Source organism: Cupressus sempervirens, chromosome 7, assembly GCF_028749045.1.
Source record: "Cupressus sempervirens isolate cs-2001-9-10 chromosome 7, ASM2874904v1, whole genome shotgun sequence".
Lineage (NCBI taxonomy): Eukaryota > Viridiplantae > Streptophyta > Pinopsida > Cupressales > Cupressaceae > Cupressus > Cupressus sempervirens.
This window is the reverse complement of record NC_143124.1, coordinates 639,816,338-639,888,426: the sequence shown is the minus strand read 5'-3', so window position 1 is coordinate 639,888,426 and position 72,089 is coordinate 639,816,338.

The window sequence follows — 72,089 nt, the reverse complement described above, 5'->3', positions numbered from 1 at the left end:
ACACATACTCGTGTGTGGCACACCACCATCATAAAAATCATACCACAAGGATTGGATGAGAACACAATGCAAAAGATCACTCAACCGAAAACAACTCAGGAGGACAGATTCTCCATGAATCCCAAAGACAATATAACCATACATCATGATATTACTCAATTGGCCTCAATCTAGGAGTGTGGAGTCTACATGAATCCCAATGATGCAACAAGACCAAACATCATGAACTCACTCAACTGGCCTCAATCTAGGAGTATGGATTCTACATGAAGCCTAGTGTCCACGAAATAAGAAGAAAGGTCCAAAAGAAATAATAACAACAGTTATAAAACAACTCAACTAAACACAAAGTCAGGAGTACAGATGCGACATGCAACCCAATGCAAACATGAAAGTAAAATAATGATTTGATTGACATCCTATGGATAATCCAAGTCCACAACCAATCTCATGCCAATAAAACCTAAGAAAAAAAGGTGGCATACAAAATGAGGTAAAAACCCCAAAAACTAGAAAACTTCAAAATTAAAACCCATTTAGCATTTGGGTACAAAAACCCCAATCAAAAAAAAAAATCGAGTTTGGACACTATATGCAAAAATGGCTAGTATAATGGAGAAAATCCCTAAACCCTCACCCTAAAAAGTAGAGAAACACTCGTACCCACCCAATTGGGTAGAGCTAACATGCAAAAATGGAGGGGAACACTAGTTCTCATTCTCCTAATGAATAGCTACCAAAAATAAAAGATGAAATGGAGCAAAAACAATAAAACAAGAAAGCCCTACCTCACAGCCAAAAGGGTAAAATGGGAATTTGAACCATAAAATAAAATGTGCACAGAAGTAGCTAAAAATTGTGGCAATCCAAGGTCTCCTCGAGCTAGATCCAATGAGATCAACCTCATGATGATCCCACACTCATAGCTTCTAAAACAAACAAAATAGTAAATCCTTATGAAGAGGATTTTGGGTGTTACTCTCCAACTTTCTAATTCAAAAGTGAGAACTGAGGAATTAAATTCCTTTTTGAATATTTATTCACTTCTTGAGTGAATAATCAATTAGGGAAAATAACCAGCCAACCTAATTAAACCCTGAAATGACCCAAATGAAAATAGATTATTCCTAGAAGTAGGAATTCATCTATGTCAAAGCTGCCAAAAATTAAAATAAATTAATTAAAATGCCCGAAAACCCAAAACACAAAAATTTCTTTAACATTTTTCACGACAATGCAAAACTCTAAATGCACAAACATGCTTACTGGTCTAATCACATAATGCAAATGAGTTCGGATTTAATAATGACCGAAATAATTAATTAAATAATTAAAATAAAGATACATCAACCATATAGATACGACATTGGTAAAATATGAATAGCTAAATCACTAACTCCATGTGCCATTGCCAAGGATATAAATCCTACACACTAAACAACATGATCAAGTGAAATTGCATATAATAACATAATTGAAGCAATAGATGTATTAAATGACTAATTTAACCATTTATACGATTATACTGAAATAATCTATTTACATCACTCATGTTTGCATAAAGCATAACAATGTAGGAATGAAGTAAATAACCATAGCATAAAATTCATCACATAACATAATCAAAGATACATCCAAATACTAGATAACTAGATATCATCATAAAACACATTGTCATCTCAAAATGGGATTATCATACAATATGCTGAATAGAACAACATAGAATTCTAACATCTGACCCTCAGGTCATCTCAAATGTAAAACATAAGTAACAAATATCTCTCGGATCAAAACATAACAAGGTAAATATTCGCAACACAACCAAATAATCCAACATGGACATTCTATTTCTAATTATTTAAGAATTTAATAATGGTTGTAAAAAAAATATGAAAAGGCACTTAAAACACATAAGAAAACATTGTCATAGACATGACTAACCACTGCTATAGGAACCTAGTCCAATGTAGCATGGTAATAGTACATAGTGCAATCTTTGCACACATCTCAGGGTAATCATGGAACAACCTCATGATACCACATTGATCCTAGTAACCACTAGCACAAACCTCAATGAACCATAAATCGCATCATAATGTCATAAATTAGTCAACGCATAATCAAAGCAACTAATACAGAATATAAATCAAATCACCCCAAGTGTATAGACCACTCATGGTCACAATAAATATCCATCATAAAGAAAGATCAACAAGTTTGCATCCATTAGGATGATTTACAAAGGTCAAATGGAAGAGGCACTACATCATCCCCCCAAAGACTAGGCTTACTCCTAGAAGCTGGCAATTCAAGAATACAAAACAAATAGGACAAGAGAAAAATCAAAACTGAGCAATAGGGATGAATCACTGACTCCTTCACAAGTCCAACCAAATCACTCCAACATTGTCAAACCATCTTATCAAGCCTCAAATAAGTCAAACACAAGAGATTAGGTTTCATACCGACATAAGGTCCTCCAACAAGGAGCATCATATGCGCTAGGAAAAAACCCATCTATCCATAAAGTCAACAATACAAGGTAAGGAAAAATCCACTCTACCTCATCAACAGGTGCCCAACCATACATGCAGCTACCACGCGACCACAAAACAAGGTCAAAACACTAAACACTTCCAACAAGAGTTGGAATTATGGGGAATAACCATCCCAAAATTCCCAAGAATACTATCATGTCACACATGAGCATCCTTGACACCATGTAAACTCACCCTTGAAAAAAGTGGACGATGGTTTACCAAAAAAATTAAACACCAAAGGATACTCACCACTTCTAACCACCAAGCATAGGAGCAGTTAGTCTTCATGATTCAAAAGCTCAACTATCATTGGAAACTAGGGTTACATAACCCAACTAGACAAGGTATCACCCTTCCACAAGGTTGCAAAGAATTCAGTAGTCGAAAAAACCATGTAATATATGTATACCAACTCATAAGTGGGTAACATGTGTTCAATGATACCATGTCCTTCTAGCAACCTGCTAGGAATACTACACCCAACCTATGGCTAACTCAATCTCTAGCCTCAAGTCAACTATCGAAGAGCAACTTGACTAAGATAATAGACATGAAGATATGAGCTTAGGGATAAAGAAACTACAAAGTATTAGGAATGAGAGGGAGTCTCTCTCAACCTCTACACTAAATCAGCCCAAGACACATTAGGGAACACTCACAATTCTACCAACCATCACATACTCATCTAAAAACACTAACTGAGCTAGTGGAATAACCATGCTAGCCTACTCTCTCAAGAGAGAAAATGATATAGAGTTGCACCAAAGTTAGCATCCAAAAGGAAAATCTTAGACTCATCAAAAGATTGAGTCATTCTCAAATGACAAGGCAACATCAACCTTAAATAAGGAATGCTCACAACCACACTTCACCTCACAAGGGTGGATTAGTGCTATAGGGAACACACAAACCCAAGCACGAATACCAATAAGTACCTAGTGGATTGTGAAGATTTGTTAACACCTTAAGAATATCACGAAGGGTTAAGATTCTCCAATGTCCATAAATGTGATGTGTCATGATTGAATTGGTGTCTACTCGATAAAGGGTACTCAGAACATTGATCTGCACCTTCAGAAGTGTGAATGAGGTGCTTGTTGTTCCCTAAGAGAAAATTTGCAATATCACAATATCGCATAAAGTTTCTCACCAAACTAGTCTAGAAAGTGAAATGAACCAGGCGAGAAAGTGCATGATCACCGGTTTCTCATGCAAAATTTCAAATCAACACAAAAATTGCCTTCACTCTAGAGGCCATAACTTTCAAGTCTGAACTTAGATTAACTCCATTCAAAAAATGTCAAAAAGATATCAACAAGGACTAAAACATGATGGAGCTTATAGTGTCCTAAAACCTAAGAGGCTTTATGACCACTCCAAACAAAACATCATAGGAAAAATAATAGTCTTGGTTACCAAGACAAATGATGGATGAAATGTCCACAACCACTCAAGAACACACATGCCCAAAGCAACATAAGTCATGGAATGAAAGGTAGTTCACATACTAAAACTATCTTTACTTCTCTTTCAAAATTTTGCTACTTAAACATAACATGAGCACTAATGAACAAAGAAACTAAAAGGTTTTCAAAGCAAGGATTCAAGAGTTACTTACCATAAAACAAGTACATATATTTTCAAATTTCTTTCCAAGATAACATTAAGTTTAATCACCATTTAAACCATCCAATTAAATAAGAAAAGTTACATCTATCACAAACACACTAGCATGTTATCTATGGTATTATCCCTTGTACGTACTTGTAGAGGTTCAAGATGAGCATGATAGAGTCACAACACACAATTGGGAAGCAGTAAAAAAACACATTCAATATAGTTATCATGAACCAAAATAAAAGGCTCAAATGGGGAATTGTCAAATCCAATAGTAAATCACAAAAGAGCTTATTTCAACAATAATCCAAGTGTGAAAACAACCACAAAAGAGAGTGATAGAGAAAATTTGATAACCAATCAAAGAAAGGAAGATACTAAAAACCAATGCTAGTCCAACAACATGAGGAAAGTACCTCTAACCAAATAAAATAAGGCATCAAATAAATCATATTACAAGTGATGACTGAGAATAGTCACATAAGAGGGATAAATCACCACACAATGCTAAGGAATACATCATCCTAGTAGCATTAGAGAACACACCCAGTCACATAAAGTAGTATACCATAAGTAACCTCTTGCATATGTAGACTACAATAATTTCCTTTATTATTTTTCCATGCAATGCAACATTTAGATATTCATCACTTTAATGCAATTTTTATAATGCTCAAGAAGTAATTAAATTGGGGACTTAGGTCATTAACCCAAGGATATAATGCAAAACCTACTTCTTTACAATGATTCATAATAAACACTCATTTCTCAATGAAAGAAAAATTTCATTACTAAAATGACAAAACACATAATCACAAATAAGATTCATTTATTTACTTACAAATGCACAAGGAGAAAAAAAAAAGAGGCACTCAAAGCCAACACATGGACACCAACCAGTGGCTCCATCCAAAAGGGTCACACAAGAAACCAACCAAACAAGGCACATCACTTCTGTCTACTAAAACTAGGAAGACTCACTTCCTTCTCCTCACACTGCTCTAGTCTCATCTACTAGATAAGAAAGTCCATCCCAAGTGGATATTGAAGCAAAAAGGATCACGAGCTCTCACAAAGACACTCACACTCACACAATGCAACAACAACCATATGGGCAACATATACATAGAGATCCCAATGTTTGAACATGGGCTCTGATACTAGATATAATGGCCTACCCGTAGATGCTTGGAACAAGGATTCAATTCAAGCCAAGATATTTTGTTTTGACAAGGATGAATGCACATGATGACATCATATAGGGATCAAAAAGATCACAATGAAAGACTTCACCAACAATCCGAGCAAACAAAGAATCTTCAAATCCCACTACAAAACAAAATGATAGACAATGTGAGACACATAACTGTATTCAAATCAAAACATTTTGAATTCAAAATGTGACACCAAAGAATTGGAGAACATCTAACAGGGTACCCAAAACACTTCCTGAAAAGTTCTAGTCTTACTAAAAAATGCACATTGTCCATGCAAACATGTTTTCGCAAATACTAGGCGATACTTTAAATCAGCACAAGCTAATACTTTCTAGTATCATGTGACATTTCAAAAGAATGAAGGTGACACATCTCTCAAGTGTGTGTTGTACTTCTCAATTATCATACGACAATTCTTCGGTGGGGATGCAATACTGGAAAGTATTACACTTCATTTCTCTAAGAGATGTATAATATAATTAGGGATTGTACAATAGATCTCTATTGGACATACAACACAAAATTTTATGACCCCATGCTGACACATGGTCACCTAGGAAAGGACAAAAATAATCTAAGGGTCAAAACAAGGAATGAAATGGGAAAAAAAACCTCCATCCTCGGGAGTACCAGAATGACATAAATCAAGGAACAAACACTCAAGTGCATAAACAACAAGATTCCATGAAACAAAAAAGAGAAACATCTATCCATCTAAATCATAGCAGTAAAAGAAATTAGTAAAAGCAACATCATAGTTTATAGAAATAACATCACAGTGTGCAAAATAACCAAATTATGTATGTGGTTCCTCCCAACTATCAATAGTATCATAAGACCATCATGGATCCTAGCCATCCCTTGTGCGTAACATCCTAAGCCATTGATCAGATCATCAGTACTATCATAATAGGGACATCACTACTAAAACATGCTACAACATAAGAATAAGGAAATCTAACAAGCTAGAAGTAAAGCATAAGATAATCCTACAAAGTAGATAACATCACCTATCACATGCTAAACATCAATAAGCAATAGTTGCACCAACAAAACAATTTACATCATCTAATCATATGCTAAACATCATAATATAAGAATGCATCAAATAAACTAGCATTAACTAAACATGATATCCAATCATTCCAATGAAAGCATAAATAACAAGAAAGCATACTCTGAAATCCAAAGTATCAAGTGAAAACATCCAACAACAGTTGCACTGGAATAAAAGACCATCTCTATATGCCAATCCCTAGCAGTGGTATGGGTAGCTACACTTGCCAACCATGTGGCCCCCGTAGGTCCACACCCATCATGCTGATGGAGATAATGATCCAACCATAAATACACATAAAGCACAACAACCATGGCTAACACTCATGCATGATAATATGATGGCTATAACAAGGAACCTAAGACAATGCAAGTAGTATAGGTCCTAGTCAAACACTCAAAAGGCTACTAAGTGGGGCTAACATCATGGAGAGTCGCTTGGCACTGACAAGCTTGAGTTTGCATCATGTGGATACAAAATCCCTCAATGAAAAGGCTCTCACACATACATTTTATTATCTTAAGTTTTATTATCACTCACACATTTTATTTAATTATCACTTAGTTAAAACATCTATGTGCCATCCCTTAGAAAATAGACACCAAGATGTGGAAAAGAAGCCCCCTCCATATACTACCCTACCCTACCCATACTCATCCTACAACAAGTGTCCATGGGCATGCATATTCCCAACCCAACCCCAATGATCATAACTTCTTGAAGTACCATGGAAGATCAGGCCATGCCAGTCACCCAACAAACGTACACACACATAGACTTATGTGGCACACCACCATCATGAATATCATAACACAAGGACTAGATGAGAACATAGTACAAAACATCACTCAACTAAAAATAACTCAAGAGGATAGATTCTCCACAAATCCCAAAGACAATAAAACCATACATCATGAAATCACTCAACCGGCCTCAATTTGGAAGTATGGAGTCTACATTAAACCTAATGATTCAACAAGACCAAACATTATGAACTCACTCAGCCTGCCTCAATCTAGGAGCATGGATTCTACATGAATCTCAGTGTCCACAAAACAAGAACAAAGGTCCAAAAGAAACCATAACAACAGGTATAAAACCACTCAATTGAACACAAAGTTAGGAGTACAGATGTGGCACACATCCCAATGCAAACATAAAAATAAAATAATGGTCTGATTGACATCCTATAGACAATCCAAGTCCATGACCAATCTAATTCCAAGAAAACCCAAGAAAATAAGTTGGCACACAAAACGAGGTAAAAACCCCCAAAATTAGAAAACTTTGAAATTAAAATATCCATTTGGCATTGGGGTACAAAAACCCCAAAAATCAAAAAATAATTGAGTTTAGACACTGTATGCAAAAATGGCTAGCATAATGGTGCAAATCCTGAAACCCTCAACCTGAAAAATAGAGAAATACTCATACCCACCCAACTAGGTAGAGCTAGCATACAAAAATAGAGGGGAACACTAGTTCTTAGTGTCCTAACAAATAGCTACAAAAATTATAAGTAGAAATGGAGTAGAAACAATAAAGTGAGAAAGCCCTAGCTTATAGCCAAAAGGGCAAAATGGGAATCTGAACCATAAAATAAAACACCCACAAAGGTAGCTGAAAATCATGGCAATCCAAGGTCTCCTCGAGTTGGATCCAACGAGATCAACCTCGCAACAATCCCACACCTGTAGCTCCCAGAATGAACAAAATAGTAAATCCTCATGAAGAGGATTTTAGGTTTTACTCTCCAACTTTCTAATTCAAAAGTGAGAAGTGAGGAATTAAATTCCTTTTTGGATATTTATTCATTTTTTGAGTGAATAATCAATTAGGGCAAATAACCAGCCAACCTAGTTAAACCCCAAATTGACCCAAATGAAAATAGGTTATTCTTAGAAATAGGAATTCATATATGGAAAAGCTGCCAAAAATCAAAATAAATCAATTAAAAAGCCCAAAAACCCAAAATACAAAAATTTCTTTAACAACTTTTGTGACAATGTGAAACTCTAAATGCATAGACATGCTTACTGGTCTAATCACATAATGCAAATGACTTCAAATTTAATAATCACTGAAATGATTAATTCAATAATTAAAATAAACATGTGTCAACCATACATGGACGACATTGGTAAAATATGAATAACTGAGTCACTAACTCCATGTGCCATTGGCAAGGATATAAATCTTGCACACTAAACAACATGATCAAGTGCAATTTCATACAATAACATAGTCAAAGCAATAAATGTATTAAATGAAAAATTTAACCATTTATATGATTATACTGAAATAACCCATTTACATCACTCACATTCGCATAAAGCACAACAACGGAGGAATGAAGTAAATAACCATAGCATAAAATTCATCACATAACATAATCAAAGATATGTCCAAATACCGAATAACTAGATATCATCATAAAACACGTTGTCATCTCAAAATGGCATCATCATACTATATGCTCAACAAAACAGCATAGTAGTCTAACATCTAACCCTCAAGTCATCTCAAATGTAAAACATAAGTAACAAATATATCTTGGATCAAAACATAACAAGGTAAATATTCACAACACATAACCAAATAATCCAACATGGACAATACATTTCTAATTATTTAAGTATTTAATAATGGTTCTAAAAATAACATGAAAAGGCACTTAAAACACATAAGCGAACACTATCATAGACATGACTAACCACTGCTACAAGAACCTAGTCCAGTGTAGCATGATAATAATACATAGTGCAATCTCTACACACATCTCAAGGTAATCACAAAACAACCTTATGATACCATATGGATCCTAGCAACCACTGGCACAAACCTCAATGAACCATAAATCACATCATAATCTCATAAATTAGTCAAAGCATAATCAAACCAACTAATATAAAATATAAATCAAATCACCTCAAGGGTTTAGACCACTCATGGTCATAATCACGGTCCAACATAACAAAAGATCAACAAGGTTGCATCCATTAGGATGACTTACAAAAGTTAAATGGGAGAGGCACTAAATTATAGAGCATTCTAGTGATGGAAGAATGATGCTTCTCTTGGTTATTAACATTGAGAGAATGGTCAACCCTTAGAAGCATAGGAAAATGGTTCAAAATTTCCATAGTTATTTCCTCGTATTTGCTAATTTGGCCTCTTCTAGTATTTATCAGAGAGATTCAATTGATATCTCTATGTTTAAGAGTAGTACTATGTAAATAGTTAGTGCTCTTTTCTCCATCAACAAACCATTTAGATCATAATCTTTACCTCCAAATAATATCCTTCCTAGCTACAATATCATGATATTTCACCAAGAGATTGTTTTCCAAATCATAAAGCTGATTTGTGTAGCCTTATATCTAGATTCTAACCTAACAATATTTCATATTACTTTGGATATCCTTTGTGGTCTAAAAAATATCACTAAAATAAGCCTTCTTCTAGATTTAGGTGCACTTATTACCATTGTTAATCTTTCTATTCATCCTATACATAATAGTTCCATCTACTTTGAAATCCCACTACTCTTTGAAAAGAAAATCAAAACTAGGATAGGTCATCCACATTCTTTTAAATCTAAGAGGGAATTTTTTCTTTTGATAAATGGGATCAAGAAAGAAAATAATAGGTGAATATTCAAATCCAATCTTCGAAAATGAAGAAAGAAAGAAATAATACCTATGTAACTACTCATGGGAAATGAGGCCTCTATCTAGCTTCACTTGAATGAGTCTTCTCCTATCCTTCTATGTGATCAAGAATATTTATTACCTTTAAAATATATGTACATTCAAGCTTCATTGGAAATAAATTATAAAAGATATGATCTACCATCTTGGGAATTCATATTGTCCTTAGATTTTCCCCTTCACTTGTGCCAACTTGAATCCTTAAATGTGGATATGACATCAAATATTCTATCCAAAAATTTCTTCTTGAAAGCTTTGTCATCAGAAGCATAAATTTTAGAAACAACCCAAGAGAAGTTATCTCTCAGGTTATGACACCTTATGTTAATAATATTACCATCATCAAAAAGTAGAATACTAGAAATAACATTTTAATTCCAAAAGATTATTAATCCCCTAGATGTAACACTACTACCCAATACACCTCCATTTATAAAAACCTTAATTTTTTCCACAAGGTCCTTAGGCATCTTAGTCTCTTAAAGCACAACCATGTCTGACTTGTGATCTCTTACAATGTTCCACAATTTGCATCCTTCTTATGATGGTTATTTAACCCTTTGATATTCCATGATAGAATCTTAATTCATTTGGGGTAAAAAGTCTAGATGATATCCTCTTTACCATTCACAATATTCTAAAAATTTTACATTTCTCTAGTCTTTCTAGCCACCCTTCTCCCTATGGGATTCTTAGGGCATCCCACATATAGAGGTGAAGGAGTAAAACCCATTATGACATACATCAATTATATACAATAGTGAATTAGGAGAAGGAAAAAACCCCATAAGAGGAAAAAGTCCCCCCATGAAAGAGAAGAAGGAGACAAAGTAGTTGCCCCCCCCCCCCCCCCCCCCCCCCCATTATGACATACATCAATTATATACAATAGTGAATTAGGATAAGGAAAAAACCCCATAAGAGGAAAAATTCCCCCCATAAAAGAGAAGAAGGAGACAAAGTAGTTGCCCCCCCCCCCCCCCCCCCCCCAAAATGTAGTGTGCCAATCAGTGATAGCTGATCAAATGTAGAAGTTGATCCATGAGCACTGAGTAATGTTCCTCCCTTTTGGAAGAAAAAATGGTAGAGGTACAAGTGAGATGCTTTCCCGATGTTTAGAAAGAATCCCATTGATGAATGGTGCCTCTAAAACCTACTCAATTTTTCTTATGTTGATATTGATAGTCTCCCCTTCCAATTCTGCTAAAAAGAAGAAGTGCAGATCTAGCAAGGATGGATGTAGAACATGTCCTAAAGAAAAAATTGTCTCCTCAAATGAGAAAGAGACCTTTTACAACTACTGTACATAAGAATCCATAGTCACATTAACCTATGAAAATTGATCATGTAGAGAATGGACAAGAGGGTTAAAGTGAGCCCTTGCAACAACTGTAGAAGGATATTCTTCAACAAAGAGAGGATATAGATTATCAATGATGTCTCCCAAATCTACTATGTGTGACTCCACAAAAAAACCTAAAATATCTATCAAGAAGTCATCACTTGATGCTAGAGCTGGAAGACAAAGTGTACCCTATTGTGCTCAACCTATCACTGTGGAAATGGATGAAGTATTCACCTCAACAAAGAGAAGATGAATATCATTGATAATGTCTACTACATCTTCAATGTGAGACTCTATGAACAACCCTATAATTTCTAGAAGGAAGTTGTCCCATGAAGCTAAAGTAGGAAGACATGCTGATTCCTATTGCATTGAATTAGGAGCATTTTTGGTTGGAACTAGATCAACAGTAGCAAAAACAAGAGCATCAAGAGGTGGAATGTCATATGGAGTTGTAGGTACCATGATTGGAGTGACTAGTAATGGAATGTCCTCTAGAAATGGAGGAACTTGTGGATCTTCATATGCTTCCCAAAGAGCCATCCAAACATCATAAGGAAAAATTGCTATTCGAAGAGGAGAAAAAGTTGTCTTACTCATACTATTATATAGAAAGTGATGAAGTCGCACAAGATGTGTCCAATTAAAGTGTGGTGGCAATGAATAGAGATAAGGAAACACTTCTTGATGGTCTCTTAGATGATCATGTATCAAAGCACTCCATTTGTGATAGTTCCTTTTTCTCAACTTCAGTCTAACACCAAACTGACATGTGTGACAAGACTCCATGTGAACAATCAATAAATGCACCCCCCAAAATGAAAAAGATAACAATCAACCCCCCTAATATATGATTTGGAACTTAGTTTGATAGCCACATGCCAATTTAGGGCCTATTTTTTAAAGTAGTATTTTTGTCCACAGAAGCCTATAATCTGATTGTAGATTTGGAAAGTAGACAAAAAATAATGCGCTTTCAAAAAAAAAATCCTAAAAATGTGTCCAAATGAGCCTATAATAAGCCTTTAAATTTGAAAAAATTAGGATTTATGATTTGCAGAAACATTCAAAAATAGAGAGCTCCAACATCCTACACCAATGTGTAGATCATGAAATTCTACCCCAAAACAAAAAATATTGCTAAAAAAAGCAAGTCTGTATGAGGGAGATATCATTGTTTAAAAATCATCTTTGTAATTATTTTTACTAAATCATTACCATCACATCTCAAAAAATCAAATAGCTCTAAATTTGGCCTTAGATGTCTGATTTGGATGAAACAAAATTGGATTTGGGCAATTTTTTGACCTTCTAAATGTGATGCAAATATCTGATTTGCACCAGCAAGCTTCAATCTTCACCTACAAAAATCTCTCCTATTGGCCTGATGGCCAAAAAAAATTCAAAAAATAATACAGATCTGAAAAAAATTGGAGATGTAGATGAAAAAATGCAGATTTGAAAATTAAATGTATAGATTTGAAATGATCATACCAATTTCACAAAGAGGGCCTTTGGGTTTCCAGTTTATAAAAAAATGTTGACTCAATTTTGACTATAGCTCAAATAGGAAAATTTATAGTCAATTCACTAAATCAATGTTCCAGATGCAACGATGAGGTCCACTTTGGCTCTAGATGCTCCCAATATCTACAGATTCTCCAAATCTAGGTTGAGGTGCTGAAGCAACAAAATGGTCTCAAATGGCTATGTGAAGAGAATCTCCCCAAGCTTTGATACCATGTAAGAATTTTCCTTAGGGAAAAATCACCCAAGATCAAGGAACTCAAGCACAAGCATAATAATAGACCAGAAAGAGTATGATCAAAATAACCATATAGTATTCAATTCAATGTTCATGTGAAAGTACACTAGGAGTGCCTATATATAAAGACCTCTAGAATGCTTCTAGAATGCCTAGAAGTTAGCAACATGATAAGTCATACAACCAAGCACATGTCCACCAAAAGTGGATTATCCTCCATTAAGAACAGGAGTAAGTGTGATGATGAGAGGATAAGCCTACAAAGGTGTAGCATGCAAAATTACATTGTAGACACCATCTACTAAAATCGGAGTGGAAATAACTATGTTCTCTACATGACAACTCAGTTAATTATGCAAACTCTAGTGTTGTAGACACCCTGTGCTGAAATAGAGTTGCTTACTTTTGTGTTGTCAACATGACAATTCATAAAAGTACACAAACTCCTAAGTGTCTCACTAATAAATAATAAAATAATGCATTGACCTAAGTAAACTTAAGTAAAGTGTAAATAGTAAATACATATTTACAGTAACAAATGTGAACTCTTGAAATAATAGATGGTTTAGCCTTCTTTCTTCTAATTCAATGGTAACATAGAGATGATAACTAGCCATTTCACCAAACCCTAAATACCATGAATCAATCATAGGCTAACATTTTAAACTTCAACAATAGAATATTAATTGATTAATATGAATTTCTGCTAGGGTGTTTTTTAGTGGTGAATATTCATAAGTTTGCAAATTTTAGAATTTTTTTGCTAGTAATTTGGCTAATAGTTTAGGATTTAATGCAACCTAAATGGCCACATTTTTATTAAATTTAGCTTAAAAATATTAAAAATTGCTCAATAATTTATTTTATGAAAAAAATTAAACTAAAAGATTCACCATAATATTTGATACATGATTAGATTTGATTCACCAAAATATTATATATTATCAAAGAAATTAAAAATAATTCAGCAATAATTATCATAATTATTAGTTACTTTAGGGATATATTACATATATTTAATTTTCACTATTGATTTAAAATATAATGTAATCATCCTCCCAATTTCTATGAGATAAAACATGTTCAATTTTGATTTGTAATATTCCATGACAATTAGCAAACTTCCTAATTTTTAATTTTTTAAGGAAAAAGTGGCAAGCCACTATAATATTTACATAAAAATTTGATTCAAAATAGGTCAACTAGGAAATAATTAGTAAGAAAACCCATCATCATCCCTTTTAATTACACTCGTATAGTTTCCATAGTTACATTTATGAGAAACATTAAGAGTGTACCATGAATACATTAAGGAGTATCAACTACCTCCCATGAATATGCTTCCAATTTACACAACTATCTATAAAAACAAGATACCATCGCATCCGATGCTCAAATTTACAAATTATCAAACAAAAAAAAAAATCCAAAATTCATTTCATTGTTCACTCCTCCATATCATTACAACCACAAAGCCCCCTATATACCTTAGCATTCATATCCACCCTATCTTGGGTTCGTCCATATTCTATGTCACCCTAAACGCTTGAATTCCTACATTGTATAGATGCCTTGCCCCAACCATGAGCACCTTGAGACATGATGGGGTCCCATCTAGAACACTCCACCTCTAATAATTTAGGGAACCATCCAAACCTAGCTTATACTACATTAAGTGATGGTGCTATTTCTGATGTAGCTAAAGAATCCCAAGCATTCCATTCGTCCTAATGAGAAGCCTAACAATTCAATGTCACAATATTTGGACCCTAATTATGAAGCATGTTGGAATATCTTTGCGAATCTAAAAGAGCATACCCAACTTTATTTACTCTTTCTTCTAACTAAAAACCTAGTGTATGGGAAGTGACCTATAATGCAGCTTTCATTTGGGAAGAGCTACACTTATCAATTGGCTTTTTTAGGACTTCAAACATAACCAAACATTGAGAATAGTGAATGATATATGTTCTCCAAATTTTCTACAACCTATACTTCCAATCACATGCATTAGTGCCCAAATATTCCACACAAGAGACTAGTGATACTCCAATTGAATCCCTTATTGATTAATAATTTTAGTAGGTGATCTATTCCAAATCATGCTCAAATTAATAATGTGGATGATAGAAAGTAGTCTTTTCTACTTAAATTAATCTTTTAAGATCCCCATACTTTTCAATAATAGGAAATGGGTGTAATGATGAGAATATTAACCTATAGCAACCCAAATTTGAGAGATAATCTACTACTTGGTTACTTTCCTGAAATGTATGAGAAATGCAAACATCTTGACATTCATCTAGAAGCCTCCAAATTTTATTGCAGATATACTTTAATTTCCATGAATATTCTTTCCTATGTATACAAGTGTATAATAATTGATGAGTCTCCTTCAACGTGCAACATTCGATAATTACCTTGCTTAGCTAGAATGAGTCTAGTGAGTAGAGCTTAAACTTCTGCCATGTTATTAGTACTAGTAGGTAGAGAGGATGTTGTAATAGCCACTACTATTCCATATGAATCCCAGATACACACCTCTAGACCAAAACTTCCTAGTTTTTCTCTAGATGCCCCATCAAAATTCAATTTCCAAAATCCCTCAGATGGAGATCTCCAATAAACCTCCATTCAAGACATAGAAGAGGATGTTATGTTATTAATTTTCTAGCCATTGGGAATGATTAGCTACCTCCAATCCTAAATTACTTTCAAATCGCATAAAGTAACAATAGGATTAAATTTGCAATTTTTTAGACTCGTGTTAGTCACTTCTAATATTTCTCTCTCAATTCCCTCCTCAACTTTTTCTATTGTAGATATGTCTTTTCTAAAAAAGCACTTGTTTTGTTCCCACTATATAGCCCACACAACTAATGTTGGGGTACACTTCCAAAGATTTGAAAACTTCCTATTATTATTGAGATTCACCAATATTTTCTATTCAAAAATTATGATTCCAAAATAATTGCCAACGTAAATAATATTTAAAATTAAAAGATTGAGAGATTCACTGATAAAAATAATTTGATTTTTCAAAATAATGAAAGAATCACCAATAATTTATATCTTTTTTTTTGGAGGGGGGTTTCTTAAAGTTTACCTTGATTTCTACATCATGTAAAGCATCCCAACTAAATTAACTTATAAGGTTGGCCAGTGCATTATCTATTGGGATATAACTCATAGGGATTATACACCAATTTTTGGATCTTATCTTGACACTTTGTGAAAGGATCATCAATATTCATTTCCAGATATCATACTCATCATATCTTCAATGAAAATCGTAAGTTTTTCCAATTCAGCTTAATCATTTACATAACCCATTATATTATAAGCAAAAGTAAATTGAAATATAATTCAAAATGAGTTACAACCGAAACTTAATAAGACTTGCTATAAAATCTCAAAGAATAGAATGGAAATAAGAGAAGAGACAAGATTTGGGATGAACAACTAGCTTTCTATATGTGTATTAACTTCTTTGAAATTGTATACAATTTAGTGCTTATCCCTATAAGAAAATTACATAAGTAGACCAAAAAATGTTAACTTTCATATTTAGTTCTAGAACAAAATTATAGTATGCATGGACAAACTCATAATTTAAAAACTAAGTGTAGAAAAAAGAAACTTGGACCCTCTTATAGCCTTGGAAACTCACTTATATAGTGTGAGTTGCAACAAGCTTCAAGTCTAGAGGGAAAAGGATAGTTGACTTTAAACAAAAGAATTACATATAAGCCACAAATGTCACTTTCAAATGTTGCACAAGAAAAACTAGAATACTTGTGACCTTTTGTTCAATAACATAATTATTCCTTCATTAATTTCTTTGTGGTTAGTCCAATTCTATTTTGGCAATTTCTTGTTCCTCCACTGTACGTGATGATTTATCTTTTTCTTCTTGCTTTTTTGTCAGGCTATGGGACCACCTTTTCTTCCTCTATTATGCTTGGATCTAACACTTGGATATTTATAGAAATTTTCTAATCCTCTTCTTTATTATCTATTTTGATAACCTTGTCAACTAACTAAAATTCCTCTATAACTATTATCTTGTCTACAAACCTATCCTTAGATGCCACTTGTAGTAGTTGTTTAGCTAAAGAATATTCTACCATCAATTTGTTTAAATTTTTTTCATCTAGCTAGTTAAAAAAAAATATTTATCAAGTTCATTTTTTAGGGTATCTTTTCCCAATTTATTTAACTCATCAAAATCTTGTTGGAAAGAATAAAAAAATAACTAGACTTGAATAATTTTTTTGGCAGTTCTTACAAACCAAATATAGTTTTCTTTATTAACTACATCATTCATTCTGATACTCATTAGTTCCTTTAGCTCATTTCCCCGCTCCTCTTTACTTTTTATGATGTATAGGGTCTTTAGCACATGGGGAAAATATCAAAATTCCTATTGGGATATTTTGAGAAAAATATTTTAAATTTAGTAGGTCAATGGTTTGGTCATATGTTTTTTCAATCTATTCATCATCTTTATCAATGACAGTAAAAAATAGAATAGTAATTTGATCTTCCCTACTGATCCACTTGTTTAAAATTTCCTCAAGGCAGTCTCATTGCTCTCTAATTCCTTCCAAATATCTACTAACCTTAATAACTCTAAAAAGAAAAGAGGCCAGTTTATTCTATGCACCAAAAACAAAATTGTGTCTCTAATCCTATCTTTGTGTTGCACACCCAACTCAACATGCAATGCCCAAATTTTTTCCTTCTCTTCATTCAGTTCATATATAGTATAAAATTATGGATTTTGTGCTATGCTATGGATTTCCACAATAGGACTAGTGGGAAGTGGTGGTGTAGGGGAAGCTACAATTAGAAGTTGGTTGGGTCCTTCTCCCACTTTCATCATTTCTTGTTGCTTTTGAAAATTTTTGATTATTCTTTCCATTTCATAAATTTTTCTTCCCCTCTCATCGTATGCCTCTAGTAATTTTTAAATCTTTCATTCAGCTCAAGAAATTTCTTCTTGTCTTTTGTAACTACCACCACACCAAAATCAACCACTGCTTTATTCATTTGAGTAACTTTCTAGTTGTCCACTTCTCCAACCTTATACACCAATAGGTTTCCCATTTGTTCAATGTCTAAAACATCTTGGAATCTTTCCTAATCTCTCTTTTTTATAGAACATGTTATTAAGGCACTATGATCATTTCTATACTTTACCCCTTTATGGGCTTCCTTGACCTCTTCCTCAGTATTGATTTTTGTCTCCTCTTTTTTCACTACATCAAAAATCATTACATTTGCAATGTCCCATTCCAGAAGTATGAGCACTCCTAAATCCTTCAGTAGTTTCCTCCCCCCTAAAAGGGTTAGCCAACTAAATTCTTCCATTAAATGAGTCTTTATTTTCTTTTCTATATTAGAGTCATAACTATTAGGTTTCTCTATTTTTTCTCTCTTACACTTTGCCTCAAAATTTTCAATATTGTTTCTCCACAAAAATGGGATGAAGGCCTTGGATTTTACAAAATTGTCATCATCCGAAAAAATTCTAGCAGCCTGTTCTACCACATGATCCATCTCTTTCCATCTAAATTCTTCAACTATGAGGGCTAAGAGTGGTATGGGAGGTTCTTAAGGAATTCCCTCCTTTACTTTTGATGTTTTTATTAGCACATCATTATACCCCCCTATTAGCTTCAATTTCTCCCTCAAGGAGTCTTCACTCTCAAAATAGATAGGTGTTTGAGATGGGGACCATTCTTCTTCCTTTGATGAAGATCCTTGCTCAAATTTCTACCTTTCTATTTTTAATATTGAAGGTGGGTATTCTGAATTTTGCCTCTTATAGAGTGGAACAAGCTATAGAACTAGATTTCTATCCACTACATAGCCTATTTTCCTCTGTAGGGTGTACTACCCTAGGCTTATTATTAGTTTATTAGCCATTCTATTTGCTACCTCCATGGTTTGATCTGTGTATGATTTTATTAGTATTTCCTTCTTCTCATTTAGAGTTTATTGAATCCTAGCAAAATGTGCCATGAGTTTATTTATTTTATCTCCCCAATATTTGATATCAACTAAGGGGTCATAATTCCTAGCTAAGGCATTGAAAAAATATAAAACTCTACTATATAGCTTTCATTTTTCTCTCTTTACTTCCTTCTCTTGTAGAAAAAAATTATTCCTAATAATATGTTTAACAAAGTAAACAATATGTGCTTATTATTTGGCCTTATTCCTTTCTTTGAACATATTATAGAAACCTTCTAGATCAATAAAATGAGAATGGGGCTGGGCAACTTGATATTTGTCTAGGAACTTACCTAAGTGTCTGCATCCTCCTTTGGCTAGCACAAAATTGTGGATAACTATGAAATTTGGATTTTTTTCCCCTTTGATCTTCCCACCAACTCCCTCTCTTCATGTCCTCCTACCTGCCATAAGAATTCAAAAATACTTTAAGGGAACCTAGTATGGTAGGATAATGAGGTTTCCCTTGGAAATGATATACTTTGAAAATAGTTAAAATAGAGTAAGGGATAATATCTCTCCAATTGTGGCTAATATTCAAACCCTTACCATGATCTTTAGGTCTGATCAACTCTAATAAGGGCTACAAAATCCTAGGGTTGTCTCTTGTTAATAAAATCCTCATCTTTGAAGAAAAATATCTATCAAAATAGAAAAACTTGGCATCTGTGACTTCCCAAGTCATGTCTACACTCCAAAGTTGAATTGGTAGCTTCTACCCATCCTTCTCTAATTCTAGATTCATATCTTTTGCAAAGACAAAAACTCCATTGTGCAAGAACATGTACATCAACAATAAACACCAACAAAAGGGCTTATCAACCTTACCCTTGATGATGCCAACCAGCCCATTTTGTATCTCCTTAGCTAAGTAAGATGAAAAATAAAAAATAGAACTCATACCATACTGCAAGGTCTAAGCATTAATAAAATCCAAAGACCCCTGGATGTGATCTTTCTCATCCATGCCAAATATTTTGTAAAGGGAAGTATAAAGGACATGTGCCCTAGGATTGGATTACTTCTTTAGTAAGGGCTTTGGCATGTGATATGTTACTAGTGAAAGATGCCCTACCTTTATTAAATGTTCTTGTAATGGTCCTCCTCGAAGGTAAACTCTTTGAGAATCATACCTTAATTTCAGATCCTCCAATTCAATCTATTCAGCAATGTGTGGTTAAGGTTCAACATAAAGATTTCTTTGATCACCTTAGTTGTCTCCCTAAAAAGGTTATCTCCAGTGTGGTTCTTCATAAACCTCAACACAGGATCATACCTTTTTGCCAACATTTTCAACAATTCATCATCCATAAAAACACCAAGGACAACCAATTTTCCAATGTAAAATTCCTAGACATTACTCAATGCGGTGTCATGTTTTCTCTGTTAAAACCATTTTCTAAATAACTCCAAACCACCCATTGATGTCTCTACATTTCTCAACTAGTTTCCCTTTTCATACAACCCTCACTAATTATCAGTCTAACATTCTTAGCAATCAATTTCTTTCCTTTTTTTGTTTCATTGGTTTAGAGGGGAAATTGTTCAAGAAAATCTCATATAGATTCTAGTATCGATAATCTATTTTTCTAGAAAAATATTTTCTTTAAGGATTTTCTATCAATTCAAAAAAATTTGGAACAATAAATCTTTAGAAAAAAAAAGTTTAGGCACTTACTCACAAAGTTTTGATCTCAGCTAGATAATCCACTCAAAATAATTCACTATATGGAAACCCAAAATCCAAGCTTTTCTTTACTATAGTTCAAATCTCTTTCTCTTTGTAACAATTCTTTCATACGAGGTCATATTGAAACACCATTAATGCTCTAATAGTGGAATTATACATGTCACATTTAGGAATTTCATAACTGGTCATTCATCTAGGTAGAATCTAATGGTAGTGATTAAAACTTTGAAATTTCACCACCTTTTACCTAGTGGGACATGTGTCAAACTCTTGTATTCTCACTTTGGTTAAAACTCAAACACTTTTATTATGGAAGAATACAACCAACTTTGATCCTTTTACATCCCATGATCGGAAAAAACCTTTCTCTCCTTACATTCCTTTTAAGAAATGGGCCCAATGAGACACACTTCATCCCCTCTCATTCTCAATTTTACTAAAAACCCTTCATCTTCTTTATACAAGAATGCAAGCATCGCAGATCCCTCAAGAAATAGATGGTTAAGAACTCTACCTATTGCTATATTAAAAAACAAGCCCATATGGACACATGGTGAATTCTCACATGCTTATAATGGGTAAACTTCAAACATCTTTCATTTGCAAGGATGCAATAGCCATTGATCGTAGTTTAATCTAATGGCTGAGAGAAAATATTAATCTTTGTCATACTTAGTACACAAAGAAAATCAAAGCTTGCCATCTGGCACACTACATTTACATCATCCCCTTTGCAACTCATAATATAAGATGGTCACACAAATTATAAGTATTGAACTCTCTCTTTCTCTCTTTGGTTAAAAACTTTGCACATTAGCTTTTCGAGAATACGATCGCCATTGATCTTCATTTGAATCTACAACTGAAATGATGAGCATTCTTCAAGATACTTGAATTTAATATGGGGCCATAGTAACACTTGTCCATTTCTCATAGTGTCACACATTTAAAACTTTTTTCATCTTCATTATGTGAGAATATAAGGTCCATCGATCCACCTTTTGATCAATGGTTGGGAAAATATATCTTGTTCCATGCTTTGGGGCCCCATAAAGACATACAAAAATCTCTCACATTCTCATTTTCTTTAAGAATTTAGCATCTTGATTTTGCAAAGATGTGACATCCATTGATCTTGGCAAGATTGTAGCATTGTTATTAAACAACTAATTTCTACATTTCATTAGGTCCCATAGAGAAAACTGTGTCACTCTCTCACTTCCTCACATTATTTAAACACTAAACACTTTCATCTTGCAAGGATGCTACAGTCCTTGATGCTCACTTAAATCAATGATCAAGAAAGAAAGATCAATCTAACTTAGGAACCAATCTTGGTGTGAGAACTAGCACACTACAATAGAAACTTGAAGGTAACATATTATAGGACCCCCACTATTCACACATCAAAATCTCATAATGTCACTTTGGTTAAGCTTCAGACATATTTATTTTACAAGGATGCAAAGACTATAGGTCTTCTCAAGATCATGGGGATGCTATCAATTTTCTAATTCCTTTTCTCCTTTGGTCTCACAAGACAGGTGTCACCTCCTCACATTCTTTCTTTGGTTAACAATACATCTTCAAATTACAAGAGTACAACATCCATGGATTTTCAAGGAAATCAATGGTTGCAATAACAACTTACTTCAAGGGTTACAATTAGATAGTTTTTGGTGTAAGGACCAACTATAATATGACCTAGGGTTGAGAAAAATTCTAAGTTAGGGAATTAACCATATTTTGTAAAACATCCCAAAAATTAATGAAGGAAAAACCCTAACAAAGAGATAACAAAGATGTACTTAGGGTTTTTTGAGGTATTCAACACAAAAACTAGGGTTTAGAAAAAACTTCCCACCCTAATTCAAAAATGTCATCATTAAAACTTTCAAAGATATTTTTGAAAACTTGTGAGATAATAAATACTAAGGTTTTTTAGGGTAAAACTACACACAAAAATATAAACCCTAACTACTCACACAGTTAAGACTAGATTTTTATAACTACCTCTTTAAGACTTTAACAAGGTGAAACACCAGGCCAATAGTGACTTTGTCTAGGGTTGATGAGTATTTTATAGTCATATGAGGACTTAGAATCTCTAGCAGAAGCAAACCACATACAAGATACAATTGACAAGTTTTTAGACAAAAATTCACACACATGGAAACAAAAAATATATATACAAAGAGGAAAACAAAAATACAAGATTTATAATTTGTACATAGCCTTAAACTACTATTCATGAAAAGAAAGTTACCTTCAATAGAAGTACTTCTTCAAGAATTATCCATGGACTGGAAATTCAATAATATCACTTGATAATTATTTCAAAAGATATGACTCCTCACCCCATGTAGATTCAATAAAATATGGGCCAATCCAAATTGGATCAAAATTTCCCTGCTTTCCTTTGTCTTTAATTCTCGCATTCCACATCAAGATCAGATCTTCAAACTCAAATTTTCTAGCCATTATCTTCTTATCATATAAGTTTTTTTCCTACAACTACAATTTTTGCATTTTTGATAGAGGCTTCCTTCCTGATTTTAGTCAATCCTACCAATTCATCCATTATCTCTATTGGAATTTACAAGTGGGAAGGTTTACTTCTAAGAGGAAGTGAGGGGGGTTGGTGAATCAAAAGTGAATAACTTTAACCTTTTAAAAAAATTTACTTGAGATCATTCACATGCATCTAACATATCTACTCAACATGAAAATAAAAATATGCATGGAAATAGATAACACAAGATTTTGGTCACCTAGAAACCCTCCAAAATGAGAAGGTAAAACTAAGGTGGGGATGACACTCACAAATTATCATTGCAGCAATATTTAACTATTTAAGGTTACAAATATTTGACCACTTCCAATGGTCTGCACTATGAAAGGCCTATACTGTTAAAGACTTTACACTCTGTTAAAAGTGACCTAGTTAGAGGATTTACAAACACTCACTTGGAATGTTACCCTATTAAAGGATTTAGCACTTTGTTAAAAGGCTTACAACATGGCTATTAAACCAACCTATCATCATAGGGTTTTCATTCCTAATACAATGACTAGAGAGTATTAGAAAGTCTTGACTTGATGACTTGCAATCTCAATTGTTGATTCCAGATCCTGATTCTGCTCTATCTTTTCTGATCCTTCCTTGATCTGATATGTCTCTCCTCAAAATTTTGATGCTCTATTCTAATCAACTAGATTCTACAATGCTACTCTTCCCTCTAAGTCCTTATATTCCTTCACATTTCTCTAGCATTCTGCCATGAACTCTCACACATACATATATGAATGATGGGTTTCATTCTCCTTTTAAGGGCTTCAAAGACTTAGGGTTAGGTATGAATCTATGATCAGTATTCATTCTTATTTTCCCATTCAATTCTTTCACTTTTCTTATTGGTTTCATGCTTTCTCCTTTTTCCTTATTGGTTGCATGTTGATTACATAGGGAATGTAAAAGATTCAATCTTATCTTCAAAATCCTTTGAGATTCATCCCGAGTTGGCTCAAAAATGGTTTACATCTAAGTTTGTGAAGGCACAAAGTCATATGCTAATTTTGTGTTACTTGACACTTACTAATTGCTGATGCTTGGAACATATAGGAATTCTATCTCACTTGGCATTTATAGTAATTATGTTTAGCTCAACATCTATACTTTGCTTAGCACCTGTAGTGACTCAACATAACTTATCACTCAGCATCTATACTTTGCTTAGCACTGAAAGTTTACTTGGCATCTATTGAATCTATGGCTTAACAAATATTATAGCTTGACATCTGTATTATACTTAGTATCATCTTGAGAATTAGTTAAGTGTGTTGACACTCAATTGTCAAGACCAATCTGAGACCAACAATCTCCCCCTTTGACATGAGTGGAAAAAACACTCAACTTGGCATTATGAATTTGATCTCTATGAGTATACTACACATTCTATTCGAAAAATCTACAAAACTTCATAAACTTGCTCAAAATTTTGTAGATGATTATATACCTCAAAAACTTGTAATTCCCCCTGAGCTGATGTGCCATTTCTATAACCAAAATTCCCTTAACCTAAATTTGTCCCATGCTAATGTGTCTGATACTCTTTGCCTTGTCTACTTTGTGTTTGGTATGTATCTACTCTATTTATACTCCCTCTTTTTTTTTGGTCCCCCTTTTACACATCTCCTTGCAATTATGTTATCCTTTTAGCTTTATTTGCTTATCTCTCCTTAAAATGAAAATTTTTATTATCTCCTCCTTTGGGTATATATCTCCCCCCTATCTACATAATGTATTATCTCCTATCTTTATTATATCTCATCCTTTTTGACACTTATGTCAAAGAGTCCTAGGAATGAATGGAATATTTAGCCAAAAAAAAATTATTTATCTCCATTATCATCTTTAGGTAAGCATCCCAATTATCTAAGGCAACTTTGAGTGCTTTGAGTTGGATGGTTGTCTCTATTGTAAGATGTATAAGGCCTTCTAAGGTAGAAAGATTAGGATATTTCTTTAAAACATTTTCTACATAGGTCACTTCTTTATGTAGTACTTCCATATGTGGGGTGATAGTAGAGTGAATTTTCATTAGTTTGGCCTTAACATTAACCTCTTATGTTGTTAATACAACTAACTCCTTTTGAGTGTGAAGCATTGTGGCAAAATGCTCCTCACTTTGACCTGGATCCTTAGGTAGTTTTGTGCTAGATATCTTAAGGTTCCTCGCCAAGCTCATTATTCTCTGGCTAGTATCTTGTGTGAAATATGAAGAGTCACATAGTTTGGAGTGTAATGAGAATATGTTCTCAAGTACTATTTTCACCTTTTCTATCTTCTTAACTAGTTCTACTTGTGATAGTGCTATCTCACTAGATATCTTCTCATTAACCTTCATTTGAAATTTCTTTTTAGGTGATTCTAATAATTTAACATTAGTATCAAGGTCTTTATTTTGTACCTGGTCCACTATGTTGGATAGTTACTCCATGATGAGATTTGTTTCATTAGGTACTAGCAAGTTGAATGCATTAATGAAGATGTCTTTGATTTCTATTAGTGCTTGCCTCTGCCTATACTTGTTCTTTAGTATCTCCTACTTTTTTTTCCCTTTCTAGTGCCTCTTGCACTTCATTTATCTATTCTAGGTTCATTGTCTTGTAGTCATAACTTGGTATGACTATTTCATGGTCTCCATAGTGAAGTACCCTTGGTACCTTGGTGGAGCTCGAGCTTGGTGCTAAAATTTGTAGTGGTGCTGCATTAGTGCTTAGCTACTTAGTAGGAGTCCTTGAGGTAGGAAAATTAACCAATGTCTGTATTGCCTCTTGCTCTATTTACTTGGGACTTTTCTCCTCTTCCTTATCCTCTTCTCTTCTACCTTAGTCAATTACAATGATTTGAGGAGGTGCACCTTGTTTTGTGTTGTAGGATCCTTTTGTCCTATCTACTCCTTATCTTGCTCCTCAACAATTACTATAACTATAGTGTCAAACTTAGTAGTTGTGTCTTATGCTACTTTCTCTTTTGGTTGATCACTCGTAGCTATAGGAGGTTGTGAAGGTGGTGCTTGTGTGTTCACCTTCTCCTTGTTAATTTCAGCTACAACTTTTTGTAACTCTTCTACACTCACCAAAATAGGATTTGTGCACAACTGTGATTGCAAAGTTGTTTAGTGAAGGATCTTTTTGAGATCCTCTATAGTCAATGGATTGATGTTTGGACTTGAGGTGTCAGGAACATCCTTGATAATTATGGTTTCTACAGATGTAGGTGTTGCATGTGGAGGACTGGGTGGTGGCAATTGGGTGTCTTGGACACTCTATTCTTGTTGTTGCTCCTAAGTTGTTGCCTCATCACCTTTATGTGTCTTCTCCTCCACTATTACCTCTTCTTTCTATTTCTCTCCTTCTTCCTCCTCATTTTTATCTCCTTCCTCTTCATCATTTCTTCCCTCAAAGGGATCTTCTTGTCCTTCTTTGATAGTTGTTAACCCATAAATCAATTACCACATTTGTGTGGAATTCTTTATAACATCCTCAATTTTATTATATAGAATGTTGAAGGCTCTATATGTGGGTGCAAATTTTCTCCCATGTTTCTTGTTAGTCTTGCTTATTTGACCTTTTATAAGGTCTAGCATTACATGAGCCAATGTTGATTCCCTTATTTCCTTCTCCATTTTTAGGCAATAATTCCATTTATTTTCAACTATTGAACTTAGCTCCTTACACATTGAATTGTCTAGTTCAAGTGGGGTAGTCTTGAACTTGGACATCATAGTCTAGATAGACTCTTCCACTATGTTTTGATCTTCTCTACTTAACTTATTAAAATCAATAGTCTTTAAACTAGTTAAATCTACATTATACCTTATGTTATCATATACATTTTCAAGATTAGATTTGGTGGTGTGACTTACCACTCTGAATTGATCATTGTCAGATCCTATATTCTCTTCATTTGACTCTGGGGTGCAACATATTTTCTTCTCTTCTTTTCTACTAGCCCTCCTTGCTATGTGGCTTTTTTCTTTTCCTATTACTTTGCCACTTTCATTGTTGCCCTAGTGTCTACCCTTGTAGTATGCTTGGCTAGGCTCAACTTAGCTACTTTCTTCTTCCCTTTGGCCTATGCAGAAAGCTATTTTTGTGTTTTTCTTTTCTTAGGTTCAGCCCTGGGTGCTTCCTACTCAGCACCTTCTTCTTCCTCTGCATCCTCATCCATGCCTTTAACTTCTTTACAAGTTTGTCCTTTTTCTTAAATGTGAAGGTATTTTTTAACTCCATGTCTACCTTTGACCTCACCACATCATAAGTCCCAAAATGTGGTACACTCTTGTCCACTTCCTCTACTAATAATGTAGTTATAGCTATAGATGTCTCACCTATGTTTATCTCATAACCAAGAGGTCTTAACCATCTAACCCTTGGTGTAGCTACTCGTATGTAAGTATAATCAATATCTATAAGAAAACATACATCATTTACATGTTGTTCTACCAATGAAACTGGTATCCTTAGCCTCTATTTCATGGTCTTCTTGAAATCCTCAAAATAACTTGTCATAAGAGTTTCAAAATTAGCTCCCATTTGTTCAATATACTCATTTACTTGAGCTACTATAGACCTATTGGTTTTCCAAGTTACTTTTCCAAAGGATGGAAATTCATTTTGTACATAAAAAAATATGCAAATCAAAATTGTATTATGCTCCCTTTGTTCTCCTTATTTGCTGCTAAGTTCTCATTGATTTGTTGCGATTTCAATTCTGCAAGATCATAAGTATGATCCTTTTTCACTAGTTTGAAGCCAACATCCACTACAATGCATGGTACACTATTAAGTCTACTATATTGATAAATTTTTTGTGAAATAACCTTGGCAACAAAGTCAACAAGAGTGTCTTGGATTGTATCTATAGTCATTCCTCTCTTGTTCCATTTGGTATCTGTGTTCATCTCAATTGCTTCCTTGGAATCACTTCTAAGGGTCTTTGACCAATCGAGGGTTGGATACCCTATTACTCTATGTACAATCCTTTTCTTTAATCTTCACTAGACCATCTTCTAGCCACAAAATTCCATCATGAATCCTACTAAGTACAATTCTAATCCATTCCATTTTGAAAATAGTGGGGAATTCTAGGGCATGAGTCAAACCCTTCTTCTCAACAATTTGGTATTCTTCTTTCAAGACTCCATTTTAACACAATATTTCATATGCTTCTCTCATATTCATATCTCCTATGGCTCCAATTTTTTATTTGTAACATCTTCTAACATCTTTGACCATAACTACCTTAGGAGGTATAATAGATAAGGCTTTGGCTAGGTCATTTTTGTATGCCACCTCAAGGATTAGCCTGAAATCAGGTTGTTTTACTTCATTCGACACAAGTTGGACCTCAAATTACTCATTCTCCTATGGTTTCCTAGAATTGGAGGCCATTTGTGTGATTTAGGGTTTAAACACAAAGAAAATGTGAAACTGTGTAGCTTAGCACTAGTGTAAATACCTTGAATCGATCAAATTGTGTTGGATTACTATTGAAATTGGCTCAAATGTTGGATTCTCTACTTTGAAGTCATTCTGCTCTCTTCTTCATCTTTGTTCTTTGTTTGTGATGAAAAAAAATAGTTCAAAATGTGATAATATATCTTATTTTCATATAATTTAATGCTTAGTGCATTTACAACTATCCACTCAGCTTCTTAAGCATTTTTGCATTACTTGGCTTCCATTATCTTTCCACCACTTGTCATCCACTGAAATATCCTTCACTCAGCTTCAACTAAAATTTCTCATTGCTCATCTTCTACTACCAACTTAGCTATAATTAACCATTTGGATTCTACTAACTTTGGCAATCAATTTGGCTTGTACTGGGATTCTACTCGGCATCTGAAGGAAACTTTTTCTAACTTAGCAACATTGGTAAAAACTTGAAGTTTTAGCTTTGCATCTCTATTCATTCTAATCTATTCTTTTTAGTACTTGTTTTTTTTGGAACTGATGTATGATAATTTTTTGTATATCAGTTCTGCATGCCTTCTTTTGCTTAGTTGGTTGAAGTGTGACCACTTGACTTTTTTGGTGAAGTGACCCCTTCATTTGATGTGCTACTTCCATCTTTCTTCTTCCATGTCTTATTCATTTCTCATTTGATATGTTCAACATCTACCTTTTTTTTTCCTTTGTTGAACTCTGAGTTGGGGGCCTTTGACCTTGTTGGACAATTCTTGCTGATATGACTAGTCTTCAAACAAGTAAAACATGTAGTTTGGTTGAGCCATCTATTGTAATTTCCACTAAAATGTGTTCTTATGCAATTTTCAAGGATGTGTCCATATTCCTGACAATAATGACAACTATACCTAGTTTTGTAATCCCAATTGTAGTGATGTCCATGATTATTTCCCTCTACTAGCTAATTAGGTGTCCACATAGGCTTTGATCTGCACTCAAAAGCTCTATGTCCATACTTCTTGCAATTGTAGCAGTGACCTTCAAATCTTTGTGTTTTGGTGGTGTTAGTCTTGCAGTCATGTGCTTGATGTCCTTGCTTGTTGTACTTGTGACAGTGACCCACATTCTTAGGTTTGTCAAGCTTATGGGCATTCTTGCTCCTACACACATTACAAGTATGTCCCTTTTTACCACAAAAAATGACAAGTAGGTTTAGTGTTCTTACCTTTGTCACTTCTTTCTTTTGTTGTCTTGGAATGACTCTCCTTGTTCAATGTTGGTGTATCCTAGTCCTGAAGTATCATTGCTAGCTCTTGGTGATTTTAGTAGCTATTCAAAGTACTTAATGGCCTCATTAGTTTTGTTGAAAATCTCTACAATTTTCTTCTCTCTTTTTAGGTCATTTGTAGTTTCTCATTTTGCATCTTCAGTGTGGAGATCTCAATGTCCTTGACATTTAATCCATGATGTGCATTCATCATCTGACTTGGGCTATCTAGCTGCATGTTGGAAATTCTTGCAAGCTCAATTGACTTTTCTTCCAATCTATTGGCAAGCTTTCTCTTGTCTTCTTCTAGCATAGCCTTATCTTCAATAGCTCTTATCTTCTATTCAGTCACTTCACAAAGCATCATGGCTTGTGATTCTTGTTCAATCTTGAGTGATCTAATTTCTTCTACTTGAGCTCTATTCTTCTCCATTAGGTCTGCTATTGCTACATCAAACTCTTTGGAATCTCCATTTGCAAACAATTTTGAGGTGTCAATCTCCTTGTATTGTGTATCATTCTCAACTATGAAAGTCTCTCTTCTTCTCTTTAAGGATTTTCTCAGTTCTTCCCTAGCTTCTTCCAAAGTGTGTAAAGCAAGTTGTATATCAATCACCTAGTTTTCTATGACCTTCCCAAGTTTTTATACTTCCATTTCTAGATCTTTTGTCCAAGCTATAAGGCTCCTCCTTGTGAGAACTTAGCTTTGATACCAATTGTTGGAATTTACAAGTGAGAAGGTTTACTTCTGAGAGGGGGAGGGGTGGGGGGGGGGGGGGGGGTGAATTAGAACTAGATAACTTTAACCTTTTAAATTTTTTTAGCTAAGATCATTCACATGTATCTAACATATCTACTCAACATGAAAATAAAGACATGCATGAAAATAGATAACACAAGATTTTGGTCACCCAGAAACCCTCTGAAATGAGAAGGTAAAATTGGGGTGGGCATGACACCCACAAATTATCACCACAACAATGTGTAACTATTTAAGGTTACAAAGATTTGACCACTTCCAATGGTCTACCCTATGAAAGGAATATCCAGTTAAAGACTTTACACTCTATTAAAAGTGACCTGGTTAGAGGATTTACAAACACTCACTTGGAATGTTACCCTGTTAAAGGATTTAGCACTTTGTTGAAAGGCTTACAACAAGGCTATTAAACCCACTTATAATCATAGGTTTTTCATTCCTAACACAACAGCTAAAGTGTATTAGAAAGTCTTATCTTGATGACTTGCAATTTCAATTGTTGATTCCAGATCCTTGTTCTGCTCTATCTTTTCTAATCCTTCCTTGATCTAATATGTCTCTCCTTGAAATTTTAATGTTCTATTCTGATCAACTAGATTCTGAAATGTTGCTCTTCCCTCTATGTCCTTATACCCCTTTGTATTTCTTTAGAATTCTCCCATGAACTCTCACACACATATATGAATAATGGGTTTCATCCTCCTTTTAAGGGCTTCAAAGACTTAGGGTTAGGTATGAATCTACAATCAGTATTCATTCTTCTTTTCCTGCTCAATTCTTTCACTTTTCTTATTGGTTGCATGCTTTCTCCATTTTTCTTATTAGCTGTATGTTGATTACATATGGAATGTAAAAGATTCAATTTTATCTTCAAAATCCTTCAAGATTCATCCTAAGTTGGCTCACAAATGGTTTACATTTGAGTTTGTGAAGGCACAAACTCATATGTTGATTCTATGTTACTTGACTCTGATTAATTGCTGATGCTTGGCACATATAGGAATTTTGTCTCACTCAGCTCCTATAGTAATTCTATTTAGCTTGATAGCTATAGTTTTTTTGGTAGCTATAGTGACTTGACATCACTTATCACTCAACACTTGAATCTTGCTTGGCACCTGCAGTTTACTCGACATCTATTGAATCTCTGGCTTGACACATACTATAGCTTGACATCTATATTATACTCGGCATCATCTTGAGAATTGGTAAGTGTGTTGACACTCAATTGTCAAAACTAATCTTAGACCAACATATCTCTTGAATGTTATCTATGATATTATCATCATACACCTAGATATAATTGTATAGGCCTATTAAATTATTTTCAGGAACTCTAGCTTGGATTCTATATACTAAATCAAATGCTAAAGCACCTATTGCTTTCTTACATATCATTCTGTCAGCCCAAACTACCAAGTGAAGCTTGGAATCCCATGCTTTTTTATTATCATCTAGTGTCCTCTTAATCATCTTCAATAGACTCTTATTACTTGATTCAACCTACCAATTTCCTTGTGAATGATGAGGGGATGATGTCAACCTTGTCATGCTATATTTGTCATAAATTTTTTTGAATTTTTTTGATATGAAACATATATCATTTTTAGTCACAATCCTTTTAGGACATCCAAATCTGGTTATTATAATATTTAACATAAAATTAGTTACCGCTTTACTAGTAGCCTTTCTAGCAGGAATGGCCTCCACCAATTTTGTGAAATATTTTGTTGCTACTAGTATCTATGAATAACTGGTGCTGAACTTAGTTGATATTTCACCTATGAAGTCCATTCCCTATTGTTGGAAAGGTGTTTTTACTTCTAACTTCAAAGGGGTATTTCCAAAAAAAATTAACTTTTCAATAAATCTTTGGCATGGATCACATTTCCTTACTAGAGCATGTGCATCCCTAAATAAGCTTGGCCACCAAAAGCCAACTCTCATTATCTTATGGGTATTAGTATTTTCAATGTAGTGACCTCCACATACTCCTGAATGCATTTCAGTGAGTACCCTTTCTAACTCCTTATGATCAAGGCATTTTAATAGTACCCCCTCAAAATTTCTCCACCATAAGGTTCCATTAACAATAATATTTCTAATTAGATGTAACTTCATAGATCTTTCTTCCTTATCAGTTAAATGAGATGGAGCTTCCATATGTTGTAAATAGTATATAACATTATTTTTCCAACCACAATAATCCATATCACGGGTATGTGTCAGATCATGGTGTGCCAAAAAGTGGTGATCTAAAAAATATGTAGTTTTAAAAGATCTCAAAGCATTTCAAAATCTATTCCAACTTTTTTCCCACCATCTTGTTACTAAATGAAAACAACTAATACCTTTATAAGGCCTACTATATCTTTCGATTCTAACTCTATATGATCAACTTAAAAAAATCCCAAAAATGTGTTTTTGGCCTGTTCTTGTGTGTTTTTTACTTCAAACATGTAGCTAGCTAGTTTTTTATCAACAATTTTTTGTTATTTCTAAGTAACCTAGAACTCTATTGTCTCACAACCATTGATAATAGAATCAGTGAACTATTCCTATAACATAGGTGGTCAGAGTAGCTTTTTTTTATGATTGTATAATATCTTAGGGCAATTTCATCTACTATTTCTAGTTTACTTTTCCTAAAGCTCAAGAATTTTAATTTCATAGGTTAGTCTTAGTGATGTAGGAGCATCCAGAGGTATAAGGGCAATCCCGTGTCACCCAAAAAGAAAATGTACTTAGACTTAGTTTCTGTTTCATGTCTTTAAATTTTTGGATACCCATTTGGGTCAAATAAAGGTTCCAACTCTCACAGTTCAACTATTAGTGTGCTAGAAAATCCTAAAAAAATAGGAGCATGCAATTTGGCCATCATTTTGGTGACCTAGAAGGTGTGAATTGGCCATATGAATGTAATTGTGATTTAGAGCATTCCAGAAAAAGAATCAGGTCAAAAGGCCCCACGGTTTGAAAGTTATTGCAATTTTTTTAGGTTTTGGAGACCTCCTAAGAATGCTTCAAAGTCAAGTTAGGGGCATTAAATGACCTCGAAAAGGGTCAAAAAATGGGGGATGAGTGAAGCTTGTCCATAGGGCTATAGAGCGCTTTGAGAGCTTTTCAAAAATGTAAATGGTTGGTCAATCGAAGCTACGGTTCAAAAGTTATGCCTCTCGAAAGTTTGGTGACCATTTTTGGATTCTTCTAGATTTGTGCCGACTCCTACCGTAGCTTTTCAAACCTTCTATTTAGTTGGTGGGTACCTACTAGCACTTTCTAGAATGTACTCCTAGTCCTTAACCCTTCGGGGTCTATTTAAGGAGATTTCTGGCATTAGTACTGAAAGGAGAAATTATCTCCAGATTTATGCTATTGTAAGCCCTTAGGGCATGTTTTGAAGATTATTTTCTCTGTACTATTTGTACTAGCTTATTTTCTCAGTCAATATAATTTTCCCCTTTTCTATTGTGTCCATTTTGTTCTTGGGTTGTGTCCCCATCACTTAGATTGAGAAGGTCTAAAGAATATAGTTTGTAAATGTCATTCCAAGTTTACATCCCTGGTCGATAATTAAAAGAGAATAAATAATTTATTTAGAAACCAATTACAGTGTCCATTCTTAAATAGGAAGTCCATTTCTATAGGTTTTTGATACTATTATTTGGCCAACCATTTTTGGCACTATTGCTAGGGATGGTGTTAATTTAAAATCTTAGTAGCTTCATTTCTAATTTTAATATTCTCAAGCTTAGTCTTAAAACATTTTATGCATAGAAGGAGAGACCTCCTTGGGAAATTTCTTCCTCATAATAATTAGGAAGATATTTTTAATCCTAAGCCTAAAGAATCTCACAATGCAAACAAAGAAGAAGAATCCATTGAAAATCCATTTCTTGTTGCTCAAGAACAAATACCCTCATCCTCTAAAGAATCCTTACATTTGAATCATCATTTTTCTAAACTTGAATACCAAGACAATCCACTTGCCCTTATTATCTATCAACTATCACTGCTAGGTCCTCCTCCATGAACGACTCAGCCTTAGCCTACATATCCTTTTCCTATCCCTCCTCAACAAGGTAATCAAAATTTGAAGAACATACCCTCTGCTCCACTTCCCAAGTTCTATGGCCTAATTACTGAAGACCCTGAAACCTTTCCCTTTGAGTTTGGAACCCTTTATAGAAGTTATGACTATACAATTGATTCCCACAAGTTGAAGCTATTTCCATCCTCGCTAAAGGAAGCTTCTGTAAGATGGTTCATGGGATTGGGTGCCAATGCTAAAGCAAATTGTCTTAGAATGAGAAATTTTTTTCTTACAAAGTATAAAGAATATTGCAGGGATGAGATTTGAAAAGGGGATGACATTTTCAAAATGTACCAAAAGGAAGATGAAACTTAGAAGATTATGTCTTAGATTTCATGTTCAGCCTATAGTGTAACACACAACACCAATTGAATGAGTAATTAAAGAAACATCTTTTTCTAAGAGGTGTTAATAATGGAAGTATTGAGGCTCTAGGTCTTATGGGTGGAGGAGATATCACTCAAAAAAATTGCACTGAAGTACATAATATATCTCTAAATTATACAAGGACTACTATGAAGAAAGCTATAGGACTTAGAGACCTACCACATAAGTCTAATGGTGGTTCATGAGTATCTAAGATAGAGTTATCCAATCTTATATTTGATTTTAATCAAGACATCATTAATGATGTAGCTATATAGCTAGATACCATGCAAGCGAGAAGGAAGAAGGGTGAAGATGATGCCATGTTAGTTAAATATTATCCATATTTTTTAGAGAAGAAAATGAATTGTAAATGCAAGACTATTGCAAGTCTGGAGTCACAACCAATTCCTACTAAGTTTAAAGCCATTGATGAAAATGGAGAAGTTCTCTATGTTTCTCAAAGAATTCCATAGGATCAAAGACAAGGTATGCCATAGGATGCTCTCCAAAATTATAATTGTAATAATGAATGGAATTTTTTTTAGAATACTAGTTTTAGTGGGAATACTAATTGGTATCAACCTCAACATTGTTGGTAGCAACCCAAAAATTGGAATAATGAACATAGTTAGCAAGCCTTAATGCCACCATCTGAGTAGTAGGCTCTAATACCCCCTCCTATAGCCACTAATAATCTCTGTAAGTAGACCTAGCTACCAATTTAGCCTAATCCTAATCCCAACAATACTAAAAAATCAACACAACAATAGAGTTATGCTATCTCCTTGAATGATATCCACTTAATGTTAGATAGTACTCTTTCTTCACCACAAAAACCTATAATAAACAAAGTTGAAGATTCCCTAGCTGAACACATGGATGTGTTAGTTCAATATACCTCTCCTTTAGCCAAAGAGCATCCTTTTTTTCATAGGTTGATTGAACAAGGTCAATGTATAGAAAACCAAGCAGTAATTAATTTTCTTTATCAACTAAAGAAAATAATAGTAAAAATACCATTACTTGATGCTATCAAGGAAGTTCTTGCCTATACTTAAGCCATCAAGGAAGCATGTATCAAGAAAATAGGAAGAAAGAAGAAGGATACAAAAACTATTCATGCCTTAGGACAATTGTGTGATCTAATGTTGGAGAAATTAACTATACCCAAATATTTTGACCCTGGGAGTCCTATGGTTACTATTACCATTTATAGGATGAAAGTTCAAAATGCTTTAGTTAACCTAGGATAATTCATAAATGTCATGAAAAAGGAGGTATTTTCTCAACTATATATCATTGGTCTCTGAGAAAAACCAACAATACTTCAACTCACTTATAGTTCTACTATAAAACTAGATGGAATGATAGAAGATGTCCTAGTCACCTTGAACTCTTGGGATTATGTAGTAGAATTTTTTGTCCTTTTCCCAAAGGCTAACATGGGTGGATATCCTTTAATTTTAGGGAAACCATGGTTAGCTACTAAAAATGCCTATATAGCTTTTTGGTTTGGGAAGATGACAATATCCAATGGTATCAATACTAAGAACCTAACTTTATACTCCCCTACTCAACCACTATTGCAAGATGACCAAATAATCTAGCCATACTTGGGTGATGATGATCTAGAGTTCAATTCCATCCATTAGATAATAATTATAGGTTGAGAGTCATTTGTAGCCTCTTGGGAATAAGATGAGATAATTTCCTCCATTCTTATTAAATTAATGAGTATGGGGTAGAGTCTCAAGTGTGTCCTCAAGTGGAATGTATCCTAGAAACCATATTACCACCTTTGAACACACCTTATTATTCATAAGCATCCCAATTCATTCACTCCTTATTACCTAATGAGGTGAATTCTTCTCCAGTTGCCTAGTTATTGATGGTAGATAAGGTCATTAAGGTAGAAGTTAGTCTAGGAAGAGAGCTTAATGTAAATAATGCCTTACCATCTTCCCATTAGAAAATTGTGTTGTTGTTATTTTAGGAGAATCAAAAATCATTTTCTTGGGTCTGCATTAACATGAAAGGATTAGATCCTATGCTCTTCATTCACAAGATCTACATCATTCTTGACTTCAAACCTATCTAACAATCTAAGAGGAGAGTCAACCCTAATTTGAGGGATATAGTTAAAAAAGACCTCTAGAAGCTATTAAGTGTTGGTTTTATCTACCCCATCTCTAATATCTAATGGGCCTCACCCCTAGTTATAGTACCAAATAAGGGAGGAAAATGGAGAGTTTGCCTAGATTATAGGGAGCTCAATTTAGCCACTAAGAAAGACCACTTCCCCTTGCCATTTATATATCAAGTTCTTGACAGCTTAGCTAATAAGAAATATTTTTCTTTCCTAGATGGTTTTAGTGGTCACAATCAAATAAAAATATCTCTAGAGGACCAAGAAAAAACAACCTTCACATTTTGATGGGGAATGTTTCCCTACTCAGTCTTACCTTTTTGCTTATGCAATGCCCTAGCAACATTCCAACAAGTTGTCAAATGTATATTTTTTGTTATATCTATTGACTGTATGGAGATCTACATGGATGATTTTACTATTTATGGGACTACTTTTGAGGAAGAAAAAGAAAATTTAGAAAGTTACTCAAGAAATGCCAAGAATATAACCTTTTCTTAAACAATGAAAAATGTTTTGTGATGATGGAAGGAGTACTACTAGGTCATTACAAGGCATCCAAGTAGATCCAACAAAGATTGAGACTATTAGTACCTTGCCCATGCTAGAGAAGAAAAAGGATGTGTGAAGTTTCCTTGGATATCTCGGGTACTATAGAAGATTCATCAAAAAATTTAGTCAACTTGCAACACCCCTTTATAATCTGTTAAAAAGGATTGTGAATTTTCCTAGGACTCTAAGTGTACTACATCTTTCCTATAGCTTAAAGACTTTCTCATCACAACACCACTTTTGAGGGGTACCAATTGGGGACTACCTTTCCACATTCATATAGATGCCTCTGACTATTCTATAGGTTTCATGCTAGGCTAGAAGGTAGACTCAGTTGAGCAAGTTATTCAGTTCATGAATAAAAATTTACAGGGTGCAGAGTTCAACTACATAGTCACTAAAAAGGAACTACTTGCAATTATATATGCACTGAATAAATTTAAGCACTACATTACTAGATATGAAACATTTTTTCATACTAACCACTTTGTTATAAAGTATATGATAAATAAGCTTACAATATCAAAAATATTGGCTCCTTGATTGTTACTTATACATGAATTTGATATCACAATAGTAGATAAGCCAAAAGAAACCAATGTAGTAGCTTACTTTCTCTCTTGGTTTCACTTCCCTGATGGTCCTACAACCATTGGCGATAGTTTTCCAAATGAACATCTTTTCCTATTGCCAACACAAAATCCATGATATGCAAATATTACAAATTATCCAACCATATGAAAGATGCCAGTTCACTTCTCTACTAAAAAAGGAAAGTTACTAGCTGAAAAAAGCTTTAAATATTCTTGGATTTTTGGATTTATGTTTTATACTAGTCTTGATAAAGTAATTTGTAGTTTTATAAGGGAAGATGAAACATATGATATCTTAAGGGCATGCCATGATGAGCCCTATGGAGGTCATTTTGCAGCCAAGTGGACTACCTTTAAAATATTAACTACTAGGTATTATTGGCCAAGTTTGCACAAGGATACAACTAGATACACAAAGAAATGTGATAAGTGTTAATGCATGGGGAAACCCACTAAATTAGATGAAATACCCCTACAACCTCAGATAGTCATTGTACTCTTTGATAATTGTGAGATTGATTTTGCAGGTCCTACTGAACCCTCTTTACAAGGTAAATCCTATATTTTAATTTGCACTGATTATGTAACTAAGTGGGTAGAGGTTGAACCCATAAAACATCCAAGGGATAATAGCATTGTCAAATTCTCGTATGAATCCATATTTACATGGTTTAGTGTCCCTAGGGAGTTGACATCTAATCATGGAGCTCCATTTACATCTCATCTAATAGCTACTCTCATGGAGGAATATATCATTTGGCATGGTAAATAATCACCTTAGCATCTACAAGATAATGGCCAAGTAGAAGTTACTAATAGGGAGTAGGAAGCCATGCTCGCAAAAAAAGTAGCACTCTATAGGAAGGATTGGGACACACATCTTCTTGAAGCTCTTTGAGCTTATAGAGCCACTTGGAAACCTACAACAAGTTTCATTACTTTTGAGCTTGTCTATGGAAGGTCAGTTGTAATGCCTATGAAGTTTGAATATAAGACATTGAGGACTCATCTGCAGCTTGGTATGGAACTTACTATTGCACAACAAGACCACATTCTGAGTTTAAATGGCCTTGATGAATGATTCAAATTTGCATTGAATAACATGGAACTCATCCAACATCAGAAAAAATAGTCACATGATAAGTTTATTAATAAAGGATGCTCCCTTTTAATACCATAAACTCATAACAAAAAAAAAGAAATAACAAAAAATGCTAGAACAAAATATGGATTATAGAATTTACAAGTACAATATACTAACGCAAATGGGTGCCTTCATTATAATAAATCTATAAGACAAGCTATGAACTATCACCCAGAGTTGTCCTAGACAATGTTTGGGTCTTTCTTAAATAGGCAATTTTACACCGCTCAAGAAGTTTCTAGACAATAAAACTTAATACCTAGGGCCGACAAACCCTAACAAATACATCTTTGACAATTATTTTTGATATTTTGGGTAGCCCAACTTCAAAAGGCCATAATTCTCAAATCATTTCTCCAGCTAGCTATTATAACCACTCTTTGAAATTGCCATCTCCTAATCTAGTGGCTTGGAACTATGCTAGTGCTCTTCTATTGAGTTTTTGGACCTCATCTAGTCACTCTAAAGCCTCCAACGGTGAGCCTAAAGATTTTTCTGCAAATTTTTCTACAAAAAATCTTCAATAACTTCTTTGATACTTAACCTGGAGCAATGAGATTTTTATGATAGGCTTATAACTCTAAAATGAACCTTCTTGTAGAAAATGAGAAAATTCCAAGCTCATATGAAAAACTTACTAAAAATAGCAAGTTCCCATAAATAGTAACCAACCTGTCTGCTATTCCTTATTAAAATAGAAAGGACTAAAAATAAATTTTTTTGGGTGATGCAAGATTGCTCTTACACCTAGGATGCTCCTACATTAGACACTCAGGATAATTTGAGAAGTAACTCCATCACATCTTAAGTGTTCAACAAAAAACCAAGACAATTAACCTCCTCCTTTGCTAGCCGTGATGAATCCTAAACTAGCCTCCCTTTCCATTTGACTAGATATTCCTCATAAGTTTTGTTCCTGGTACTTTTACCAACATGATTATCTTGTATCTCCACAATCTCCTTTGTAGCCTATCTAGCTATTGGAATACTCCACTATGCTTCTACAACTTCATCTTCATCAACTCCATAATACTCTATTAAATCTGAAATGTTAAAATACCAGTGAAATATTTAATTCAATAGGAAGCTCCACTTCATAGACATTTCGAGAATCATGCCTTTTCACTATCTTGCATGGTCCAAACTTCTTTATTTTCAGCTTATTATATGTACCCACTAGAAAATGCTTCTTTCTCAAATGAACCATGACTTCATCTCCAATTTGAAATTCCTTATACCTCCCTTTCACATCTTCCTTAGCCTTCTAATATTTATTCATCTTTATGATGTGCTTCATCACCTCCTCATGGATGTTTCTTAGATGTTCAAAAAAATCTTCTACTTTAGCACTACTTATCTCATGTTTATGCAACTACCTCAATTCAGAAGCATCTCTGGGACTACTCACATATACAATCTGGAATGGTGATTTACAAATACTCCTATTGATAGAATTATTATATGCAAATTCTTCCTATGGAAAAATCATATCCCATCCTTTGGTTTATCTCCAACTAAGCATTTCAGGAAGTTTCCCAAACTACAATTCACATCTTTTGTCTATAAATTAGTCTATGGATGATATGATTAACTGAACTTCAAATCTATTTTCAAATTCTTCCACAATGTACGCTAGAAATACCCAACAAATTTGGTATCTTGATCTGAAACTATACCCTTTGGCAAACCATCTAGTCTCACCACTTCTCTAATAAACAATTTTACCACATGAACAACATCACTAATCTTCTTACAAGGAATAATATGTGCCATCTTTGAAAACTTGTCAACCACCACAAAAATAGAATCATGCCCATGCTATGTCTTCAATAATCCAAGAAAAAAATGCATGTTGTCATCCTCCAATGACTTCTTTAGTACAAGTAAAGGCTAATATAACCCTGTATTCTTCTTTACTCCTTTTGCCATCTGACATACTCTGCAACTCTGTACAAAATTCTTAACATCTTGCTACAACTGTGGCCAGTAATAATTGTTAGCAACCAAAGCTATGGTTTTATCTTTGCTAAAATGTCTAGCCAATCCTCCACTATGCTTCTTTTTGATGAGATTATCTCTCATTAAACTTTTGGGAATGCACAACTAGCTTCCTTTGAACAACATATTATCCTTGATCATGAAATCGAACCACTTTGTCCTACCAAGTTTAACAGGTTCTATACAAGCCTTTAATGCTTCAACAAAATTAGGATCATCTAGATATAAAGTATTGAGTTTGTTGAACCCAACCACCTTTATTTGCATTTTTATCAGCAAAATTTGTCTTCTAATAAGATAATCTGCAACTTTGTTAGTCTTCCTACTCCTGTGTTTCAAAACAAATGTATAACTCTTCAAAAACTCAACCCACTTCAAATGCCTTTGGGTTAATTTTCCTTGACTATTTAAATATTACAAAGCTTGATGATTAGTATAAAAAACAAACTCTGTAGGAAGAAGATAGTGTGTCCACTTCTTTAATGCTTGAACTATAGCATAAAATTCATGATCATAAACAAAATATTTTCTTTTTGCATCATTCAACTTCTCACTAAAATAAACAATAGGTCTACCTTCTTGGCTCAAAACAACTCATATTATAGTACCAATAGCATCACAGTCTACTTGAAACACCTTGTTAAAATTAGGAAGTGCTAAAATAGACTTCTCAGTAACTTTCTATTTCAATAGATTAAAACTCTTATCTTCTCCTATAGTCCAATTAAATTTTTTTCTATCCCCACTCAATTTTTAGTCAAGGGTCCACAAATGCTACTAAAACCTCTTATGACCTTCCTATAGAAACTAGTCAGTCCATGAAAAGATCTAACCTCTATCACACTCCTTGGAGTAGACCATTCAAGGATAGTCTTCACTTTCTCTGGATCTATTTTTAGACCTTCTACTAAGACTACAAATCCTAGGTACACCGACTCCTTATTTATAAAACTACACTTCTTCAGGTTTAGTAGCAACTTCTCTTCACTCAACTTATCAAAACACCTTTCAAATATGGATCCAATTCTCCTCCAATGTCTTACTAAAGGTCAAAATAACATCTAGGTAAACAATGAAAAACTTACCCAGGAACTCTTTCAGTACCTCATTCATGAGCCACATGAAAGTGCTCGGTGCATTGGTTAACCCAAAAGGCATGACTAACAAATCATACAATCTTTTCTTTGACTTGAAAGTAGTCTTCCACTCATCACCTTCTCTGATACTAATTTGATTCTAACCACTCTTAAGATCTATCTTTGTGAAATAATCAGCCCCACTCAAACAATCTATAATATCATCCATCCTTGGCAATGGAAATTTGTATTTGATTGTGATCTTGTTGATCGTGCAAGAATCTATGCACATCCTCCATTCTGCATTCTTCTTTGGTGCTAACATGTCTGGTACAACACATGAACTCAAACTCTCTCAAATCAACCTCTTTTGCAACAACTCATGAACTTGTCTAGTCAACTTTTCACTTTCTACTTGTGTCATTATGTGTGTTGCCTTGTTCATAAAACTAGCTCCTAGAACCAAATCCATCTAGTGATCGATCTTCCTTATTGGGGGTAATTCATTAAGTACATTATCTGATAAAATATCAAAAAATTCTCCCAACATATTTTTAACTTCTATAGGAACCTCCTCTATTTCTTCTTTATTATATTTTGGAATTATAGCAAAACACATATCCTCATGCTTCATACCTTTGAGAAACTCTTTTCCATCAAAAAAACATTTTCTAGCAGCACTACATACCTTTTCTTCTTTCTCCTTCAATGGCTTTAACTTATGTTTCACTCCATCCTTGGTTAGAGTGTAGGTATTTTCTAGCCCATTGTGTACAAAATGCCTATCAAACTACCATAGCCTACCTAACAACATATGACATATGTCCATAGGTATGATATCACAAAGTACCTCATCTTGGTAGCTTCCAATCTTTAACTTCACTGAGAACTACTCATTGACCATGACATTGTGGTCATCTTGCACCCAAGCAATATGGTATAGACATGGGTGTTTTGACCTCTTCAGCTTCAACTTGGTGACCATTGTTTTTGACACTAGATTGTCAGTACTTCCACCATCAATGATCACATCACAACACTTATCTTCACATCTACACCTTGTATGAAACAAGCTCTTTCTTTGCTCAAGTTTATTCTCACCACTCAGAAAGACTCTTTAGTTAACTAAGACCTCCTCTTTCAACATCTTTAGAATGTTAGGATCTAGCATCTTCATCAACATGTGCAACTCTGGTCTTGACTTCTATTCTTTAATCTATCATTCCTTGGTGTTGGGTACATTCAAATGCTCTATGCCCTTCTTCTCCACAATGAAAACATTTCCCACAGAAGCCTCTCCTTCTAGATCCTTGTCCTCTACCTCTTCCTCTCTAATCTTTATTGTTTTGATCATGGAAATGATCCAAAATATTTCCCCTCTAGTTCTGACTGCTACTCCCAACCTCATCCTTGTTCTTCTAATCATCATTATAGCCACCATAAGATCATCCACCAAATATTCCACCATGACCTCTTCAACTATTCTCATTGTCAAACTTCTTGCTCATTTTCTCCTCAACTCTTAGGACAAACTAGTATGCCTCCTCAATACTACTCATTCAAACTAGACTCAACTCATCCTGAAAGCTTGGCCTTAACCCATTAAGATAACAAGCCACTTTCTCCTTATTGACTTCTACATGACTAGTTCTAATGAGAACTTGGTAGAACTCTTTGGTATACTCTTGAACAGATTTTCCTACTTGCTTCAACCCTTGCATTTTCTTTAGCAAATTAAGCTCACAATCCACAGGACTGAATTATCACTTCAATTTAGCTATCATCTGATCTCATCTAGTGATTTTATCCTTTCCCTTTCTATTTTGCTCCAACTAAACCTCATACCACTAGATCTTTGCATGTCCTTTTAGTTTTTCCTTCACAAACTTGACCCTATCATGATCTTTAATATCTTCATACTCAAAGTACTCCTCCAGTTCATTTGTCCAATCAATAAGCTCCTTTGTGTTAAGATTTCCTAAAAATGTGGCAACCTCAAACTTAGATCTTTTACCAATCTTGGAGATGGCCATAAAAACCCTCTCTTCCTCTGGGTTTAGAATTGCCTCTGCCTTGACATTTTCATCTACTTCATCCTCATCCTTTCTTTCATCTCTTATGAGAAGATTTATTCCTCTATGCATTTGTCTTTGGAGGGATCTAAAACCCTTAGGTGTAACACCTACAACTCTTCTACCACACTCTTCGTGGAGGCATTTTTGTGCTTCCATTGAAACCCTAGTACAAACTACCTCACAATTAGTGATCTATCTACACACTCAACCCAAACCATAATCTTGGTGTGAATTGACTCATGGTTAGTGATTTTTCCACACATTCAAGAACTCTTGCTCTGATACCACTTCATGAATGGTGCTCCCCTTAATACCATAAACTCATAACAAAAATAAAGAAACAATAGTAAATACAAGAACAAAACATGGACTTCATATTTGCACCACAAATGTGGTATTGCAAAATTCACAAGTACAATAGCTAACCCACATGGGTGCCTTTCTTATAATAAATCTGCAAGACAAGTTGTGATATATCATCCAGGGCTGTCCTAGACAATGTTTGTGCCTTTCTTAAATAGGCAATTTTATGTCAGTTGGGAAGGTTCTAGACAATGAAACTTAATACATAAGGCCAACAAACCCTAACAATACATATAGAGTTGGCCAAATACATCTTTGACAATTATTTTAGATATTTTGGTTAGCCCAAATTTGGAAGGCCATAAATATCAAATCTTTGCTCCAATTGGCTATTATGACCACTTTTTAGAAATGCCAACTCCTAATCTATAGGCTCATAACTATACTAGTGCCCTTCAATCAAATTTTCATACCTCATCTTGGCACTCTAAAGCGTCCAACAGTGAGCCTAAATATTTTTCTATAAATTTTTCCATCAAAAATCCATAATAACTTCTGCAATACTTAAGCTAGAGCAATGAGATTTTTATGGTAGGCTTATAACTCTAAAATGAACCTTCTTATATAAAATGAGAATATTCTAAGCTCATATGAAAAACTTACTAAAAATAGAAAGCTCCCATAAATAGTAACCACCCTATCGACTAGTCCTTATTAAAATAAAAAAGACTAAAAATAAAATATTTTTGGGTGCTGCAAGATTGCTCTTACAACTAGGATGCTCCTGCATCATTTATCAAGGATAAAATGTTTCTTATGGGGGATTGGGCACTTCTTTATGATTCCAAATATCAACACAATCCAAGAAAGTTTCAAACTCATTTTTTAGGACAATATGAAATTGTTGTTCTATTTCCAAATGGTGTGGTCCAGTTGTCTACTATTGATCCTATTAAATTCAAGTTACTTGTCAATGGACATCACCTCAAACTCTACAACAAACTAGTCAATCATGAGGAGTTCTTGCAATAGTTCCAACATAGTGAAGACATACTCATTCCCATAGCTGAAGAGTCTAGGTCTTCTACATGAACTTTTTATAATTTGTGATTCTATTCAAGATTTCCATAATAAATGCTTTCTTCTTTATAGTCATTTCTCTGTGATACAGTCCACCTCACCCTCTCTCTTCACCACATTTCCATACTAGCGTAGGAGCACCTAGGCAGGCTAGTGTGAAACCTAGGCTTCCTTGTTTGGTAGCTTGTAGTGATGCTAACCACATCACTAGTCTAATAAGAGGTCTTATTTGGTCCTTATGTGTGTTTAGAGGAGCTATTAAGACCCAATATGGCCAAGTTGCTAGAAGTTGCAAAATATTGTCAACTAGGTGAGTCATGTCCTAGAATAGGTTATATGGTCTTATAAGGTTCCTATGGCTTTGGATATGTTATTTGAGCTTATTTAATGTATATTACATTCCCACTTGATCTTTTGAATTATTTTGGAGGTCTAACTCCAATTGGGTAAAAGTTGCTAAAATAATTTCATGTTGTCATGATGACATAGGCAAAGAGTGAATAACTAGGGCCAAAGGCTCACCCAGCTATCCAAACCACCCTGTAAGAGTTAACACAATGGAAGAAAACACAAGGAAGAGAAACCAAAGGAGGAAGAATAGAGAAATACTTTTATTGATTCATCAAAACATCTTCATACATGCCTAGTTGTAAGATCTTCTAGGTTACAATCAATTACAAAATACATTCACATTTAGAGATCCAACTACAAATTTGCACTTTCAGTTCTACTGTACAATCTACTTCCAAAATCTTACCTAACTCTAAGCCTAAAAACTCTATATATACTTGCCAAAATAGATTACAAATTATTCTAGAACATTACATAAGAGGAGGGCTGACCCAATAATAGTCTGGACACATCCCAAAAAAAGATCTTAACATAAATTTCATGATAGAAAATAAATCCCACAAGTCAACTTGTAGAAATCATGTCCAAATACTAACACTTAGCATACACTAGGTAACTCAGCACATGAAGAAACACTCTGCATACACTGGGTAACTCAACACATGAAGAATCACTTGACATACACTAGGTAACTCGGCACATGAAAGAATTGCTATAGTAACTCGACACATGAAGAAATTGCTACAGTAACTTGGCTCCCACTGAGTGCTATAGTAACTCAACTCCCTTTGAGTGCTATAGTAACTTGGCTTCCATTGAGTGCTATAGTAACTCAACTCTCGTTGAGTGCTATAGTAACTTAACCCCCATTGAGTGCTACAATAACTCAGCTCCCATGTAGAATGAAAAAAAATGAGTAGGATAACAAGGCAACCCAGGATGCTCCTACATCAGACAACTATAGTTGAAAGAAATGAGTCTCCTAAATCATTGAGAGGTCTCAATCTGAGTTGAATCCAACTCAGATTGAGAAATCCATGAAGCATCTTCAATAGGCTTGTTCTTCCACTTCACCAAATATTCATAGTAATCTTTTCCTCTTGTGCTCTTGCCAACTCTCTGATCCAATATCTGTTCAAATTCTTCAATTTGTTTCTTAGGATAATCATTTGATACAAAAACTTCATCCTCTAACTCATGATACTTATAAAAATCAGCAATATTAAATATAGGAGATATATCCATGTCATCAGGTAACTCAACTTCATAAGCATTACCACTATCAAACTTCTTCAAGATCTTACAAGGTCCAAATTTCTTCATTTTCAGCTTACTATATGTTCCAACTAGGAATCTTTCTTTCTTCAAATGAACCATCACCTCATGACCAACTTGAAAATCATGGTGTCTTCTAGACTGATCAACATTCTCCTTATACTTCTTATTACTTTGTTCCAACCTTAACTTCACTTCCTTGCACAAAGACTCCATAAAATCAGCAAATTCTTCTCCTACAATGCTTCTCTTTTCTTCACCAACAACATCTCTCAAATCTAATATACCTCTAAGATGCATTCTAGTAACAATCTCAAAAGGTGTCTTCCCTGTACTCCAATTCATAGAATTGTTATATACAAATTTAGCTTGTGCCAATACCATCTCCCAATAACTTGGCTTATTCCCAACTAAACATCTCAACAAATTACCCAAGCTTCTATTCACAACCTCTCTATGTCCATCTATCTATGGATGGAATGTAGAACTAAAATTTAGCTTAGTACCCATCTTCTTCCACAAAGTCTTCCAAAAATAACCAACAAACTTATTGAATGAAATATTCATCATACTTACTTATGTGATCTATTAGATTTGGTGCTTTTAACTCTCTCCATACCTCAAAAAAATCAAGATCAACACCATACAACTCTTTCATTTCATCAAAACCAAGAACTTTAACCTTCATTTCAGTCAACAAAGAATGTCTTCTAGTCAATGGATTAGAAAATCTATTAGTAACTCCACTCTTATGCTTGATCACAAATGTATAACTCTACAAGTACTCAACCCACTTCATATGTCTCTAATTCAATTTATGTTGACTTCCCAAGAATTGTAAAGCTTTATGATTAGTATACAACACAAACTCCTTAGGAATCAAATAATGTTTCCACTTCTTCAATGCTTGAACAATGGCATAAAATTCTTGATCATACATAGAATACTTCTTTTTAGCATATCATTCAACTTTCACTAAAGAAAGCAACAAGCTTACCTTCTTGACTTAATATAGCTCCTATTGCATTACCACTCACATCACATTCAACTTGAAATACTCTGTTGAAATCAAGCAAAGCCAATATAGGTAATTTAGTAACCTTTTACTTCAAAGTCTCAAAACTCTTATCAACTCCATGTGTCCACTTGAATTCCTTTTTATCTCTGCACATTGTTTCAGTCATAGCATTACAAACAACACTGAAATTCTTTATAAAATTTCTATAAAAACTAGCCAAACTATGAAATGATTTTACCTCAGCCACATTCTCAGGTGTAGGCCACTCCAAAATTTCTTTAACCTTCTCAAGATCCATCTTTATGCCATCAGCTAAAATCAAAAATCCCAAATACACAATCTCCTCTTGCATAAAAGAACACTTTTTTAGATTAATCAATAACTTTTCCACTTTCAACCTCTACAATACTTGTCTAATATGCTCAAGATGTTCTTCCTTAGTCTTATTGAATATTAGAATATCATCCAAATAAACAATCACAAACTTACCCAAAAATATTTTTAGAACTGCATTCATCAACCTCATGAAAGTACTAGGTGCATTAGGCAAACCAAAAGGCATAACCAACCATTCATACAAACCATATTTTGTCTTGAAAGCAATCTTCCATTCATCACCTTCTTTGATTTTGATCTGATGATAGTCACTCTTCAAATCAATCTTGGTAAAATACTTTTCTCCACTCAAAAAATCCATTATGCCATCCATCCTCAGAATAGAAAACCTATATTTAACTATTATCTTGTTAATGGATCTAGAATTAGTATACATTCTCCATTCTCCATTATTTTTGGGTGCTAATATAGTAGGTACAACACATGGACTCAAGCTTTCTCTGATCAAAATTTTTTGCAACAACTCATGCAGTTGTTTGTTAAGTTCTTCATTCTTTGCAGGTGTCAATCTATATGGTGCTTTGTTTGGCAAACTAGCTCCAAGAATCAGATCCATACAATGACTTATGCTTCTTACTAGAGGTAAACCATTTGGACTATCATTGGCAATAATTTCTTTATACTCATTCAACAATTCTATAATTTCTACTGGTACTCAACAATCACTATCTACTGTCACTTTGTCATTACTAGCTTTTGCTACTCGGCCATTACTACCAACACTCGGTCCTCTAGGAACTATGGAAAAACAAACTTGATTCTTTTTCATTTTCTTTTCAAATTGTTTCCCATTAACCATGCAAATTTTCACAGCAGTACAATTAACCTCATCTAGACTTTCAACCAAAGGCGGCAATGTTTGTTTCTTCCCATTTACCCTATATTGATTCAATCTTCCATCATGTACAACATATCTATCATATTGCCAAGGTCTACCCAACAAAATATGATAACAATCCATGGGCATAATATCACACAAAACTTTATCAAAGTAATGTCCAATTTTGAACTTCACAAGGCATTGCTCACTTACTAATATCTTATTCTCATCTTTAATCCATGAAAAATGATAGGGTTTAAGATGATTTAACATCTAAAATTGCAACTTTTTAACTAGCTCCTCTAATGCTAGATTTGTAGAACTTTCACTATCAATGTTCACTTTGCAGCATTTTTTAGTCATCTTACGTCTTGTCTTGAAAAGACTTCTCTTAAAACAAGTTCCTCATCACTTCCCTTATTACATAGGGTTCTTCTCACCATCAGATTTTCTCTAGCCTTAGGTCCACTCGGTGAACCCTTATCATCTCCTTGAATCACAACATTTTTCTTACCTTGCCTACTTTTAGAGGATCTCCATTCAAAAGATTTATGTCCCTCTTACCACATCTGAAACAATTACCATGAAATCCACTTCTAGAATAGGAATTACCTCTTTCTTGGTAAGAATTAGTGCCTCCTTGGTATGAATTACCACTTTTCCATTCAATCTTTTCTTTGTCATCATTCTTCCATTTAGATTTTCCTTTATCCTACATAGAATTGTCAGATCTACCACCTTCACCATAAGATCTACCTCTACCTCTATAGAATCTGCCCCCTCTACCTCTTTGTCTATGTTCATGCTTCTTTTTCAAGATCTCCTCAACCTTCAAGGCATATTGGTATGCTTCTTCCACACTTTCCAACTTCACAAAACTTATTTCATCTTGTATTCTAGATCTCAATCCATTTATGTACATTGCAATTTTATCAACATCATCATCCACATCTCTAGATCTGATGTCCAATCTATAGAATTCCTCGGTATACTCTTTCACAGTCATGTCCTTTTGTTTCAAATTTTGCATCTTTCTCAACAAGCTAACTTGGTAATTAGTAGGGAGGAATTTTTTCTTTACCTTGTTCACCATCTTTAGCCAAGTTTTGATCTTCTCCTCTCCTCTCCTTTGTCTATTAGTTTGCAAGTGCTCCCACCATAGTGATGCATGACCTTTCAACCTAGTGACTACAATCTTCACATTTCTATTATTAGGAGTGTTTTCATACTCAAAGAACTTCTCCATATCAGAGATCTAATCCAACACAACATTGGTATCCAATTTTCTATCATACGGAATAACTTCTATAGTAGGCTTTGAATTTTCCCTAGACAACACTCGCAATAATCTTTCCTCATCTTGATCTTCTTTAATTTTTGAATTATGGTTTGGTGCTACTGCTTCATCATCACTTACATCATCAAGATGTGCTCCTCTCCTTTGAGCTATCTCCACAACATCTAATCTAGCTACAATTTGTCTCAACTGATCCAATATAGCATTATCAACATTATTTCCTCTAGCATGAACCATCTTTACAAATTAGGTTCCTACAAGATCGTAACCCTCTGCAAGTTATAGGTCAAATCCATAGATCTGCCACCCTACAACCAAATACAAATCAGGGTTCTACATGATCCAATCTTCACAAGGATGAACCTCAAGATCTAATACCAACTGACACAAGCAAAGAGTGAATAACTAGGGCCAAAGGCTCACCCAACTATCCAAACCACCCTACAAGAGTTAACATAATGAAAGAAAACATAAATGTTGCGATTGAAAATAAATCCTGCAAGTTGGCTCACAAAAATCACATCCAAATATTGACACTTAGCATACACTAGGTAACTCGACACATGAAGAAACACTCGGCATACACTAGGTAACTTGGCACATGAAGAGTCACTTGGCATACACTGGGTAACTCGGCACATGAGGGAATTGCTACAGTAACTCAACACATGAAGGAATTGCTATAGTAACTCGAAACATAAAGGAATTATTATAGTAACTTGGCTCCCATTGAGTGTTATAATAACTTGGCTCCCATTGAGTGCTACAATAACTTAGCTCCCATGTAGAATGAACAAAAATGTGCAGGATAACAAGGCAACCCAAGATGCTCCTACATCACATGACAACATTTTCTTGTTACGAGATAATTTTTGGAAGGTCATGTTTGCAATAATCTAACTATTTGGAACAATTATGAAACTAATGGGGGAACCTTTAAAAGTATGAGGAAAACCTTTTCAATGGGTTGGTCAAGTTGGGAAAAGTACTATACGAACTTTGGACAACATTTTTGGTTGCTAGTTTGTATGTTTTTGAAGGAATTTGAATAGAGTTGGATTGGATGATTTGAATTTGGTGTTGGAAAAGCTCTATAACCTTTTTTTTCATATGTGCCTCATGTTATTTTTCTTATTTCAATCAAGTTGTAGTACTTTAGAAATTCTTTTTGATTTTGCCAAACTGTTAGTCTAAACAAGGCTACAGTTGAAACATGGAATCTTAGGGCCACTTCCCACCACTACATTCCTCTAGTGCTTTTGGATTTGGAGCTAAGGTCCATGTACACTATGTGCCAAGAAGGAGGTCCCTTGGAAGTGTCTATAAGCATTTATAAAGTGATGCCCTAAGAAAGTGAATGCATCTTGGCTAGGGATCACAGTTCGAAAGACAAGCAATGGAGATGATTGAAAGTACAAATACCTCAATCTAGGAATGTATAAAGTAAGAAGGAGGTTTAACCTAGCTCCATTCCAAAGGATGTGTCTTAGCAAGCTCTCTCAGGTTGTTTTTGAAGACAACAACCACTAAACCCTTGAAACCCTCATTTTAAGCCTAGAATAGTGTTGTGGCTATACTAATAGGTTGAGAGTTGGAAAATCAAAAAATCTCTATGTACTTTAAAAAGTGTTTTGGTAATGATAAATTATTTGAGGGTTTGTTAAGGATATTTTCATTATATCTTAGTTTTGTGTCATTTGGAGGTCTAATCCTAGTAGCCCATTTTGTAGCATTTTGGTTTTTGAATACTTGTGGGAGGGATATGCCCATGACCACAACATAGGTTCTAGTCTGAGGTGTTGTGAGGGATCTAATGAAATCCTAGATGATTGTATAGCACTCTTGGAGGTTGTTGATGAACTTAAGGGTTAGGTGTGGAATGGAGTAGGCTAGTAAGCAATATGTTGTTACTTTGTTGGTATGCCCCAACTAAAGGACTAGAATCTCTTAACCAATGTCCTAGAAAGTATAGGGTGAGTAGAAGCCCTAGTTGGTTTGGTGAATGAGCTATGGAAGCCTTGGGAGCACTTGGGGTTCAAGAGCAAGGTTGGGTATCACATTAGAGTGGTATCATAGCCTGTTAAAGATTTGGGAACAAGTGGTGGATGTCAGTAGGTACTAGAGAGTTCATAGGTGAAACCAGCATGGTGATGAATGTAGAACTAGCCAAGGAAGTTGATGAATAGAGGGGGAAGAATAGAGATCTTGAAGAATTCCTACTAGAGGTAAAGATGAAACTAGATGCATTTGCTAAAGCAACTGGGGGAAAGGAAGAAGAAGAATATGAAAGGGGTAAAGAGGTAGTAGAGGAGGATGTAGTCCCTAAAATTGACCCTATCTTGAATGAAGAGTCATTCTTGAAGGCTATAAAATCCCTAGGAGGAAAATATTTGGAAGGTGTACCAATTTTTAGTGGAAAGATGAACATATATGCAGTCATGGACTAGATAGATGGCATGGAGAAACATTTTGAGTGTGAGGGGGTATTAGAGGCACAAAAGGTTAATGTTACTATGTCAAGGCTTAGAGGCTTAGCTCTAACATGGTGGAAATATGTACAAGATGAAAGAATCGGCATGGGTAATACTCCTATAGCTAATTAGAAGGCTATGGTCACTAAGGTGAAGGAGAAATTTTTGCTTGAAGACTTTGACATTTAGCTCCACAAGAGAAGGCAAGGATTGAAGGAAAAAGACATAAATGTGACCTCTTATACTAAGGAATTTTAGAGGTTATGTCTAAGATCCAAGTAGCAAGAAGATAAGACAATCAAAGTGGCAAGATATTTAGGTGGCTTGAAGTAGAATATCTAAGAGGACCTCAGTTTGTGGGCACCTACCATAGTTCAAAGATGCCATTAGCTAGCTCCAATGGTAGAGGAAAAGAAAAAAAGGAAAGGATATTATAACTTCAAGGATAGAAGTAAGGGCATAAATCCAAAATGGCAAAGAGGAAGCTACGAGGGTAGAGGTAGTGAGAAGAAGAATCAACCTAAAATAAAATTCATATAGAAAGTTAGTGATAACTCCTCAAGAGGTGGTTACAATAGAGGGAGAGGCAACCAAGGAGGATCAAGTAGAGGGAGAGAATTAGGTAGATCCAATTCATACTTTGCAAGTATGAAATTTTATTGTAGACACTAAAAAATGTTTCACATCCATCACATTTTTATACTAATTAATTCCATTTTCTCATTCCACTAACCCTGATCCCTTGGCCAACTTGATCATATCTCATCATTTGTATCCTCTTGCATGTCATTTGGGAATCATTTTAGAACTGTTTTAATATCATCAAAAACCATTTCAAATCAATTTAGAATCATATCAAATCGACTTGGAATCACCCCAAATCAACCTAGAATCACATGAAATCAACCATAATCATCATGAAATGTGTCAAACATCCCAAACCAATTATCATCTATCTAATCCTAGGCATTGTTGTGGCTTTTAGTGCCTTGGAAACCTATCAATCTATCAAAATCTTATCAATCTTACCTTAGTATTGTCATGGCTCTCAGTGCTAGGTCAAACTATCATTCACGTGATCCAATCTTTGACATTGTTGAGTTTTTCAATGTTGGATAATGACATTATATACCATTTAATAACATTGACAATGTCTATCAATGTTATTATAATCAACCTTATCAACCGATCTTGACCCTATACCATTTTACAATGTCAGTTAGATGTTATACATCCTTAATTGATGTCATGTGTCCTAGGCATGTTATCAATTTCAATCAATCAATCAATTTGACCATGGCTTTGGCCTACCTATCATCATCTTGGCCAATGTGTATTATTGCCTCATATTCATCAAAGGATATTATTTCACTCATTTAATCAAATTGACCAATCATCTACTAATTTTCTCTATAGGATTAAATAACCCATAATTTAATTCTATTTCATTTCACTAATTATTCTTCTTAACTAACCTTCTCAATTAATTAATTTTATTAATTAATTGATTCATCATTCACAAAACCATGGAAATTCACAATTTCTTAAATCATATTTTCCATCATTAATTCCATTTTTACTAATTTCTATTTGAGTGGATATATATAGATTTTTAATTCAAATATTCCACATGATATTGACATCACTATGACACATGGGCATGACACATCATGGATTCTCCATTTACACTTGACTAAGATATGTCATAATTCATATATTCTTATTCCCTTAGGCATGTCTATATTTGGCTTCCATCATCATAGATTATTGGCATTAAGTGGGTTTGAGGTGTCACATGACGTGTCATACATCCTCTTCCATTTTTAGTCATGTTTGACTGCCAAGTGTCATACAATCCTAGATTTGGCATCTTGTGTCATATCTGTCATAGATTCTCAAAGGAATCTCTTGCCAAGTTGCATTGCCAAGGAGACAAGTCCAATGCTCTCATCTTGCATATTGATTATAAATTGGGCATTCTTCCTCTCATTTCCAATCCTAAGTCCTTCATATCCTACTCCTTAAGTCTTTGAAGTCTTTAGTCTTTTTCTCTCTCAAGCTAAAATCACATCTTCTAGTATTCTCATAGCATTATCATAGGCTTTTGCTTCAAAATTGTGTGCACTAAAGGAAATTGGAGGTACATCACATGGAGAAGAAAGGACATGGGACCTACAAGTGAAAGAGGGAGTTTTAACTTTGTGTTCTTCCTTTTGTTTATTTGGCTTTTATGGTAGACTAGAGAGTATTAAAAAATGTTTAGTGAGTTTTTCATTTGCTCATAGTATGTTAGATATTATCTTGTTTTTTGGTCCTACAATTGGTGATGCCGACGTGAAACACACTTAACTAACTTGGGTTTCTTGTTTTTGTGTTTGTAGGTGCAAGGAGCTCACTTGGAAGGGTATAATGACTATTTGCACTTCCTTATCACATCTAGATTAATTAGGGGGTCTAGTAATATGGTTATATGCTTTCATTTGATGCATTCTATTAGATTTATATCCTAGGGTGCACTCTACTTTGTCAGGGCACACTTGGGGCTTCTACAAAGTAGTTTTAGGGGCATAGGAGTCACCATAACCCCCATCTATTGTTCCTAGCTTACCAAATATTCTTAGAAACCACCAACTGCACCCCTATAGGCCCCAACTACACCATGGACATAGTCTACACTATCTGGGAATACTTGATAGAGTAGTTTTCAAAATTTTAGTTTCTAGATCTTGTTTCGGCACCATTTCCCCACAACTTGCAATTGGCCTCCCAACTACATCTAGAAATTACCAACTATGACCTTATGGGCACAAGGTGCAACATGGGTGTAGTTAGCACTATTTTAGTGCACTTGGGGGCATTTTGGTTCATTCTAGCCTTCTAGGGCACAATCTTCTCTATCAGAGCACATTTGTTTCATAGAAAGTACATACTTCACTTAGAATCTACATCTAGGGTTTCTATTCCTATCTATGACCTATATTAGATGTTTTTGTGCTACTAATGGTCTATTTGCAACATGTGCTGATATTCGGATGAAGACATAACCACTACAAACTACTAATGCTTGTTTTTAGGATGTTGTCAAAGACATTATGTGCTTCTCTAAATTATGTGTGTGGATTTTCTAGATTAAATAACACTTTGTTTGGTGCTTTAAAATGAACTTTTTCTATTCTACTTAGCATTTCTATGGTGTTTAAAACCCTAGGAGTTCACCCCTTGCCATTTATGGATCTTGGGTGTAAGAGAAATCCATGTGACTTATATAGGAAGCCTACCTTCAACCAAGATACGTGATATTGGGTATGCCAAGGGATGACTTCAAAGTGGTAATGGGCCAAAGCCAAGCCAGCGTTCTAGCCACTATATAAAACTTGACACAGTTAATGCCTTTCTGGCAATATTGTTGTGTGATAGCTCTCCTCCAGTACCCTTGTAGTGCATCAAACTCCAGTTCTTGGGGCTGGGAGTCCTTCTGAGGAAGTTTATCATTCACTTGTCAAATGGAATGCCCTTACTAAAAACCTTGTTTTAAAGGCCAAAAACCTTTCTATCCACTGGCTCAAGGGGTCACCCATGCTCATGAAGACATCCTACTTTCTCCTAGTCCTTAGTAGAGACAATAGTCTCTTGGGAAGTCATGCCCCTTAGGAAGCAGATCTTGGTAGCCTTGAGAAGTGAGTGTGTTGTAAGGGGGAGCCTGTGGTGCCAAGATTCTAAGTTGTCTTCTCTAGATAAGTGTAGTTGAACTTTAGTTCAAGAAGGAATTAAGTGGATATAGTCTTGAAGCCTAGGTCATGGTGTTTCTTTTCACTTTAACAATAGCTACTCTTGTCTTATTGTGTCTTGTGTGTGTGCAAAACATTAATCAAGATAAAAAAACAACTTTCAAATTTACACCTTGGGTACTATTCAAAACTTTTCAAAGCTCCAAACATTATCAAAATATTACAACCTTTGTCAAACACTGCAAACTTTGGTCCAAAACCATCAAAACTTTGAAAACATGTAAGACTACATCCCTAGAAGTGCTTGACATAACTTAGGTTTCATCTTTGCATAACACCCACTTGCATTCACCATAGCTTGAGCCTCATACACGCATCATCTAGGCTTCATCTTGAATCTTTTAGTCCTCATTTAGTATCCCTCATTTTTCATATTACATTCCTTAGGGTCTAGTTTGCATCCCTTAGTCTTTGCATTACAACCCCAAAATTGACGTCTTGCATCTCTCATTTTCATTTTTGCACTATCCAACCTCCATATTGCACACTTTAACTATCATTATAATTTTCCTAAACATCATTTTGAGCCTTTATTCTAGTCTTATCATTTTCCTCTTCTATTTAACCCACTATGACATCAATTTGGAAACCCCAGCAATTAAAATCACCTCAGTTTCAGCCCAATTTACCAATAGTGCTCTAAAACTACTAGCTACACCCAAACTAGCCCCAACCACACCATAGGCATAGTGGGTACTATTTGAGCACATTGGGTAGTCTAAGAACCTAGTTTGGACTTCCAGACAACATTTTGAGGCTTTAGTAGTGCACTGAGGTACCTAGATAGGCCCCCCTATCTCAACATGTCCTGGTCAACATCCTGCATGTTCTAGTCATCATTTTCTTCACTTAGGGATTCATTCCTTAGGTCATAACCTTTGTTCTACATCTCCTATCCAATCATAACATTAACCCTAGCATCCTAGCTATCTAGTATAGCAACTTAACTACCACCCAGCTTAGAAAACAATAAACATCCAACCCAATCTCCCAATTGCATCGTGAAACTACCAACTGACCCAAATTGGCCCCAAGTGCACCATAGGTCTATTTGGTGCTATTAGAGTGCACTTTGGTACCTACATAGCCATTCTAGGACTCCAAACTGCATTCTCGAACCCTTAAACTACATTTTGATGCCACTGTAGGTCCTCATTCTACATCTCACCCAAAAAAACATCTTGCACCCAAAACTTCATTTTTCATCCTAAGACCCTTGCATATTTCATATCCAATCAGCATAACCATCATTTCAAGCCACCTAAATTATATTTTGAACCCAAAACCTTTGGATTTAGTCAAAATCTAAACAAAAGTATGGACCCTAGAGTATTTTATTGTGTCAATGGATAATGGATTTTGAACATGGTCATTTTATCATTTTCTTTGGTCAAACCCTATCTATTTCATGATTGATTTGACCTTGTGATTTTTATCTTTTCACTTTTTTGTCTCTTTTTGGTTTAGATCCAAAGTATATTATCATAACGATAAACTCTTAGGTTAATACCTTTCAAAGATTTTACCTAAATTTAAAACCTTGCATACACCTTTACCATAGTATTGTCATATTCCTAGGCTCCTTGAATGTAATTTTGACTTACCTTAGTGGTATATCCCATTCATCTTGCATTGTTCAAAATCCTAGCATCATTTCCACTATCAAACCCTATCAACTCAAATATCAACCAACTTGTCTCCTTGAACACTTATCCTCATTTTGCATATCCCAAATGTCATTATCAACCTTAGCACACCATCCCTTGCATATTCTACCTTGCATGCATCAACTTCCAACATCACTCCCAAGTCCTAGATCTAACCCTAATCTTCATTTTGCATACCCTAATCTGCATTTTCATCCCATTTAGTCAAAATCCAAAATGTAATTTTGCATTTGCATTTGCATAATTTCTCTAGGACATTTTCACTTTGTATATCACAAACCTAGTTCATTTAGAACTTTCTATGTTGCATAACATCCCTAAACATTTAAAAATAAAAAAAACACTCATATCTTTCATACCCACTTCTAGATTTCCAAGCTTTGCCCTATTTTATGAATAACACCCTTATTTTACTAACTGCACACTTCAGGTGCATAGTTGGTAGTTTGAGCGTACAGTTGGTAGTTTTAGAGTGCACTTAGTAATTAGGGGTTTCATTCTAGGTTCCAAAACTCTAATATTCATTTCCATAGCTTTCTTTGCATCCTTAAACCTTGGAAAACACTAAAAACACTAAAAAATTTCACATTCTATATTTTAGTCACCCTAACACCTCTATTTACCAACTGCATACATTTTTCTTACCAACTACTTACCTTCAGGGACCCAAGTGAACCAAGGGTGTACTTGGTACTATCTAAGCATAGTTGATAGTTTAGGTGTGCACATGGGAGGTAGAGAGTCCATTTAGGTTTTTCCACATTGCATCTGCATCATTAGGTATCATGCCAACACTCACTAGGACACAATCAGCTCAAAGACCCGAATAACTATACCAACCCTTGTTTTCTAAGGCAAAAACACAACCAAAACCTCATATAAGACCAAAGAAGAGCAAGAAAACCCAACAAATGTTTATGAAGACCAAATTTAAGCATCACAACCCTTACTTACAGACCCCTTAGGCATGTATCCATAGGACCCTAACAATCAAGAGATGAGACAAAAAACCTCAAACAATACATCTACTGTGAGGCTCCCTTCAAATATGTCTCCTACACATGGAATGGTTCAATGCAGTCCTAACTTTGAACCCATATTCATACCAATACCATCTAGAGGGGGAAGTGTGCAAACAACACCCGAGGATTAACAAACACACTCTTTTGAATTTAGTAAACTCAACACAAGTACCTTCAACCCTAACATCAAACACACAACAAGGTATTGTACACCTAAGTGATGAATCTAACTCTAACACAAATTATGGCTTCATTGATGAAGAAATGGTTGGGGCATGTCAAGACAAAAACTTCCACAAAAACTTCAAACTTTTGGCAGCCCAAGAAATTGTCAAGTTTAATCCACACTTAGGGGGTTATAAGTCCAAATGTCAATCAAACCCAACAATTGAAAAAATAAAACCCATGATCAATTTGGACATAGGTAAAGGTAAAAAACCTTTGGAATTTTCAAACCCAATGATGTCACCTATAAAGTCCCATCAAGAATCAACCATTAAAATCCTCCAAAGTACATTTGAACACATAAACATTAATCCCTTGTTTGATGAACTGCCACCACTAAATGGAAACAAGATTCTTCCTAAATATCCCAAAAGGAAGATAAGACTTGATCTCAATCACATAATAAAACAAAAAAACATTCATAAAGGGACTTTTACTCTAGGGATGCCAAACATACCTCCTTTGGAGGAAAATCAACAAAGCAAACCCTTGCTCCTAACTTTACCAAATGTTATGACATCAGACGTTATGGAGCCTCCCACAAGTACACCATGTGAAACATCAATTGCAACAATCCCTATTAACACACAAAGGAAAATTCTTATTGAAATTTCACCCATTCCAAAAAGGAACACATCTCATTATCAAATCAATATGATGTCCCAAGGAGAAACATCTAACACACAAGGGTACCAAAGCAACAATTCAAATGTGATATTCAATTCTCAAGGACATAAACAACTTCCATGAAAACATCAACCTACCATGGTACAAGGACTTAATGTTTCCAATTCATAATCAAGTTTGAATCCACTTAACACACATTCAACATATCAACAAAAATATCAATCACAACAACAACAACCTCAAGTGGTGCAAAAATCCAACATCCCTAGTATTCAACTCAATGTAAATCCACTCGACTTACATGCAATATATCAACAACAATTCCAATAAAAATTCCAACAACAACAAGACATGTTTTCTAAACAAAAAGAGCAACTCAAACAATAGTTAGAATACCAAATATGCCTTGAGAAATGAATTGCACATCAATAAAACTTGTTGCAACAACATGTGCCCCAAAAACCTTAGTAGATACCTCTACAACAATAGTCACATACATGGTCTCATATACAACCAATAGAGGCATCTCAACAATAGCCACAACAAATGGCACAACAACAACTCCAACAAGTGATGTAACAACACCATATGGTACAACAATCATATTCAATACCACAACAAGTGCCACAACAAATACCACAACATGTACCACAATAGAGGCCCTTCTATCTTTGAGGTACCAACATACGTCCACCACCTAGTGACACCTCACCTGACTCTTTAGACATAGAAATTTTTGAACTAAGTAGACATAGTTCTCATCATAGCAAATGATCTACTCATAGATACAGATGAATTGAAGAGAAAACTATCATGCAAAACCCTAATGAAGAATTACTACGACAATTCAAAATACTTTCCAAACAAGTTGAGGCATTGGGAGTCCAGAAGAAACAAGCTCTATATATAGAATATGACTTACGTCCTAATACATTTGATAAAAGCCTATATATGCCTCCATTCCCAAAAAAATTTGAGGCTCTAAGGTTTGAAAAGTATTGAGGGAAAGACAATCTTGTTTATCACCTTAGGGAATTTTATGCCTCCTATATCAAACTCAGTGATGAGCCCACCTATCTCATGAGATTGTTCCCTCATTCTCTAGGTGGGCCCACACTTTAATGGTACTCCAAACTTCTGGGTACTATCAAATCTTGGTTAGAACTAGTAGAAAAATTCATATCCCACTTTGTATTCAACATTACAAATAAGGTGACACTTTCTAATTTCTGCTCAACTAAATTGAAGATAGGAGAACCATTTATCACATTCTTACTATGCTGGAGAAGCTTAGTTAGTCAATGCTCACTAAACATTCCTAAAGAACAATAAGTAAACCTGTGCATTGAAAACCTAGTTCCTGACTTAATGTATGAACTTAAAATCAAAAATCCAAGCACCATTTTCAAACTAATGAAAAAAGGAGCTAGTATTGAAGATGCTCTCATCCATAAGGGAATCCTCAAGAGGAACAAGGAAAACACCAACAGAAACTTGTCTAATGACAACGCAAATTTTTTCTCCAAAAACAAGATTGTGACCAATGATGGCACCATGGATGCACAAACAATTAGCACAACACATTCTCAACTAACTTTGAAAGGTGCAAACCCTACAAATTCACAAACTCCCAATCAAACACCACCTCCACAACTAAAAACTGAGACTTCCATGTAGGATAGACCATGAAGGCATCCTAGAACCAAGGACAATAAATTCACACCATTGGGGATACCTCTTGAGATTGCACTACAATAGTTACTTAGTAATAACTTCCTACAGTTACCCTTGATCAAAGACAAACCATTAACTAAAGCAGATTGGTGGGATGGCAAAAATATTTGTGATTACCACCAGACCAAAGGACATAAAACCTCATCATGTTTCCAACTAAAGCATGCAATACAAGACCTTATTGATGATGGTTTAATCATATTCAATCCATCACTACTAGCATCTAATTTTGATCACACTATCTTCAAAGATCCTTTCGGTAATCATGACAAAGAGAAGCCCTCTAGATCAAACTCAAACTCACAAACTAATGTGAATCACACATGCACTAGGTATGACTACACCATGAACTATTTCAATGAGTCTGATTCCTACATATCCACATTCACTTTAAAGGCTAAAGACCCTCATTGTGCTATCACTACATGTTGTACCAAGATCACCTTACTTGGAGCTCTATCTAGACCTATTGTCTCTACTAGACCTACAACCCCTAGTAGACCTAATGCTTATGCTTCATCTAATTATAGCCTTTTTGAACAACTTGGCAAGACCCCTACACAAATATCCATCTTGGACCTATTGCATGTGTCTCCACAACATCAGATGATCTTGGATCAAGCCCTTAAAGAGTCAATAGTCCCAGATAACATTGATGTTGCTTAGTTCTAGGCCATGGTTGGGAACCTATCCACATTATAACATATCACCTTTTCCCCTCAGGATATTCCTAAGGACAGACCCAACCAAAATGATCCCCTTCATCTTGAAGTCTTCATCCATAATGCCAAAGTCAGACATGTCCTAATAGATGGAGGAACTAGACTGAACATCTGTACTCTTAAGGTTGTCAAAGGTTTGGGCTATTCTGGGGATGATGTGGATTCCTCTCAAAGAATCACAATAAAAGCCTATGATGATGGTGAATGCTTCTCCAATAGCATCATCATATTAACCATCAAAGTTGTTTCAGCTATGAAGAATACTTTTTTCTAGGTCCTAGATATCAAAATGAATTGCAACATGATACTAGGATGCCCTTGGATCCATGCTATGAAAGCAATATCCTCTACATATCACCAATACTTAAAATTTTCCAATAAAAATGTAGAGGTCACTATCCCTGGTGATCTAGATCCATTTCAATTTTGTGACAATCTTAGAGGAAACAATGCATACCAAGTCCTGAAAAAACCATCCATCAAATCCACTTGACTCCTCCAAGTATGTTAAACCTTCCACACTCACGCCCACATTCAAAGGAAAGTTAAAAATTGAAGACCAAGGTTGCAATGAGTACTCCATGTCACATGCCTTTCACATTGGAAAACTTCCTCTCTCTCCCAAGTCAAATGGTAAACTACAATTCCTATAGAACAAGCCTAAGCTCACATCGCAATAGAAACCTTCTATAACATTCACTAGTGGTGGTGGACTACATGAAGAACATATCTATGAAAACACATTTACATGGATTGAAAAGGCTAAAGTAGAACAAGAACCTACTCATATATCTTCCAACAAGTATGGACCTAGATTCACCATCATGTAGAAAAAAGGATATGATGGATGTAGTGGCTTAGGACCTCAAAAGCAAGGCATTATTTAGCCAATTAGTACATTAGGATGACCTCATAGCTTGGGACTTGGATTCAAACCATTTGTTTTAAGCCTTCCTAATAATAAGTCATCTTTGTCTAAGAACATGAATTCTTCAAATGATAACAAGGCATCTAAGAACACCCAACCCAAACCCACCCAACCTATATCCAACATTGATGACCCTAATACCCCTCTTAGTCTTGACCATATGTTTGCTAACCCTAATATCCTACTTGTGGAGGATAAACATATAACTCCACCTATGACTCAAACCAACTTTGCACCTTGGATCGAAACATTTTGGGATCCAAGTCCTCCTACTTCTAAACATGGTCCCAATGATACCATTAAACTAGATATCCATATCTATGCTTTGACCAAAGCTTATTCAACACTAATGATGGAATTTCCCTAGTTTACCCCAAACTTATTCATTGGGACCAACAAGGACCACCAACATTTGACTAGTTTGAAAATGATGATGCCATCATAGAATTCTTTGATCTCCATTTGTATTTACCACAAGGTGATCAGAAGTTAGGATTCTCAATTGACCTAAACATCATGGCATATTTTGGGAAGTCAAGTCCATCTTTCAATCAAAAAATTGAGAAAATAGAAACAAAAGACAAAAGTAGGTCTCTTGGTGAATTGAAAGCACCACTAGACCATGGAAAAGTAAAAATAAAGAACATATCCTAGGGTAAAAACCTACTTGGGTTGCCCAAGGATGGAAGATTGGAAATACCCCCATTGAAGGAAAGATCTGCATTATATGTGGAAACGATAGAAGATATAAATTTGGGGACACCTAACAAGCCTAAGATCATACATTTTGTGGCCTCATTACCACCAGAGGAAAAAGATGAATTTATCTAATTCTTTTTAGAGAGGTAGATTAACTTCACTTGGTCTTATGCAGACATGCCTAGATTAGATCATGAGCTAGTACTTCATCACTTGCCACTAAAACCAAGAATGAGACTAGTAAAGAAAAACTTGAGAAAGATGCATCCTCAAGTTGTACTCCTTGTCAAAGCACAATTGAAGAAATTATTGGATGTTAGCTTTATTAGACCCATTGATTATGTAGAGTGGATATCCAATCTAGTACCAGTAAGCAAACACTTTGGGGGCATCTAGATATGCACTAACTTTTGTGATCTTAAAAAGGCATGTCCCAAAGATGATTTACCTTTACCAAATATAGACATCAATGTAGACATGATAGCATGATATGAGATGTTATCACTGATGGATGGCATTTCTAGCTACAACTAGATAAGAACAACTCCTGAAGATCAACACAAAATAGCTTTTACATGCCCTTGGGGAACATACTATTGGAATGTCATGCTATTGGCCTTTAAAATGTTGGGGCAAAATATCTAAGGGCAATGACTACCATCTTTCATGATTTCATGTTCATCCTCATGGAATACTATGTCGATGATTTAGTTTGCAAATCCCCTAGAAGAAATGATCATTTGGTTATCCTAGATCAAATATTCAATAGAATGGAAAGCTATAAGCTCTATCTAAATCAAAAAGAGTTTGTATTCAGAGTTGTTTCTAGAAAGCTCCTAGGATACATTGTTTCTCAATGAGGCATTGAAGTGGATCCTGAGAAAAGAAAAAAAATACTTGAAATGCCTCCTCTAACAAATCTAAAAACATTAAGTGATCTAAAAGGAAGATTACAATCTATTTGCAGATTCATTGCATAGCTAGCAAATAAGTGTCACTCCTTTCAAAATCTATTACATAAAGGAGTATCCTTTCAATGCAACAACTAGTGTGAAGAGTCTTTCTAATAGCTCAAAGATTATCTTCTACATCCACTAGATTTAATGGCTCCTATTCTAGGAAAACCATTAATTATATATATATATTCTATAGATACAACATTAGGATCTTTCTTAGCACAAAATGATGAACAAGGAAGATAGTGAGCCATTTACTACATCAAAAACACTTGTGGGGTGCCATGCTAGCCTAAGTTAACCTAGGAGGAAAATATTTGGAAGGTGTACCACTTTTCAATGGAAAGATGAACATATATGCAGTCATGGGTTGGATAGATGGCATGGAGAAACATTTTGGGTGTGAGTGGGTATCAAAGGCACAAACGGTTAATGTTGCTATGTCAATGCTTCGAGGCACAACTCTAACATGGTGGAAATATGTACAAGATGAAAGAATTAGCATGGGTAATACTCTTATAGCTAATTGGAAGGCTAGAGTCACTAAGGTGAAGGAGAACTTTCTACCTAAAAACTTTGAAATTCAGCTCCACAAGAGAAGGAAAGAAATGAAGAAAAATGACCTAGATGTGACCTGTTATACTAAGGAATTTTTGAGGTTATGTCTAAGATCCAAGCAAAAAGAAGATGAGCCAATCAAAGTGGCAAGATATCTAGGTGGCTTGAAGTGAAATATCTAAGAGGAGCTTAGTTTGTCGGCACCTACAACAATTCAAAGATTCCATCAACTAGCTCCAAAGGTAGAGGAAAAGAAAAAAAGGAAAGGATATTATAACTTCAAGGTGTAGACACTCAAAAATGGTTCACATCTATGGTTTCATCACTTCTTCATACTAATTTGTCCCATTTTCTCATTCTACTAACTCTAATATTTTGGCCAAATTGACCATATTTAATCATTTGTATCCCCTTTCAAATCAATTTCATATCAACTTGAAATCATAGAAAATCAACTCAAAACCATTTCAAATCAACTTAGAATCACCCCAAATCAACCAAGAATCACTCAAAATTAGTCCTAATCAACCCAAAACATATCAAACATCCCAAATCAATGATCATTTATCCACTCCTAGGTATTATTGTGGCTTTTAGTGCCTTGGAAACCGATCAACCTATCAATCTTATCAATATGACCTTATTACTATCACAGCTCTCAGTGCTAGGTCAAACTATCATTTATGTCATTTGATCTTTGACATTATTAAGGCTTTCAATGTTGAATCATGGAATTATCAACCATTTTAATAATATTGATAGTGTCTCTCAATGTTATTATGATCAAACCTTTTTCAATCAATTTCAATCCTATAGCATTTATGATGTCGGTTAAATGTTACATATAAACCAATTCATGTCATGTGTCATTGGCATGTTATCAATTTGAATCTATCAATCAATTTGACCATGGCTTTGGTTTATCTATCATTATCTTATTTGATATCTATATCATCATCAGATTTTCATCAAAGGATACGGTCGCATTCATTTAATTAATTTGGCCAATCATTTACTAATTTTCTCTATAGGATTAAATAACCCATAATTTAATCCTATTATTATTTCTAATTATTCTTCCTAATTATCATTCTTAATCAATTAATTAATTGATTCATTATCTGCAAACCATGGAAATTTACAATTTACTAAGTTCCATTTTCCATCATTAATTCCATTTTCTACTAATTCTTATTTTGTGGAATAAGAGGATTTTTAATTCAAATATTCCATAAAATATTGCATCATCATGACACTTGGATATGACACCTGGTGGATTCTCCTTTAACACTTGGCTAAGATTTTTCATAATCAAATATTCTTACCTCTTATGCATGTCCCTATTTGGCTTATTCGTCATAGGTTCTTGGCTTTAAGTGGGTTGAGGTGTTTTATGATGCATCATAGATTCTCTTCCACATTTAGCCAAGTTTGACTTTCATGTGTCATAGAATCTTACAATTGGCATATTTTGTCATACGCATCATGGATTCTCAAAGGAATCTCTTGCCACATCACATATCTATGGGTGAAAAATCCAATGCTCTCATCCTCCATGTCAATTATAAATTGGACACTCTTTCTCTCATTTTTGGTCCTTGAATCCTTGAAGTCTTTGTCTTGGAAGTCATTAGATCCTTAACTTCTTTGCATTTTTACACCATTTTCTCTCAAGCTTAAAATCACACTTCTAGTATTCTCATGGAATTATCCACATCATAGACTTTTGCTTCAATTTTGTATGCACTATAGGCAAGTTGGAGCTACAATCATTTGGAGAAGAAAGAAGGACATGGGAGCTACAAAAAAAAGAGGGGGTTTCTATTGTTTTCTTTATTAGTTTGGATTTCATGGTAGACTAGTGGGTGCTAACATATGTTGATTGAGTTTTTTGATTTTCTCATAGTATGTTATGCATTTAACCCATTTTCTAGGTCCTACATTTGGTGAACCCGACGTGAACATGCATATCTAACTTGGGCTTTCTTGTTTTGTGCTTGCAGGTGCAAGGAATGAGCTCACTTGGAAGGGTATAAAAATTATCTGCTATTCTTTTTCATACCTAGATTAATTAGGGGGTCTAGTAAAATTCTTGTATGCTCTTGTTTCATGCATTCTATTAGCTTGTTGTCCTAAGGTGCACTCTGCTCTGTCAGGGCACACTTGGGACCCCTAGGAGCAGTTTTAGGAGTCCAAAAGCACCAAAACCTCTTTCTATTGTTTCTAACTTACCAACTGCACCCAACTCGGCCCCAACTACATCATTGACATAGTCTGTACTATTTGGGTGCACTTGGGAGTGTAGCTTTGAAATTTTCAATTTTTGGGTCTTGTCTAGGTACCATTTCCCCACACTTTGCACCTGACTTCCCAACTACGCCCTAAAATGACCAACTACACCCAACTGGGCCCCAACTGCATCATTGATGTAGTCTTCACTATCTGGGTGCAATTGGGGGTGTTCAGAGCCATTTTGGCCTTCTAGGGAGCACTTTGCTCTGTCAAAGCACACTTGGGTTCATAGTAAGCACATGCATCAATCAGAACCTACATCTAAGGCTCCTATCACTCTCTAGGACATAGATTAAGTGATTTTGTATTACTAATGGTCTATTTGCAACATGTGGCAATCATTGGATGAAGATGTGATCATAAGAAACTACTAATGTGTGCTTTGTAGGACATTGTCAAAGACTTTGTGTGTCTTTCAAAACTATGTGTGTGGATTTCCTAGATTAGATAACATTTCGTTTGGTGGTTAAAATGAATCTTTTTGTTTTTTGCCTTGTGTGTCTATAGTTTTAAATCCCTAGGAGTTGCATTGGATGTATCCTCTCCCCTCGCCATTCATGGATCTTAGGTGTAAGAGAAATCCATGTAACTTCTATGGGAGGCCTACCATGGACCAAGATACTCGATATTGGGTATGCCAGGGGATGACCTCAGAGTGGTAATGGGCCAAAAGCTAGGTCAACATTCTAACTGCTATATAAAATTTGATTATGATGAAAGTCATTTCAGCAGTATTGTTGTGTGATAGCTCTCCTCCAATACCCTTGTAGTGCGTCAAACCTGGGTTCCCGGGGCTGGGAGACCTTCTGCAGAAGTTTATCATTCACTTGCTGAATGGAATGCCCTTACTAGAAACCATGTTTTAGTGGCAAAAATCCTTTCTATCCATTGGCTCAAGGGGTCACCCATGCTCATGAAGACATCCTATATTCTTGTGGTCCTTAGTAGAGGCAACAGTCCCTTGGGAAGTCATGCCCCTTGGGAAGCAAATCTTGGTACCCTTGAGAAGTGAGTACACTATAAGGGGGAGCCTATGGTGCCAAGATCCTAGGTTTTCCACTCTAGATAAGCACAATTGAACTTTAGTTCAAGTAGGAATTTAGTGGATACAGTCCTAAAAGCCTAAGTTGTGGTGTGTTTGTTAACTTTCAACAACAACTATTCTTGTCTTAATGTGTCTTGCATGTGTGTAAAACATAATCAAGCTAAAATACAACATTTAACCTTATCCAAACATTACACATTATTAAGACTTTACAACCTCTATCAAACTTTTCAAACTTTGGTTCAACACACTCAAACCTTGGAAAACATGGTGACTTGTGCTCCTAAACATGCTTAGCAAAATGTAGATCTCACACTTTCATAGACTTCATCGGCATTCACCCTAGTATAGGCATCATTTGTGTATCATATAAACTTCATATTGCACCTTTTAGTCCTCATTTATGATCTATTACCTTTCATATTGCATCCATTTAGGTTTAGTTTATCTCCCTTAGTTTTTGTATTCCCATCTCAAAACCAACACTTTGCATTCACCACCTTGCATCTTTGCATACCTATTCACCATCTTGACCACTTTAACCATCATTTTGAGCATTCATACTTGCCCTAAAACTGTCCCCTACTATTTACCTCTTTGTGATATCAATCTGGAAATCATAGGTCCCAAAATTGCCTTGGTTTCAGCCTAGTTTACTGATTATGCCCAAAAACTACCAACTGTGTCATTGATGTAGTCTTCAATTTTTGGGTGCACTTGGTGCTCCTAAAACCTAGTTTTGGGTTCTAGATAACATTTTGGGGCTTTAATTGTGTCTTTAGGTACCTGGTTAGCTCCCCTTGCACAAGCTTCCCTAGATATGCATTCTGCATCACCTAGTCTTCATTACCTCCACTTAGGACATCATTATTTAGGTCATAACCTCTATTTTTCATCTCTCATCCCATCCTAAAATCAACCCTATCATCTTAGCTTCTTGGCATATCAGTTTGGCAACCATACCACTCAGAATTAGCAAACCTTCATTCTGACTTACCAATTGCACCCAGAAACTACCAACTATGCCCAAACTAGCTCCAAGTGCATCAATGACATAGTTGGTACTATTAGGGTGCACTTGGGTACCTGCATGACCATTTTGGGCCTCTGAACTACACTATAGGACCCCAAAAATGCATCTAGGAGCCTCTACATCTCCCCATTCTACACTTGACCCAAAACCATATCATGCACCCAAAACCCCATTTTCCATCATAGGAATTGTCCATATCACATATCCTCTTAGGAACACCACCATTTTGAGTCCTCAAAATGTCATTTTGAACTCCCAAAACCTTTGAATTTAGTCAAAAATATAGACAAAGTATGAGTTTTAGAGTATCTCCTAGTGTTGACAGATAATGGATCTTGACTAGTCTTTTTATCTTTTCTTATAATTTTCTTGGGTCAAAATCTATCTATATCTTGATAGATTTGACCTTGTAATCTTTTATCAATTTGATATTTTCATCTTTTATCATTTTTTGGTCAAGATCCAAAGTCCTTTATCACAAGGTTAAACTCCTAGACAAAATACTTTCTAAAAGGTTTTACCTAAGTTCAAAACTTTCCATATACCCTTTTCATAGCATAATCATATCCCTAGCATCCCCAAACATCATTTTGACTTACCCTAGTGGTATATCCCCTCCATCTTGCATGGTCCAAACCTTAGTATCATTCTCACTACCAAACCCTATCAGATTACCCATCAACCAAATTGCCTTCTTGATCATTTACCCTCATTATATCCCTAGGAAATTTGCACTTTGCACATAAAAACCCTAATTCATTTAGCATTTCCTC